Source organism: Cavia porcellus, unplaced genomic scaffold, assembly GCF_034190915.1.
Source record: "Cavia porcellus strain 051 isolate PalLab524CR breed Dunkin Hartley unplaced genomic scaffold, mCavPor4.1 scaffold_20, whole genome shotgun sequence".
Taxonomy (NCBI): Eukaryota; Metazoa; Chordata; class Mammalia; order Rodentia; family Caviidae; genus Cavia; species Cavia porcellus.
This window is the reverse complement of record NW_026947503.1, coordinates 29,264,624-29,336,712: the sequence shown is the minus strand read 5'-3', so window position 1 is coordinate 29,336,712 and position 72,089 is coordinate 29,264,624. Positions and strand designations below refer to the sequence as shown.

Genomic DNA, 72,089 nt, shown 5'->3' with positions numbered 1-72,089 from the left:
TGAGATCAGAAACTGACATCAGGATCAGTGAAGCATATAGAACTCCAAATAGTCATAACCAAAATAAAACTACACCCAGACATATAATAATCACCATCCCAGAAATCCAACACAAGACTATATTATTAAAAGCTGTCAGAGAGAAAAGACAGATCACTTATAAAGGAAAACCTATCAGAATCACAGCAGACTTCTCATCACAAACAATAAAGTCAAGAAGAGCATGGAGTGAAGTATTCCAGATCCTAAAGCAAAATGATTTCCAACCTAGACTGATATATCCTGCAAAACTATCATTTAAAATAGATGGTGAAATACGATACTTCCATGACAAAGAACAGCTGAAGAACTTCATGAACACCAAACCAACCCTGCAAAAAATATTGAAAGACAGTTTAGATACACAAAGGAAAAAACCACTAAGCAAAGCAAATAATTAAACAGAACAGAAAGATAAAGATGCAACAGCAGAGAGATAAGAATCCTACAATTAACCAACATTTAACAGTAATAATCATTAATGTAAATGGTCTCAATGCACCAATCAAAAGAAACAGACTAGCAGAATGGATCAAGAAACAAAATCCAACCATATGCTGTTTACAGGAAACCCATCTAACCCAGAAGGATACTCACAGACTGAAAGTCAAAGGATGGAAAACAATTCTTCATGCAGCAGGAATCCAAAAAAAGGCAGGAGTAGCCATTCTGTTTGCAGACAACGTGAACTTTAAACCAACAATGACCATAAAGGATAAAGAAGGTCACTACATACTCGTAAGGGGAAAATTCCAAGAGGAAGAGATAACTATCTTAAATATATACGCACCAAACTCCAGAGCACCCAGTTATATAAAACAATTATTAACAGAAATGAAAACTCAAATTATCAGTAACACAATTGTAACAGGAGACCTTAATACACCATTGACACCAAGGGACAGATCGACCAGACAGAAAATGAGTAAAGAAATAACAGAACTGAATCATACCTATGAACAAATGGGTTTGATAGACATATACAGAATGTTCCACCTAACAACATCAGAATACACATTCTTCTCAGCAGTACATGGATCATTTTCTAAAATAGACCATATATTAGTTCATAGAACATATTTAAACAAGTGCAAAAGAGCTGAAATCATCCCTTGCATGTTATCGGATCACAGCGCTCTGAAATTAGAAATTAACGATAAAAGATACTGCAAAAATCCCACAAACACATGGAAACTGAATAACACACTCTTGAGTAATCAGTGGGTCACAGAAGAAATTAAAGAAGAAATCAAACAATACCTAAAAGAAAATGAAAATGCAGATACAACTTACCGGAATCTGTGGGATGCAATGAAAGCCGTCCTGAGAGGAAAATTTATTGCACTGAGTTCCCACATCAGGAAAACAGAACGAATACAAATAAATAACTTGATGCTACACCTCAAACAGCTAGAAAAAGAAGAGCAAGTCAAGCCCAAAGCCAAAAGAAGAGAGGAAATTATAAAAATCAGAGCAGAAATCAATGCAATAGAGACTAAGAAAACAATCCAAAGGATCAACAAATCAAAGAGTTGGTTCTTTGAAAGAATAAATAAAATCGATAAGCCCCTAGCCAACCTTATTTAAAAAAGGGAAGAAAAAGCTCAAATTCATGCAATAAGAAATGAAAAAGGAGAAGTCACTACAGACCCAATAGAAATACAGAAGATCATCAACACCTATTTCGAAAACCTCTACTCTCAAAAGTTTGATAACACAGAAGAAATAGACAGTTTCTTAGAAGCATATGAAGTGCCAAAGCTAGATCAAGAGGATGTAAAATTGTTGAATAACCCAATCTCGGTTACTGAAATTGAAAATGTAATTAAGTCCTTACCCACCAAGAAGAGCCCAGGCCCAGATGGATTCACTGCAGAATTCTACAAGAAATACAAAGAAGACCTAATGCCGACACTCCTCAAACTATTCAATGAAATTGAAAGGGAAGCAATCCTTCCTAAGTCATTCCTGGAAGCAAATATCACTCTAGTACCAAAACCTGAGAAAGACCCAACTAAAAAAGAGAACTATAGACCGATCTCCCTAATGAACACAGATGCAAAAATCCTCAATAAAATATTGGCAAATAGGATCCAGCAAATCATCAAGAAGATTATACACCATGACCAAGTGGGATTCATCCCAGGAATGCAAGGATGGTTCAACATACGCAAATCAATAAATGTAATCCACCATATCAATAAAGCCAAAAATAAGAATCACATGATCATTTCTATAGATGCAGAAAAAGCCTTCGATAAGGTCCAACATTTATTCATGATAAGAACTTTACAGAAAATTGGAATAAATGGTCTTTACCTCAATATAATAAAGGCCATTTATGACAAACCAACAGCCAGCATCATACTAAATGGCCAAAAATTGAAGGCCTTTACTTTAAAATCGGGCACAAGACAAGGATGTCCTTTATCACCACTCCTATTTAATATAGTACTGGAAGTACTAGCCAGAGCAATTAGGCAAGAAAGAGAAATAAAAGGGGTAAAGATAGGAAAAAGAAGAAGTTAAATTATCATTGTTTGCAGATGACATGATACTCTACATAGAAGACCCCCTAAACTCCATTGAAAGACTCTTAGATACAATAAATAAATTCAGTAATGTGGCTGGATACAAAATCAATACTCAGAAATCAATAGTATTCCTATACACGAACAACAAAATCACAGAGAGGGAAATAAGAGAAACTGGACTATTCACATTAGCAAACAAAAAAATGAAATATTTAGGAATTAATCTTACGAAAGAAGTGAAAGACTTATACAGTGAAAATTATAGTACACTGAAAAAGGAAATTGAAGATGATCTCAGAAAATGGAAAGACATCCCTTGCTCATGGATAGGAAGAACAAACATTGTGAAGATGGCCATTCTCCCAAAACTGTAATACAGATTCAATGCAATCCCAATAGAAATACCATCAACATAACTTATAGATCTAGAGAAATCACTCCTAAATTTCATCTGGAACCAGAAGAGACCTAGAATCGCAAAGGCAATTCTAAGCAGCAAAGACAAAGCAGGAGGCATAATCCCTGACTTGAAGTTATACTACAAAGCAACAGTAGTAAAATCAACATGGTATTGGAATCAAAACAGAACCGAAGATCAATGGAATAGATTAGAAGATACAACCACAACTACAAACACACTCAACCACCTTATCTTTGATAAAGGAGCCAAGCAGGTTCACTGGAAGAACGACAGTCTCTTTAATAAATGGTGCTGGAAAAACTGGTTCTCCATTTGCCGAAAACTAAAGCTAGACCCATGTCTATCACCATGTACTAAATTAAAATCTAAATGGGTCAAAGATCTGAATATTAAAACAGATACACTAAATCTATTGGAAGACAAATTGGGTAGATACCTTGGAGACATAGGAGTAGGTAGAGAATTCATGAACAGGACTCAAACCGCACGGGAAATACTTCCCAGAATCAATAACTGGGACCACTTCTTATTAAAAAGTTTCTGCATGTCAAAAGAAATCTCCAGCATAGTGAAAAGAAAACCCACAAACTGGGAAAAGATTTTAGTGAACTCTCTCTCAGACAAGGGACTCTTGTCTAAAACATATAAAGAATTAAAAGAAACTCAGACCTCCAAAATTCAAAGATCCAATCCAAAAATGGGCATCTGAGATGAATACGCAATTCTCAGATGAAGAAATGCAAATGGCAAATAAATACATGAAAAAATGCTCATCATCATTGGTCATTAGAGAAATGCAAATTAAAACCACACTGAGATACCATCTCACTCCTGAAAGAATGGCCAGGATCAAGAAAACCAACAACAACAAATGCTGGAGAGGCTGTGGGGAAAAAGGAACTCTCCTGCACTGTTGGTGGGAGTGTAGACTGGTACAGCCTTTGTGGAGGTCTGTCTGGAGGTTTCTCAAAAAGTTGGGATTGGAAATCCCATTTATTCCAGCTATTCCACTTCTAGGCATATTCCCAGAAGAACTGAAAGCATCATACCACAGGGATATATGTGCACCTATGTTTATAGCAGCACAATTTGTAATCGCCAGATCTTGGAAACAACCCAAGTGTCCATCAACTGAGGAATGGATAAAAAAGTTGTGGTATTTCTATACAATGGAGTATTATTCAGCTATAAAGAAGGATCGCATTGAGATATTTATCAATAAATGGGCGCAGCTTGAGACCATACTCATAAGTGAAATAAATCAATCTCGCATGTATGAATACCGAATAGTTTCCCTAATGTAAGTAATGATTCAAATATATAAAAATATGTGATAATCATGATTCCCCATTATGTGGCCTTGAAGCCTTATAAAATTTTCACTTATTAATTAGAAAGGCTTTATTCTGGGCTTTTTGATATGGAAATATTTGAAGCTATAGTATATGAAGTTTAATCCAAATATTTTAAGGAAAAAGACAGACACTATGGTAACTACTATTCTTTAAAAAAATTATTTAGCTATTTCTTATGTTTATTTTAATTAAGGGAAAAATTTTAAAAATTAGGATATATAATAGTAACTCTTTTCAATCTCCTATTAAATTGTTTTGAAGTCCTGTAATACTCCCACGATCTTGTTTTGACTGATTAGACTCTGTTCCATTCTGTGCGATAGTAGCAAGTCTGAGGGTATAGGCAACTAATTTGAAGGCAATAAGATTCACAAAGATGCCCATTCTGGTTTGACTATTGTCTCCTTTGGAAGTCCTGTAATGTTCACAATGCCTAAGTTTTATTGGTCTTGTTCTCCACTGTTTTGTCCAACTTTATAATATCTAATGAGATAGACAATTCCTTTTAAGGAAACAAGAGACAATGTTGATAACCATTGTTAATAACCTTGTACTCTGTTCTACATCATGTGCTATGTCTATCCTTGGTTTTGACTTACAGCTTTGTTTTGCCATATTTGACTTTATTCTCTCCCCCCCAAAAAAAGTAATAAGAACTAAGGAGTAATAAAATCCAAAATGTGTAAATTTTGTTGTAAAAAAGAGAGGGAGGGGAAAAAAAGAGCTCTAACGGATATAACAGCAAGTGTGTTTAGGGATGTTAAATAGCTGACTATATTAATGTTTTTGGATCATTGAACACAGCTGTTTGCAGTCTCTCTGTTTGAATGTCTACTTTGTATTCTTTGATACTGTGATTTGAGCAACTATTTCCAAGATGATAATATGTAATCTATTAACAGGTGATTTCTTACTGTTATGTTTTTTTTTTTTGTAGTTCTGTATTATGTGTAACCTTACACTGCTTTGTTTTGTTTTGTGTTTTTCTCTTTTTCCTCTTAAATAAAAAAAAAAAAAAAGAAAGAGACTGCAAGGAGTTAGCACCCATGAGCAACTTGATCTTAGTTTTAAAGTACAATTATCGATCAAAAACAGCTTCTTGGAGTGATGGGTGCCTCTTAGACTGGGCAGGAAAAATACAAAATAAGCCTGAAGGACCCTACAGTGACAGAAAGCAACATGCTAAAACTATCCCAGTGGTCAAAACTAGAATAATCTGAGCAATAAAATAAATAACGTTGTATTAGGTTGCACTCCAAAATATGTTACATATATAGATATATAGATGCTTGAAAAAATTAATGGCGGCAAAGGGCCATGTTTTACTAATAGAAAAATTGTACATGAGTGAATAGGTTCTCTAACTTACTCTCCCATGCTAACATCGGATGGACTCGGTAATTCTCTTTCACAGACTAGAGTATAGAAAAAGACAATAACTTTACTGAGTAGAGAAATTTGACAAATGCCACTTTAACCAACTGGTGAATATGACATGTGAATATCAAGTACCTTTTGATATGAGAAACAACTTTACTGCTATGTTGTCACAAAAGTCATATTCTGTCAGCCTAGTCATAAAACACACTAATTGATACTGTACAAAACACATGGTTGATACCCCTCCAAACTACCAAAGTTACAAAAATTGAAAAGACTGAGAAATCGCCACATATTAAGTGTAATACAGTTGTGTTAGGTTGGGTTCTCCAGCGGGACAGACTCAATAGGAAATACGCATAAAGTTATGCAAAGATATTTATTACATAGGCTACAGGAGGAGAAGCAGGAGAATCCACAGTGCACGTCTCCATGCTGCAGAGCCACGAACCAAGTAGCTGTTCCATCCATGAAGACAGAAGTTGCAGAACAAGAGGCATCAAGGCTGTAGCACCAGTCTGAGATCAAAGGCCTGGAAGCTCACTGGAGCTGGTGTGCATCTGTGTTGGAAGGCTGAAGAAAGTGGAGAGTGATCCCCCAGGGTGATGGCAGCAAGGAACACCTCAGGAACACATGCTCTTCCAAAATGCCACTCCCTTCTCTTCCTTTTTTATTCCACCCAGGCCACAGGCCTATTGGTTGCTGCCACCCACCACCAGGGGAAGTTTGCTGGGCTATGTCAGTCATCCACAACCACAGACACAGCCCAAACTGTGCTTTATTAATATTCTATACACTTCTTACTACAGTGAAGTTGACATATTACAATTTATGGTGACAGTAATAACCTAGATGAATACTGGAACAGGTTAGGAGTATTAGTGGAAAAACTAGTGAAATATTAAAATCTAGTTAGTGAATGGTAACGTAGATTGATAAGTTGATAACAGAAGAAACTAGGTAAGAAGTTACAAGAATGTTTCATCTGCTTACTTTTTCATATACTTATATTACTCTAAAATGTTTAAACGTCTTTTTTTAGAGAGTAAAAAAATCTTCGAATGATACATACATTCTTAAATACGTTATTTTTCCTTAAATATTGTGCATTGACTACCTATTTTAGAAATCAAGCTAAAAGCTATTTCTTCAAATATCAATCTACTAAACTATGCCATTTTTCTAAAATTTAAATTCATCCTGAGGCATCTGTACTTTTATTATAAGAAATTGAAATGCATTTTGTTGACAGTGTCTTTCAAAATTTATTTTTTCTCCAATCCTCTGTAAATTTGTATTATGTAAAAGGAGTTTATTTGACATTTATTAAAATTTGTAAACATACACAAAAATAGAGAAAAGAGTATAATGAAAGGGCTGGTTTTAGTAACGGAACTCACTTTGAATAATTGAATGCCCAAAAGCAAAGGAACTGGTTAAGGAACTGACACTGTTGACAAAGAAAATTCTGTCCCCAGGATGGACTTTGTCCTGCAGACAGTAAGAATTGTTAAAGGATTCTGGGCAGGAGAATATTTTCAGTTTACAATTTTTCACTGAGAGATTAATTACGAGAAATAGAAAGTCTGAGATTAGGGGCATGATGACACATTTGAGAAAAGAGGTATCACAATATGTATTCTAAGAGAGAAAATTTTTTTCCAACTACCAATTATTTCTCTCAGACTAAGTGAGTTCCATTACTAAAACCAGCCTTGACCTCATTCTATCCTCTTACTCATTTCCCAGCACCATGATGTAAATCTGAAATTAGAAAGTAGACATATATGTATATCCAAGTTTCTACCTTTCCTCATCCTTAAAGACAAATTGTGCTAAAAGATGAATCTCAGTTCCTAGCCATGAGTTATACTGATGAAATCTTTAACACAAAAAGAGAGGCAAGTGTGAAGGGAAGTCCCCACCATGAGATGCAATGGCTGAATCCAAGTAAAATCTCAAGAATGAGTCTTCAGAAATTATGGGACAACTGGATACAACATGTAAAATGATAAAATTGGACCCCAAACTATGCCAGGTACAAAAACGAACTCAAAATACACCTGAGACTTAAACGTAATAAATTATAAAACTCTTAAAAGATAAGCATAAATCTTTATGACCTTGAATTAGTCAATGGTTTCTTAAATATGAAACCAAAAGCACGCATAGACAAAAAGTAGACTATAGAAAAATTTAAAATTTTTGTGCTTCAAAACTGAGCTGCAGGGGCTGGGGATTTAGCTCAGCGGCATAAGCGCCTGCCTTGCAACCAGGCAGTCGTGAGTTCGATCCCTGGTACCGATAAAAAGGAAAAAGACCCAAAAAAAAAAAAAAAAAAAAAAAAACTGAGCTGCACATCTAGCCGGGATCTCACCCATTTTTCCACTGAGTACTCTTTTCTGTTCCAGGATCCATTGCATCTAGTGGTACTGTCTCATTCTATTGCAGTTTGTGTTGCTATAAAGGATCCCTGACACTGAGTAATTTAAAAAGAAAAGAAATGTTCTAATAGTCCTGGAGGCTGAGAAGGTCAACATCAACACTCTGACAGACCTGCAGTCCAGTGAGAGCTGCCCTTTCTGCTTCCAAAATGATGCCTTGCTGTGGTAGCCGCCAGAGGGGGACTGCTATATCCTCACGAGCCCCGTGGTGGGAGGGCAAAGGAGCTCAAGCACCGGGAAGCCCTTTTTATAAAAACCTTAATCTCTTTCACCAGGGAAGAGCCCTGTTGGCCCAATCACTCCTTAAAGGCCTTACCTGTTAATACGGTCACGTCGGTAAAACCCATAAAGGTGACACATTCAAAGCACAGCAGTTCTGTCTCTTCTGAGACACTCTGCTTTCTCAATAGTAAATAGATTTTTAAAACAGCTATAAACCACAAAAACACAGAAGACTGTGAGGAGATAATATTAACAGAAATTTGAAATATTAACAAAAATTTGAAATCCTAAACTAATAAAGGGAAGAGCAATGGGGTCCGTGTTATTGCTTTTCCAGAAGGCTTTATCCGGGGAATGATGCAGGAAGAAGGCAGAAAGAAAGAGTGGGGAAAGACTAAGAAACTACTTCGGACCCTCACCCCTCCAGGACAAAATCGATATTTTAAACTGTGAATTATGGTCTATAATCTTAAGAGCACCAATTGTGGTTCTTGTGAGCCCTTATAGAAGAAATTCTGTTTAGTACATCAGCTGCAAGGAAAAACATTAAGCAAATAACTTTCACATGGTCCTTCTTGGACTTTTTTGGTTGTTGTTTTGTTTTTTTCTGATACCTGGGATCAAATTCACATCTGCGCACTTTCAAGGCAGGTGCTTATGCTGCTGACTAAATCCCCAGCTTCACCTGGTCATTCTTTAAATGAAACAATATGATTTTTGCAGCAACCATGTAAGCAAGACCACAGAACTTATTTATATATTTGCTCCCTTCTAAAAAAAATCTAGTAGAATTTAACTGGTTCCTTATTTCCATGTAGGAAATACATTTTATATAAGCATAAACTCTGATGTATATCACCTAATGTACAATCTTTGAAGAAAAGGATTTGTAATTTTAAATGGTCATAGTTTTTTTTTTTTTTTTTTGCCTGGAAGCCTACCATCATTGCCTTTATACCTAACAATATTGTATACTTCTATCCAGCCAAGCTCAAGTCCCATCTCTCTATGGCTTTTGTTATTTTCCTGCTTATCTCATTCCTAGTATTTTCATCTATACAAGTGTGCATGAAGGTAAAATGATAATTCTACTTGTATCTATCACTTATTTTTATACTCCCAAATTATTTCATATGTATTCCATTTGGGCCTATATCAAATAGTAAGTTGCATAAATCCTGGAATAATGTTTCACAAGTATTATTTTCCTTGTGGAATTTAGCAAAGCTCTAAGCCCTAGCTGTATCGATGTTTCACAAGATAACGGAATTCTGCGCCTCGATATCACTGGGGTGTTGTCTCAAAAGCATATTAAATTCTGGCGAGTAGTGATGGCTGCACAACTAAGCAAATTTACTTCCTTACACTGTACACTTAAAAATGGTTTAGAAGATGGCAACTTTTAGACTATCCGTATTTTAATACAATAAAGAATACATTTTAAAGGGGAGTCTTAGACCCAGTGAACCAATGAATAAGCATCTGATAAAATGGTGCTTGCATTTTCATAGTTCTTTTTCAATTATTATTTAGACAACCTGGTTTGAAAAAAACATTAGACAGCCAATAAATGCTAACAGTTTGTTTATATGATTGATTAGTGGCAACTTTAATCTACATTTTTATTAGACCTAATGTGACTCACAAGGTCAAATAGCTTAAGAGACTAACATTCAAGGCACAAAGCCTTACCTCTGCTCTCTAGAAAAATAATTCTTTATAAGCTCTTGTTTGGTAGGGATGTGGTTCAGCGGTAGTGTGCTTGTTTATAAGCTCTTTTTTGATAGCCTTTTATAAAAAAAGACCTTCTTGTACATATTCTGTATTTCATGAAATATGAGGAAGCATAGAAGAAGCACAAAGTTCTATAAAAATAAAAATTCAACATAAATTATCAGCACTATAACCACAGGCACCTGCCCTACCCCTGCATCACTTTGGCCAAGTTCATCAACCTTCAAACATTCAAGGAAAATGTTCTTAATAGAAGTAAAACCATTCTAAAGCTCTCTCATCACTCAAATTACTATCATGAGTGCCACATGAGCAGCGGTTTGTTGAACTGAATGATAATAAGCAGAGGTCTGCTGAATTGAATGATTCAAGGTTTCCTAAATACGCTTGATAGAGATTGACTACCAATCAAACTAGCATCTATTCTAAATGATTGAAAACCCTAAAACGGTGCTGAGACCATATTATTATCCATCAAGCATGTAGTCAGACAAGACTCCATATGCTTAACCTTCCTCTAGGCATAAGTGCTTCTAACTTCTGGGGAGGCCTATTTATCCATCCATGAGTCGCTGCAAGAAATGGCCTCAGACTACACCTGAAGGTGGCTCACAGCCATAGCTCCAAATGGAAAGATTTCAAAGAGAACCTGGGAAAGCATTTTGAAACTCTGGAGCAGTTTGTACACCAAAAGCAGAGTGGTAAGCAGCATGGATCAGACTATGCAAAGCACGTAAGTACACGGAGCTACTGGACACACGTGATGAAGTCATAGAGGATCTAAAGCCAAGTGGCAGAGAGTGAGTCAGGGGACCAGGTGAATACAAGTGTGCGCCAGCTAGAGACAAGAGGAAGTATATAGTGGTTGAGGACTTGAGTAGGAAAAAAATGGTGGATACAGAAGTTAAGAGCAGGGAAAAGAGAAAGTGCTATGTAACAGCGATAGAGTTTCAGTTTTCAAGATGAAAAGTTATAGAGATCCATTGTACAGCAAGGTGCATACAGTTAACACTACTGTACACACTTAACACAGCTATGGTGGTAAATTTTGTTTCTTACAGTAATAATAATCTTTCATAGATTTTATTAACAATAACCTAGGCAACATAAGTATAGTCTTTCCTCATAGATTGATCTAAATTTCAAAATACACCTCTACACAAATAGATAGTTTCACATCATTGTTACCCAACTGGGGTAAACACAGAAAAATAAGTTCACACTCAACAACCACAAATACATTGAGCAGCCCCAAAAGGTGTGACAACACGTTTAATGATACCAGGTTGGAATACTTGATAGACAATAATCCTACCTGGGAAACACTTTCAAGACCATAATTTTTAAAGTATTTTTTCAACCATTTGTCTGGCTAAAATTGTTACTCAGCCTCCACAAGTAGCCTAAGTTGGCCTGAGACAGGAACCCCTCAAAATTAATTAACTTACCTACCTTGGTCCCACTTGAAACCAGTGTCTGGGTTGAAAACTATTCATGACTGCTTGAAATATGTTTAGACACTAAGTCAAAAATATATATGAACTAATTATATAGTAATAAAGCATGTTTCTATAGTAGTTGCATCCTATTGTTTGCTAAATTTAAAACCTCTACTTTAAAAACTTTGACATGCCAATAAAATATCATAAAAGTAAGATAACAAATAATGGAATTTATTTGCCACATGCCTAAGCCTCACAGCAACTTTTCAAGGCAAGAATTGTCCTATTTTAGAGCAGGAATCTGAGACTCAGAGGGATAAGTGATTTCATTAAACCGTGCAGACTGGATGCTGTAACCTGAAACCTAGATCTACTTGACTTCAAAGCCTCACCTCTTTCTATTTCTTAGGCCTGCTTGCTGACATGTAGCAACCTTGGAGTCATGCATAATAGACTACAGCCAGTGAGCTTGAAATAATTTTAATAGTTTTTGTCATATCTATAAAATATCTACACATTTAAAATTTGAAAAGAACAATGTTAAAGAACAGTGCCAAAAACTGTAAACCTAACAGTCCTACAATGGATTAATAGTGGATTATCTACCTACATTTATCTTTATTAAAAATACAAAGAAAATTGAGAACCACCAACCCATTTTTTAATTCATTGACCACATTAATTCTGTTACTTTAAATTCAACACTCACTAAACATTTTTGATCAAGTTTCCCCTTTTGGTTTTTAAAAAAAAAAGTCTTCTATTTACTGGCTATCTGTTGATACACATCTAACTACTGCAAAATTTACTGTCTTAAAACAACCACAATTTTATTAGTCCTAAATTAGGATACAGCTCAGTCATGTGAATGGTCTGTCCCTTTAATTGGGTTTCTCAGGATGTTCCCCTGACGCCTCTGCCAGACTGATCTGAAAGGTTCAAGACCATGCCTGGTACTTCAGAGCACGCAGCTGAAATGTTGGGTTCAGCTAAGCCTTTCTCTCTTCCCATGAGATCTTTCTGCCCTGAGACCTCAGGGCCCTTCCACATGGTGTCCCCAATGGGGAACACTTCTTTCATAGTGACACAGGATTTCATGAGAGTAATCTCTAAAAGGTGAAGTCGACACTGTCAATGTCATGATGCCTGGACACAGACACTGACATAGCATTTACTATGTCACTTTTACTATCTTCTACTGGTCAGAGTAGTCACAGAGCCAGCACAGATTCAAGGATAGGTAATAAAGAACCTCACTTCTCACTGAAAGGAGTTGTAAAAATATTTGAAGCCAACTTTAATCTATACTATATTATAAACTCGTACTACTGAACTCGTATAGCATGATGATTACAAACCACCCAAAGTAGAAAAAAATGCTTAGGAGAAAATCAAATAAATACACAAATAAACATGGTAATGTTTTCTTCCCATGGCCTTTGGAACTAATTACAATTTGCTGTGAGAAACATAAGTACTGAAGAAGACATTAAGGGCCTTAGGAGCATAAAAAGTATGGACAACATGACATGGGAAGGGTTGAGGAGCCAAAATCAAGCAGTCTTTCCAGACGCTACATCTTTTGTCACTGTTTTTATAGATGGACCATGGCTTTTCTAACCCTCCAAAATTGCAAAAATAGGACATTTCTTGGCTGTCTTATACTAAATGCTCAGTGAAATTTTAGTTGATATTTATGGATTGGAACTAAGTAATTGATAGAAGTTCCAGTTGATGGAACTGATTGATTAGGATTTTTTGTAGTATATTTGTAAAACTGCACTCCTAACCACAGTCAGTTTATTGGTGAAAAAAGTGAGGGGGTAAGAGAATAGAAGAAGTAAGTTCAAGTGCATGAACACTACTGGAAATAAAATAATTCATATCTGAAAGCACTTAACAGATTACAACCAGTATGCACAACCAGTTTTCAATACTGTCCTTAAACAGTATTGAAGCCAAGTATTGAACCAAGGTATTAAAAAACCATTTTTACAATGGAAAAACCAGGGTTTATAGTCCCTTTAATAGCGTTCACAGTATACTCCTCACCACATCATTTGCATCACTTTGTGCATCTGGATGTTTTTTGAAATATGCAGAAAACACTAAAACCTCTTCAGCAATCATGAACAGGAGAAAAAAGAATCCCACTGCAGTTGGTGCATATCACTCACCCTGTCTATCAAAAGTACCTGTATTTACTTTCCGAATCTGCTGAAAACTAAATTTGACCAAATGATAGCATGTGAGCCAAAAAGTATTATCACCATTATCAAACAGTATTTTCACTGTTACAGAATTTAAGATACAGTGCAAAATAGACAATGAAATTCTTGAAAGAGTTTGATGCAGAGAGGATGGTCTCAGAGATAGTCCCTGCAGATCTTTAAGAATAGGTTAGACAAACTATCCAAATTGACTTAGATGAGTCCTGACCTAGAATCACAATCAACTGCCATGATGTTTAAGGACACCATCCTTCCAGTTCTAAGATATTTACAAACAATGAGATACAATTATTGGCTTTTAAAGTTCTAGACAACTTCAGAAGGTCATCCCAAACATCTTCCTTTGTGGGAAGAAGATAAAACTTCATACAAGTGAACTGATTTGCCCAAAGACACTTGGCCCAGATCTCTAGACTCTCCTTTGTCCTGCATCCCACGCATCAGCTCCCATTAGCTATCTTGAATATATGACTTTGAATTAATGCCAAGAGACCAAGACTCCAAAAAGAATCCTCAAATCTGAGCAAAGCATTTAATACATATGATTCCCATGCCAGATCTCAAAGGGTCCCCCTCACACAATATAATTGTGCCTCCTGAGAGAGCTGCTGCATGGGGCTGTAGAAAGAAGCCTTGTCTTAAACTTAGTGAATACAGTGGATAACAGAATCTAAACACGCATGTTAAATGCAGTATTTCCTACCCTAATTAAATTCTCAGACATGTGTTCATGTTCCCATTTGTATTCATGGATTTTAAGAGTGAAACAGTGTAGGGGAGCTGGCCAGAGTGAGTGGTTAAACAGCAGGGCAAAAGCTCATAGCTGAATGAGGAATGAATGGTTAAAATGCGGAACAAAACTGCACAAATAATTAAACTGTAGGGCAAAAGCACACAGGCTGTGTGAGAATCGAATGAGTAAACAAAAAGTTTAGATTACTGAGCATCTTGTGCCTGGCTGTGTCCTTCCTCTTTCCCCAGGAAAACCTGCCTAGCCTTAAGACAGTTCCTGACCCAAATTGCTTTTCTCCTGTTTTTTCCTTTTACCCTGATATTCTAATAAAAGCCAGAGAATGCTTGACTTGGTGGCTTCTTCTTCCCCAGAGAGCCTCCCTAGTGGTTGAGCACTCTCAAGTTAGAGTAGCCCCTCTGAGCCTCTTGGTGACTGAACTAAGTCTTGTCTCTGAGTAATCTTGTTCATCCTCTACACCCACCGCAGTCACACACAGTGACAGGGATCACCCAAGACACCAAAACCCTAGACAGGCACATATGAGAAACTGTAACAATCATTTTAGCCAGGTATGATTCAGAAATATAGTTTAAGACATTAATAAATAGAAACTGCTGAGCTATAAATTCCTAGCAATTGCTATAAAATTTCTCTACAAATCTATCTCAATAATAGTTTGAAAGAAAAATGAATTATACCAATCAAACTATTATTTGGTGGTTGATTTTAAATTTTCCCCCTATTCAACTGCTTGTTTGTTACCTGGTTTGTATTTGAATTCAATTTAAGGTTAATAAAACACCAGTATATCTGTCTATTTATAAAAACAGGAAATTTTTAGCTTTTCCTTTAGGATGTGATCATTACTTGGAGCTTATTTTCAATGTTTTTAGAGCATTTGATTGTTTTGTGACTTATAATCAGTCTTATCCAATGTGGCTTTTCCCAATTTGTTTTTCTCCTTGTTTTGGTGTCTCATTTAGACAACTATCTGTCCAATGCTCATTGTCTCTAAGAAGGAATTTAAAGCAGAAAAGTGTGGCAAAGAAAAATCTCCTACTAGTTTTGAGTTTTTTAAAAAACAAAACTTAATAATAAACAGAAATATAAATCTCCTCACCTACTCACAACTGTCTCTGGTTCCAGTATTACATTGGAAGCAGGTGGAAAGGCAAACAGTGACGAGAAAGACCATTAGGAAAAGCCCAGGAGGATGGGGCCAGGACAGTGGAAGACTCTGAGAGACCAGGCATCATCCACTGCAAGCCCCGCCTCCTCGCCCTTCTCAATACCTGCAGCCAACGGAACATCTGCTTAAGATTCTGGTTTTTACCACCTGACTTACCATGTGTGGACAGCCCTTTGCACCAATGACATAATGCTTTCAATTTCTAGAGGAAGAGTGTAACCTTCGAGGAGGAATACAGAGGGAAAGTTCTCCTACCACCAGAACAACGGAGGGCTGACTGGAACCAGCTAGTGATTCATCTTCCTGGACCAGGATATAAAATAAACATACTAAGATTCCTCCTAAGATACAGTATTAAGAGATTTCTCAAATTCTATAGCGGGATTTCTTAGTTATTGTAATTAGGATTCTCTAGTAAAACAATCAATAGCAGACATATATAATAATTCCTATTATATATTATATAATATGCACTTTAATTATATATTACATTTATAATATTCAATTGTAATTATATAGTAATATTATTGTATACATTATTGATAATTATATATATTAATATTTAATATATTAAGAATCTATTCTAATGTGTCGGCTGTCACCATGATGGACACTGAGAAGTCCCACAGTCTGTTTCTGAACCTGGAGACACAGGAAAACCAGTGATATAGCTCAGCTTAAAGTCTTGAAAGTCAGAAAGCCAACGGTGCAAATTCTAATTTACATATGAAGATCTGAGGTCCAGAAGTCCGAAGGCAGAAGAAATCAATGTCAGGACTTAGGCGGCCATGGCAGATGGAAGGTAAATCTAGTCTTTGTCTTTCCTTTTGCCTTATTCAACCCCCCAAACATTGGACGATGCTCACCTAGTAGGAGAAGACAATCTTCATTATTCAGTCTACTAGTTCAAGTGCTAATCTTTCCAAAAACACCCTTGCAGATATACACAGATATAATACTTCATCAGTTATCAGGGTACCCGAGGTCCAGTCAAGCCAGCACAAGAAATTAACTGTCATGGGTATTTTGAGATTCTTTCTTGCATAGATCTCCAGATATAAAAGGGTAGGATTAAAAGGCAATTCTTGATGATTGGTTTTCCATAAATTCTCAAAACAGTCATGCTAGTCATATTTTGTAACTAAAAGGCTTGTATCTCTGAGACAAAAAATGTTTTGACCCCCAATTCATCTTTTCCTTCTTACAAAATCCTGAAAAAAAATCAACAAAATGATCATTACTGAAATAGAAAAATAATGGCATGGTTTAAAATGGTATTCAGAAATATTCAGCCTCAACTGTTTGAATAAAGGAAACAATATTAGAATTTATAATTAAATTACTAAGATTTTTGAAGGTAAGTTCTTACTTGCTTTATAATTCAGTGGTTCTGTGGAATAATCTGATGACACTGTAATTTTATAAAAATGAAACATTTACAAAAGAGAGCTTTCACTCTATTTTCTAATGAGTACATTGTCTTTTTTTTTTTTAATCTGGGGATCAAACTCATCACCTTGCGCTTGCCAGGTAGGCTGTTATGCCACGAACCTAAATCACCAGCCCCAGTAAACTGTCTTAATTGATGAATAATATAATTAGTAACAACTATACTTATATTAACACCTGCTGGGTCTGGGAACTGTGATTGGTGTCAAAGTCACAACGAGAGCACAAAATAGCCTCTTTAAGTGCCCCCATTTAAAGGACAGTAGCAGGGACAGAGGAGGAGTGTCCCTAAGTGCAGCCCTGGCTATTAGTGATGAGGAGACTCCAATAAGAAAACAAGATGAATCAGGAATGCTCTTTTTTTTTTTTTTTTCAAAATGTCAGCACATGAACCTGCTCCCCTTTTTAACTTACATTCCTCTTTTTAATCCTAAATATGCTTTGGTATTTAAGATAATACTTTGAATATCTGCACGTTGGTTTTCAAAAATGTATTCTCAGGCAGAAATGGTCAAATAAAACTAGTTTTTAATGACAAAGATCTGAAGTCTGGCTTGTGCTGACTCCTCCTGTTCTGAGAATGAGACTCCTGTACACCTTTTGTTCTCTCAAGAGTATCTGAAATCAATTGCAGGTGATGCTCAGAGCCTCCCAGCCCTGGAATCCTGCATCTATTTTGGTAACCAAGGAGTTTCATTATGCTGGAGCTCTGTTAGATATTATTGAACAGTTATTTCTTCTCTGGCACTAGCCATTGCCCCTGTGAAGTTCCAGCCCACCTGCTACCATGCTCACTGTCTACTGTCTCACAAAATGCTCTCGAGTCTCTATTTCTCTATCAATAACTTCCATGAGGGCTTTGATCTCTGTGAAGATTGCTCACTTCATTCTTTGCCATAACTGGATTTTCCCCATGATCTTTACCTCCCTTGAAAACCTGCAAAGAGGAATCTGTTCTCATTTCTGCCCACATGGTGGCATCAGTACTCTTACAGTTGGTTATTCCCAGGTCAAGGTCACTACACATGACCTTTCTGAAAAAAATTTCTCTTCATGTAAAATACATACCTAGAAACTTGTCTCATCTCAAATATCCAGTCAATCCCCTCACCCTCTCAAATTGCTGATTTAGCTCTTGACCCTTTCACTGTTCTTCTGCTTTTCCATTTTAACCCTTCCACCATCATGGGGACTATCAGACATGTATGTAAATGATTTTCTGGGACCTTATGTTTCCTCTATTTTCTATTTCAGTGCCTTCTATCTTCATTTCTCCTTAGTCATGCATAGCCATGAACACAGCCTGGAACTTGTCAACACCTCAATTGCTCCATTCCATTAACCTTCAACAATCACTCTCCAACATCTAGCTAATCTTAGATCCTCTTGCTTTTGTTTCTCCCACTACACTCACTCTCTGAGCTCATTCAGAGCTCCAGCCTCTTAACTCTTCCCACTGTAAGCACCTAGGATCTTTCAAGCATCATTTTGCTTCTCACACAGGTAAGACCCTGTGTAAGTTGCCATGGTCATTCTCTCACCAGCGTGCTCCCGTATTTTATTGTCATTCTACTGTACTCTTCTGATAGAGTCTGAACATGTATTATTCACCCAGTAGTTGCCTTGGCTTCCACAGGGGAGCTGAAGGACAAGGTTGGGCTGATTTTAGCTGAGATCCCAGATATATCCACCCTGACATTTCCTACCAAGGACCTGGCAAAGATCAGGCAATAACCTGGCATTTCTTGGCAAGGATAAAGCTCCATGGTCAATATTTAACTTATTTACTAGAAGAAAACAAGGACAATTCTTATCTTAGATATAAGCATAGCATATTTTGTCTATTTGAATTGCTAGTTGTAAATACAACAAGAATACTGTATATCAGTTTATGGCATGCTGCTGGCTAGAAAAAAAAAGTTAGTGAAGGAGTCTTTCTATCTGAGTGACTAACCAGTATAAAAATGAAGGAGAAAACTAAAATAGTTTCTGCTGAGTTGGTATGTCTGGCTCACACTGTTAACTCTCATCTTCCTCTAAAACTAACGTGTCCTCCACGTAAGGAAAAGACCTTTAAGAAGCTTTACATCTCAGGTCAGGGTCTATCTAAGAGAAAGTTGCTTTAAAATATAAGTAGTAATGGTTTTTAAGATCTGTAATTACAAGGTGTTCCCTTGGAAAATCCAGCCCTTTGCAGTACTGCAGAAATCTGAAGGAGGTCATTTTCTTCTTTTGCATTGCATCTAAGATGACAAAAATCTGCTTTTTCATGGCCAGAGTAGATGAGTAGATGAAAATACCTAGCATCTTGGCCAAGACCTGCCAAGAAGGCAAAATCAACCAGGTCAGAGGTATCAGGTAAAAGAGAAAACGTCCTGCATGAGCAGGTAAAACTGATACTATGTGGATTTATCCCCACATGCAAAAGCCTTTCATATACGTAGAAATCAAGAAAACTACACATGGTACAAAAAAAAGAGGAGCACACGGATGACCCTACTTGCTAGAAATTGTGGCCCTGATAAGGTCACAATGAATTCTACCCAATCAAATACGGTTATTCTCCTCTCTAAGAGAAAGATGGGCACTTGTCAAGAGTGTAAGAAAGAAATAAAAATCTCAAGGATAAAGGTTAAATGTTCCCCCTCCCTATATCAATGAGGATTATTCAGAGAAATAAAACCAATAGGGACAATAGGTGAATGGATAGATAGATTAATTAATTTTTAAGAAACTGTCTACAAATTGTGAGGGCTAGCAAATCTGAAATTCACAAAGAAATGCATCAGGCTGAAAACTGAGGCAAGTGTCATTACAAACTTGAGTCCAAAATTTGTAGGTCAGAAGACCAGCTGGAAATTCAGAAAGGAATTCATACTGTAGATTTGAGTCACTCTGAAATTTATGGAGCAGACCAGAAGGCTAAAGTCTGAAGTAGCATATTATTTCTCTCTCTCTCTCTCTCTCTCTCTCTCTCTCTCTCTCTCTCTCTCTCTCTCTCTCTGTCTCTCTCTCTCTCTCTCCCTTTCGTATTTAACTCAAAGTCAGCATTGCCACATACACACTCAGATAATTCTCCCACTATGTATTATCCTTCCTGCTCTATATTCAAGCACCTAGACTTTATTAGTTTATGCTTGCCAGCATAGAGATATAATCAAAGATCTCTTATCATTAAAAAAAATCTCTCCTTTAACTCTCTGAAATCTGCTTACATCTGCATTTTTTAAGAACAAGTCATCCCACTACTCCTCTACCTGTCCAGGAGGCAAGTCTATCTTGCACAGTGCGGACTCCAAAGCCAGATGACTGCATTTAAAAGCCTAGCCCTGAAAGAGGCCAAGTTGGACTGGTTTCTGCATCTCTCTAAACTTCAGTTTCCTCTTATATAAAATGAGGATAATGACAGCGACTTCTTCTTAGAGCTGTGAGGATTTAAAAAGTTAATACATGCAAAGCACTTGGAACAGTGCCTGGGTCTCAGTAAATGCTGTAATGCTAATAATTATTTATTCCTAGAACTTTTGTGATTTGGATTCTGACATTTTCACTCCACTGAAGTTCTCTTTGTGGGCCTAACATTATGTTAAGCTCCCAAATACATCAATTCACTTTAAAAATTAAAGGGAGGAGTCCTATGTCCCTAGACACAATAGATACAACCTTGAAGGAAAATGTTAGTGTAAGCTCTTCGTAAAATGCAAAAGTCTGGTTAATCACCTTTACTTTAAAAGACAGGCACAGAGAGAAACAGAGAGACAGAGAGAGACAGAGAGAGACAGAGAGAGAGAGAGAAAGAGAGAGAGAGAGAGAGAGAGAGAGAGAGAGAGAGAGAGAGAAATATTCTTTTCCCATTGTTTTACGTCCTAAATATCTCATAGTAATTTTAAAATAAGGAAGGTTAAAGGAGAACTGTAGCTCAGTGGCCATGCAGGGCACTAGACTATGCTTTTAGACTAATACTAGTGTCTAAATTAAATTTATACTTATTCTCTATCTGCTAGTAAGTTTAAAACCACAGAAGACTACACCCAAACCATAACACTACAGAGGTGAAATTTCTTTTCATATTTACCTCAAGAATGTCTGCATTTTTCATAGGCATTGCATTTGCTCACTCATCTTGTGAAAATTAACCTACTGGCTGTGATCTCACTGGTCAAACTGGAATTGACCTAACTCATATACTAACTGTGAAACGTTTGTTAAGTTAGAAATGTGTCTTAGCCTTCTTCTTCTAAGTTATATTGTCCAGGAAAATAAATTAGTAGTTCTAATTACTGACTTTTAAAATGCAATGAAAATTTTTCATCAGAATTCCTGAATTTGATGATTACTTCTCAGTCACAGACTATTTGAGGTACTTAAAGTATTTGGCTTGCTTCAGAATCTTTTTCATTTACTTTATTCTCTTATCACTCAGTGTAGCTCATATTAACTGCACATAATAAAAGTCATTTGAAGGACTTCTTTAAAATATGATTTCTGGGTTTCCTACCCAAAGATGCCAATTCCCTTGATTTGTAGAAGATTCAAGAGATCTCCATTCTTAACTTGGAGGTAATTCTGAGGCAAGTAGTCAGCTGGACATATTTTGGGAAGCTATTTCTTTTTTTTTTTTTTTTAAGGAAAAAAAGCAGAAAAAGGGTACAAATTATACAGAATTTCAGAAAAAATAAACAGTAGGAAATCACTAGTTAATTACATATTGTCATCTTAGAAATAGTTGTTGAAGTTACAAAATTAAAGCATATAGAGGGGACTTTCAAACAGTGAGACTGCAAAACAGTTTTGTTCAATAATCCAACAAACTCAGTAATATGGTTATCTATCTTATACACTTAAATATATATGCAGTTATATCTTTTAGAGAACTTTCTTTTCCTTTCTTTTGTACAATGACAATTACACTTTTTGGGTTTTATTACTCCCACAGTTCTCATTACTTTTTTTTTTTTTTGAAGAAAGTAAAACCAAATGTGACATACCAGGACAGAGTCAGTCAAATCAAAAGGATGGATATAATACATAATGCAAAAACAAAATACAAGATGATCAACAATGGTTACCATAATGCCTCTTGTTATCTTAAAAAGAACTGCCTAAGTCGTCAGTTATAATAAAATTGAACGAAACAGTAAAGAATAAGACCAATAAAACCAAAACATTGGAGACATAAGAGGACTTCAAAAGAAGGTAATAGTCAACCAGAATGGGCGTCACAATGGATCTTATTGTTTCATAGTTGTTGCCTAGACTTTCAAACTTGGTACTATCTAGCATAACAGAATAGAGGAAAATCAGACAAAACAAGATGGTGTGAGCAATACAGAGTTTCAAATCAAGTTAATAGGAAATCAAAGTGGGTTACTATAATATATCCTGCTATTTTTTATTTATTTTTCCCTTAATTAAAAGGATAAAAATAAAAAAGTAGATAATAAAAAGGAGATTGAGATAAAAAAAAAGAGGGCATCACAATAAAACAGTGCAGGTAAAAACATAGCCATTTAAGCAAAATAGTGTTTCACCACAAGATAATCCTGACATAATAGTAGTTACCATAGTGTCTCTTCCCTTAAAATCTTTGGGTATAACTTGTATACTGTAGCATCAAACATATCAAGACAATGTAAAACCATTCAAGAGAATGACAGTATTACAGGATATTTAGAATCAACTAACAGAAAATGAACAATGGTTTCTGTATAATCTCCTTGTCTATAAAAGTTTTTGTTTATATTATCACATATAATAAAATCCAATAAGATACAACACGTTAAAACCGATGGAGACAGAAGAACAAAAGCTTGATGGGACTTCAAAACAAGAGGATATTAAATCAGCACTCCCTATTATGATGTCTTGTTTTCTCCAAAATGGCTGTTCCTACAATCCAACCTCATTTCTGTTGAGCTTTTTTTCTGTCACTAGTTGTCAGTTTGTCTTCTTCATTTCACTTTCTGCTCCATTCATTGTGGCCTCTCTGCCACTGTTTCTGGAATCTTGGTATTTTTCATTTTTAGAATATCCTGCAGTAATCTCTGTAGAGTTGAATTGGTGGTTGCAAATTCCCCTTGTTCCTCTTTATCCTGGAAGCACCTTGTTTTTCCATCAATTTCTAGGGACAGTTGTGCAGGATATATCAATCTTGGCTGGAGGTCATTATCTTTCAAAGCTTGAATTATTTCCCCCCACGCTCTTCGTGATTTGATGGTTTGTGCAGAGAAATCTGCTGTAATTCTGATGGGTGTTCCCTTGTAAGTGGTCTGTTTCTTGTCTCTGACAGCTTTTAATATTCTGTTCTTATATTGGATTTATGGAATTTTGATTATTATATGCCTGGGTATAGCTCTGTTTGGGTTGTAGGTGGCTGGGGTCCTGTATGCCTCATACATCTGAGTATCTTTACCTTTTGCTAAATTAGGGAAATTCTCCTGGATTATTTCTGAGAACAGCTTTTGTAGTTCATTTGTTTGAGTCCCTACTTCTTCTTTTATGTTCTTAATTCTTAAGTTATAAATCCTCTTGTCATCTTCTAGTCATTGTATTATTGCTGTTTGTTTTCTTGTTATTTTTAAGAAGTTTTTCATTTCATGCTCCCACCTTACAAATCTGTCCTCCAGTTCTGATAATCTATCCTTAGTTTTTTTCAAGCTGTTATGCCAGCTTTCAATAGAGTTTTTAGTTTCCTGGTAATCTCTGTGAACCTGCTTCACGTATTCTATGTTTTCTCTGTTTTCTCCATTAAACAATTCTCCCCTTTTTTTCTGTTCTTCCATTCCACCATCTGTTTTTTCTTGGGCAGTGCTTAGCATTTCTCTAACTATTCTACTTATTTCTTGCTTTATTTCATTAAATACTTCATTTTTGAACTTGTCTATGAGGCTCCGGAGATACCATTTTATATCTATAGGTGCCGTGTCTGATATTGCATGTTTTCTGTCTTCATTCTCTTTTGCTTTTACATTTCCTGGGTCAGTGTTCTCAGGACTGGGGACTGAGGACCCTTTCTTGTTGCTCCCTTTTCCCATACTATTTGTTCCTTCTATACAAGCGTATGTAGGAGGCCCAGTTTTTTGTTTTTTTTTTTTTTTTTATCTTTGTCTGTTATAGTTTGTTTGAATCTGCTGGCTAGGTGTTCCTGCCCACTGCAGTGTACTAGGGAGACACAGACCTGGGCAGCCTCTGCTGGGCCCACCCCTCCAGGTCAACCTACTGAATATTTCACTGCTAGTGTGCACCGCCAGGCACAGGGATCTCATTTGGGCTAGCCTACTGGGTCTTTAGCGCAGCATCAACAGGCCAAGCGCTCCCCACCACTCCCGCTTGAGAGGGGAATATGCGACTAAAGTCACTGCAGGGCTGCATTCCGGCTAGTCTGCCCATTCCCAGAATGTCCTCTATTGGAGTCTCCTAGTCTATGAAAGGGTCCCCATTTCTCTCACTCACCACAGGTTGATGCAGGGCTCCCTGCCAGTCCCACTCTCAATGCTGTTTGGTTCACCAATTCCCACTCTCAGAGCTTTCACACATCTCTCTCCCTACCATGCGGATTGGGATACAGTACCGGCAGCAGGAAATTCAAATAGCAGCTTCCAATGGCACGGGATCCAGCTTCCGCACTGAGATTTTATCTGTTCCTGTTATAGCATCAGGATTGCATTTCCAGTTGGTTTCTCTCAGCTTACTTTGTTCCTGAGTCGGCAGGGTACATCTCCCCTCACGTAAGACTCCTCACACGGCACCGCTCCTGGATTCTAAAATGGTAATCTCAGAGAGCCTCCATGGCTGCTGTTATTTGTCCACCATGTTCTCCCAGAAGTCCCAGGAAGCTATTTCTTTACTGAATGATTTTATGCATTTTTGCAACTTCAGTTACCAACAATGTAAAGTAATCACTATAAGCATATCCACAGATTTTCCAAATGTTACAATTAGTAAACAAAGATTTTAACATAATTATTAAAAACACATTGTGAAATTTACAGTAAAAAATAGTTGTAACAAATAAAAACATATGAACTTTCAGGATGGACACAAAAATAATAAATATGACCACATAAAGTCCTGAATTAAATAACTATGTATAAGACATATCTATAATATATGCTATATTTGTATTATACATATATACTGTATATGATGAAATTCACTGGAATTCAGAGAAATGTGCACAAGCAAAAGTTTCTAAGGACTTGGTAAAAGAACAATAGAAATTATCAAAACTAACAGAATAAAAAGGATATAAAAATAAAATAAAAAAGGATTAAAGACAACATGAACAGAGCCTTATTGACTTGTGACATAAAAGTTTTATGTGTGTTAGTATATACAGTTGGTGAAACAGAAAAAGAAGAGAGAAAGGAATAAGTAGAAATTATTGGAAGAAATGTAAATTTAAAGTTTTCTGGATTTTATTAAAAATACCAATGCATAAGTGTAGTAAATTCAGTAAACTCAAAACAGTGTGACCACACACTTATATCACAGCTATTCATATCATAGTCAAACTGTTCAAAAGTAATGATAAAGAGAAAATTCTAAGAGAAATCAGAGAAAAGACACCTTATAAAAAATACATACAGCAAAATAATTATATAGCTATAATAATATATTTAAATAACTCATTAGAAATAATGTAAGCTAGGAGGGAGCTGGGCCAATCCACGGGAACCTGCTCTGACCTTGCCTGAGCAGGCCACTTGTTTTCTTCAAAATAGGCACACAACAGCTGCGCCCCTAGCGGAGGGGGCTGGGCCAATCCACGGGAACATGCTCCGGCCTTGCCTGCGATCTTCTTTCAGCCTTGAGAGCACCAGCACTACTGCCACCACCTGGAGGAGGGAGCAGCCCTGCTGAGGAGGTCTGAGGCCTACCTAGACCATAGGGGTGACCTTCTACCAGCCCAGGGAGCTTTGCCATTCAAGGAGGTAGATGGTTACACAACATTGAACTGAGGAATGGATAAAAAAGTGGTATTTTTATACAATGGAGTACTACTCAGCTATAAAGAAGGATCACATTTAGATATTTATAAATAAATAGGTGCAGCTTGAGACCATACTCATAAGTGAAATAAATCAAACTCACATGTATAAACACAGAATAGTTTCCCTAGTGTAACAAATGATAAGAATACATAAAAGTATGTGGCAATCATGATTCCCCATTATATTGCTTTGAAGCCTTATAATGCTTTCACTCATTAATAGTAATGGTTTTATTCTGGGTTGTTTGATTTTATTGTCTGTGATAGTATGAGCAGCTATTTTGAAGAAAACAAGACATCATAATAGCAAGTGCTGATTTAATATCATCTTGTTTTGAAGTCCCATCAAGCTGTTATTCTTCTGTCTCCATTGGTTTTATCATGTTGTATCTTATTGGATTTTGTTATATGTGATAGTATAAACCAAATTTTTATAGGCAAAGAAATCATATAGAAACCATTGTTCGTTTTCTTTTAGCTGGTTCTGAATACCCTGTAATTCTTTCATTGTCTTGAATGATTTCACACTCTCTTGATATGTTTGATGCTATAGTATATGAAGTTACACTCAAATATTTCAAGGAAATAGACACTATGGTAACTACTATTATGTCGGGTTATCTTGTGGTAAAACACTATGTTGCTTAAATTGTTCTGTTCTGACCTGTGTTGTTATGTCCTCTTTTATCTGTCTCCCCTTTTTTTGAAATTTTTTAATTAAGGGAAAAAAAATAAATTAAAAAATAGCAGGATATATTATAGTAACTTTTTTGTTTTCCTATTAACCTGATTTGAACCCCTATATTGCTCTTCCCATCTTGTTTTGACTGATTTTACTCTATTCTGTTTTGTTTGATAGTATCAACTTTGAGGGTATAGGCAACTACTTTGAAGGCAATAAGATTCACTATGATGCCCATTCTGGCTTGACTATTATCTTCTTTTGAAGTCCTGTAATAAGATTCACTATGATGCCCATTCTGGCTTGACTATTATCTTCTTTTGAAGTCTCCAATGTTTCAGTTTTATTGGTTTTGTTCTGTACTGTTTTGTTCAATTTTGTTATACCTAATAATATAGGCATTTCTTTTTAAGGTAGCAAGAGGCATTATGATAATCATTGTTGATCACTTTGTATTCTGTTTTCACATCATGTACTATGTCCATCCTTTTGTTTTGACTGAATCCGTTTTGTTTTGTCACATTTGGTTTTATTCTCTTCCAAAAAAAAGGTAATAAGAACTGTGGGAGTAATAAAACCCAAAATGTGTAATTGTTACTGTAAAAAGAGAGGAAAAGAAAGTGGTCTAAAGTATACAACTGCATGTATGTTTAAGTGTGTAAGATAGATAATCATATTACTAAGTTTTTGTTGGCTCATTGAACACAACTGTTTGCAGTCTCACTGTTTGAATGTCCCCTTTGTATGCTTTAATTTTGTAACTTGAACAACTGTTTCTAAGATGACAATATGTAATCTGTTAACTAGTGATTTCTTACTGTTTTTTTTTAAATTCTGTATTACTTGTACCCTTTTACTGTTTTGTTTCTCTTTAAATAAAAAAAAATTTTTTAAAAAGAAATAATGTAAGCCGGAAGGCAATAGTCTTAAGTAATTAACCTAGTACTCTACATCCTTATCAAAAATTTTAAAAATCCAACCAAAATATTCTTCAAAAATGAAGATGAAATAAACAAGTTATCTTCAGGTCAACTGAAAGCAAAGGGAGTTCATTACCAGCAGATGTTCATCATGAGAAGTGAAAATACAATTTTTGAGGTCAACTGGAAATAAAATAGCATCACACAGAAATTCTAATACACAAGACAGAACCATTTGGGGGACTCAAATTACAATAATGTACTTTTTCTTAATTCCTTTGACATATAAAGGACTATTTACATAATCACATTATGAAGTGAGTTTTATGAAATATAAACACAAACAACGAATGACAGAATTCAGTGGGAGTGCATCAGCTTCCCATCACTATTAAAACAATCAACTGGACATAGTTGACTTATAAAGAGAAAAGAGTTATTTTGGTTCTTAGTTTTATAGATGCTAGTACCTGGCATAGAGGGAGCATGTGGCCAAGCAAAAGTACTCATTTCATGGCTGACACACAAAAGAGAGTGAGGAAGTACCAAAATCCCACAGTCCTTTCCAAGGGCAGGTCCCCGTTAACCTAAAGACTCCCCACAAGGCCCCAGTTCTTAAAGATTCCATAGCCTCCCAGTACACCACCTTGGGAACCATGTCTTTAATATATAGGCCCTTGGAAGACAATCAAGAGTCAAACTATATCTTATGGTTGTGTCTAGATGTTCCCCAAAGTCTCATGAAGTTGTAGGTTGAGCTTTTTCAGAAGTGGCTAGAGTGTGTAACCCTGGAATTTATTTGTGGTACAACGCTAGACTAAATGGCAGTAAGATTAAAGGTATGAGTGCTACCTCCTGAATAGCCTGTATAAGATAAAAGAGGCAGAAAGATGTTGTTAAAACCCCTTACTTGCTTGCTTGCTTTTGCTGTTTTCTTGTGCCATGAACTGTTTTCTTCTGCAATGCCCCTCTCTCAAGCCATCCTGTCTTAGAATCAGCTAACTATGGGCCAAAACCTCTACAAACTGTGAGCTAAATAAACCTTACCCTTTAACTTTTGGAATCAAGTACACTGTCTCAGCAATGGGAAAAGTAATTAAAACACTATAGCAAGAGAAATCTAGTGAATCATAAATTTCTTATATAAGAGGTATAACATGAATTCAAAGTACAGTGGCGCCTCAGTGCATGAATTCAATTCTCATCATGATCCTGGTTACAACTGAACTGGACAAGAACTGAATCAAATTTCCCCATAAGACCAGCATTGAGCCTAACCACTGAATTTGATTTGGTTCATTTCCAACTCACTTTGCAATCAGAATCGTGGAAAGAATCAAGTTTGTGAATCAAGGTACCACTGTAAACCGTCATAAAAACATATATTATAAACTTTAAAGCAATCACTAAAATACAATACAAATGGATATAGCCAAAATCAACAAAATTATTAAAATCCAAGAAAATATAAAAATAACCCCAACAAAGAATAAAGAGTACATGAGCCAAGTATAAAAAATAGGAATTAAACATTCTAAGTAAAATATTACATTAGATTTTTAGATATTACATTAGATTTTTTAAAAGTGATACTCGACTTGTGGCTGTCCAACCTGCACGTGGCTATGCATTCCTTCCTGCTTCCCCTACTCTGGCCCAGCCTTCCCACCACCTGTAGAAAAGAAACCACTTACCAGGATGTTTTGAGGATCAAACCCAATGTCATTCAAAAGAACTAAAAAAGGCTCATAGGAAATTGGCTTTAAAGTACCACCATGATAAGAAAATCTAAATGGACGCTCAAAGCTTAAACAGATTTCTCAAGCTTATAAAATTCTCTATGATGTCAAAAGAGGGGGTGATATATGATAAAGTAGGAGAATAGGTAATCAATGAGGGTGGAGCAAGTAGTAGTTTTAGATCCCCCCATGGATATCTACAATATCTCTTTTGGAGAAAGAGGAAGGATACAGAAAAAAAGGAGAGGTAAATATGTGGTGCATCACCTTTCAGTTACCATAGAAGATTTATAGAATGGTGTCTCAAGGAAAATGGCTCTGCAAAGAATGTGATTTGTGACAAATGTGAAGGCTGGAGTATTACGAAAGGAGCTGTAGACTGCTGTCCCAACTGCCACGCTACTGGAATGCAAATAAGAATTCATTAGATAGAACCTGGAATGGTAGAACAAATTCAGTCTGTGCACTGAGTACGAGGGCCACGGGGAATGCATCAGCCCTGAATATAGATGTAAAAGCTGAAAATGGAAGGAAGATAGCTAAAGAGAAGACGACTCCAGAAGTTCATATTGACAAAGGCATAAAAGACGGCTAGAAGATAACATGCCATGGTGAAGGAGACAAGAACCAGGACAGGAGCCAGGAGATATTATCTTTATGTTAGATCAGAAGGACTGGATCATACTGTTTTTAATCGATGAGGAGACGACCTCTTCATGTGTATGGATATACAGCTGATTGAAACACTGTGTGACTTCCAAAAGCCAGTGACTATTCTTGAGGTGATGACTGAACCACAGTAATCACTTCCCAGCCAGGTCAAATTGTCAAGCATGGAGACATCAAGTGTGTGCTAAGTGAAAGCATGCCAGTTTATCATAGACCATATGAAAGAATCATCTAATCATTGACTTTAAGGTAGACATTCCTGAAAATGGCTTTCTCACTCTTAAAAAATTCTCTTTGCAGGAAAAATGCTTACCTGAGAGGAAGGAAGTAGAAGAGACTAATGAAATGGATCAGGTGGAACTGGTAGACTTTGATCCAAATCAGGAAAGATGGCACCATTACAATGGCGAAGTCTAAGAGGATGATGAACTTCATCCCAGAGGTGGTGGTGCTCAGTGTCAACGCTTTTGGGACCAGTGAATAATACTTGCTGCTGCATTTAGTCCAGTAGTGAATGAGTGAAGGACTTTAATCGTCATATGCTCACTATTTGCTATTGCTTTTATTTCAATACTTATAGTAGTTTTTTAAGAGTTAAATGAAGAATAAATGCAAATACAAAAGCTCCAACTTCGCCTTGTATGTATGATGACTTCAGTGTGCATGATGAAGTTTAATGCCTGCAAAAAGTTCCAAACTTGGTGTCTGTTAGGCCATATCTTATAATTGATTTCAGTTGTATACATGGACAAGCTCAGACCAAAATGTTAGGTGTATGTGTTGACATTAGTGTATGACCCTTCATTGTTAAGCGATGGATTTAAAAAATGTATTTAACTGGCAGTCAGACAAAGGAAGCAGTTTGTCCAAGTGTTGGTCAGTCTACAGTTGGTGAAATTAAGTGGGACTCATTGTGGTGCCTCTGCATTCTACTACCTCAACTATTACTTGAAGGTAGCATAAACTATAATTAACCTGTACTATCAGTGACAGAAATGATACCTACCTGAACTCTCAGTGATTGAAATGATACCTTTCTAAAGAAGGAGTTTATCATAAAAATGCTTCTTCTTAAGGAACTGCATTTCTAGGATTGCATTCCCCCTACTCTGCCATCTCTTTATATATATATATATATATATAAACTATGTTGACCAGTCCTGATTATATTGTTTTTCCCTTCTCTTTGGAACATGATAAGCCCTTCAGTTGTGAATCGGAGTTGGATAACTTTGAAATTTCAGTAAAGAGACTACATGGAAAGGTAATTTGTGTGTATAATATAATAAGCTGAGCTTTAGCTACATTACAGACTTACTTTAACCCATTTGACTTAATGCTCCAAAGTAACTGTACTTTAATGATAACAGTATAGCAAATTATGATAAATAGCTTTACTTGCATGCTTAAAAAATTCATATGTTCATATGCTTAAATCCAGAAATCAGAATTTAAACAATTGTTAAAATGTATGAACATCAGCTCAATATATTGATTACCAAGTAAAAACATTAATATTCAACTATATGTTGTCTACAAAGTCTGTACTTGAGATGTAAAGATACAGGCATGCTAAATCTAAAAGTGAGAAAAAATCACCATGTAAATACTAAGCATAAGAAATCTGCTGTGCCTCCATTTAGATTAAACAAGGTACACTTCAAAGCAAGAAGTTGTAACAGAAATTTTTAAAAAGCATTTCATAACCATGAAAGAATCAGTTTCTCAAAGGAGACATCATTCATATAGATAGATAGATAGATAGATAGATAGATAGATAGATAGATAAATAGATAGATAGATATCAAATAGCAGGATTCCGAAAGATATAAAACAAAATTTAATAGAACTAAGAGCAAAAAACTCTGAATATATAATATGATATGTATTTTATAGAGAGAGAGAATGTTAGAGAGGTCTTCAAGCTTCTGTAAGGGTCTGATACTAAAGATTCCATGGTGCCTAGTAAAATAATTCAGCATTTAAAGTAGAGAGAGAATATGAAAATAGAACTAAATTATAGAGTCTATGCATTGCTCAAACTGAGGTGGTAACCTATAGAAAAAGTCTTTACTGGTCTGATTCATAGATAGCCTCTGAAAACTTTAACATAAAAAAGTATCAAGCAGGTCTGGGGATTTAGCTCAGCGGCATAAGCACCTGTCTTGTAAGCAGGCGGTCGTGAGTTTGATCCCTGGTACCGATTAAAAAAGAAAGAAAAAAAAGAATTAAAAAAATATATATCAAGCTTAGTAAAATTCCTCCAGGCTTTGATTTACCAACCAAAACTTAGGTATTTTCCAACAATTCCTAAATATGAAAGTATCACCACTACTTAAATCAGAGGTCACACATAAAAACATCCTTTAAATCAATTTCCTTTTTTTCTTCCCAGAATCGAACATACAATCATTCCTATTTTTTACTAGCATATTACAGCTTATTTTTAATTTAGAGTATCTTTCAACCCCATTTATTTTATATGACTTCTTAAGAGTATCGGTATCATCAAACTAATTATCAGAGGCGAATGGCTTAACATAAAATTAACCTTCCTGGCTCCCCTTGGTTATTATTTAAATTAACCAATTCCTTTGTCTTCATGTGTAATTACTTTTAGATGTGTGAATGAAGATGATTAACAACAAGTAAAGAATGAATTTGTGAAAATGATTCATATGTTCTACTTTTCAATATCATTAAATATTTCTCAGTCTCTCCAAAACTGAAAGAACCATTAAGCAGAGAATGTCTGCTTAACTTTCTGCGGACTCATCTTTGTAACCTCTTTCCCACATTTTGGTGCTCTTTTGGTGCCCCTATTTTTGTGATCCTTCTTTTCCCTTCCCAAAATCTTCCACAAATACGTTTTCATGACTGCAAATGTGTTAGCTTTCTAACACTGAGGAAATCTATGAGACAATCACGTTAAAAGAGGAAACTCATTTTGTCCAGTTTCAGAGGTCTGATGGTGGGTAGCTGGGGGGAGAGCAGAGCTGCCCACATCATGGCAACCAGAAAGCAAAGAGGAGGGGAGAGACAAAAGAGAAAGAGGGAGAGAAAGAAAGAGAAAGGCTTGAGGACAAAATACACCCTTCAGGAGCACTGGTCCCTGTGCCCTACCTCTCCCAAGTAGGCCTCACTTACTGATGTTTCCCTACTTCCCAAAAATGCCACCACGTTAAGAATCCATCAATGAATCAATCCATTTATGAAATCAAACACCTCGTAATCCAGTCACTTCTTGAAAGCCCTACTTCTAAGCACTGCTGCATTGAGGAAGAACCCTGCTCAACTGAGGAAGAACCCTTGGGGGGAGGGGGGAAAAAAAATCTAAATTTTAACCCTTTGCATACCAGCCAAAGAAAAGGAAAGCATTGCTTTGTAGACTTAAGACCTGGCAGTACAGACAGCATCAGCTTCCTATTCAGGGTAGAGAATCCAACAAATGATCATACTTTTTTCTCAAAATTTCACATTTAAAAACTTGTGCCACAGGATCAAAACATACAAAGTGAATATTCAAACAGTGAGACTGCAAATGGTTGTGTTCAATGATCCTGTGACCTGAATCACTGTTTCAAAGATAATAGTGTGTAATCTATTAACTAGTGATATTTTACTGGTTTTTATTTTTTTTTTTTGTAGTTCTGTATTACTTGTACCCTTACACTGTTTTTGTTTTGTTCTGTTTTTTTTCTCTTTTTCCTTTTAAATAAAAAACAAAACTCTTGTGCCAAATCACTGTGACCATGTCCACAGAGAGATAAAGTCCAACCCTGAAACCATGCCAGCTATTTGTCATGACAACTTCTTTGCCCACTGTCCTTAAAATGGTAATATCCATTCTAATTCACCAATATTTGACAGAAGTTCACATGAGCTAAATGCTTATTCAAGAGGAAACTATCATAAAATGGCAAACTGTCTTACACAGCACTAGAAATTATTATAAAATTCCATTATTTGAGAAGTTTGAATTAATAATAATATGACTCAGATTTATACCATTCAACAACCATTAAGACTTTTTCCATCTTCTTTTTGTCCAGTTTTTATAAAATAGGAATATGAAATTCAGAATCAGCCAGCCCAAGTTAGAATTGTACTGAAATTCTAGATAACCCACATTGTTGTTTTATAAAATAAGAATAATAGTTCCAAACTTCCAAAATTGTCCTCAAAATGACACATGTGAAGGGTTCAACAAAAGTTCTAGCAGATAGTAGATTTTTAATAAATAATAGTTTTCAACATCATTATCATTTATTGTGTTTGGCCAACTACACAGAAGCTAATCATCTCATCTTAGTCTCTTTAAACATCTTGGTCTTGGCTTCCCTTAAATACTCCTTAGAATCTGTAAAATTGCCAAGACCACAATTAGTATGAAATAAATTCTAGGAAGAAATGAATTGTGAAGGAGAGAGAGTAAAGATACTGGTCTAAAAACTAATTTGTTTTAAGGTAACAGTGACTGTAATGAAAAAACTTGAGGATAAAAGCCAAGGCCAAAAAGGTGAGCACATCCAAAATAGTTACTTTTGTTCTAGTTTCTTTTTTAAAAAAATACAACTGAAAAATTCAATTTTGTAGTATTTTCCATTAATGTTTTTGCTACAGATGTTTAAAATCTTAATCAGGGTCTGGTACTTTAATTTTTTATCTTAATCACAACAGTCTTAGACAAATGCCAGGGCAAAAAATTCTCATGCTCCCCATAAATCAATTCCTTATTTCCATTGCCTGAAACAGAATTCTGAGCTGAATAAAACTTGAGGGTGACTCAGTGTGGCATTTCTCAGCTTGTTAAAAATCTCATCAGAAAACAGATGCATCAGCATATTGCACCTTTACCTTGCCATTTAGCAACATGAAGAAGTGCTCTGACTGGTGTCCAAAGAAGTTATTATCCTCAAATGATAGGTCATTTGAGAAGTCATAAACCCAGCCTATGTCCCACAATGCCAAAACAGCCCACTAAAAGTAGGAAAAAATTTAAATTATTTATTTGATGTAATAAAAACAGATTAATTCCATATCCCAAGTAATCACTCAGTTGAATTAAACCACCTTCTAATTAATTCATTAGACATTAATTTTCCACATATAATCATTTGCAGTAAATATACCTGGATACATCAAAGAAGGAAATAGAAAATCCATACTCCTTGGAAAATTCCTGTGTCCATATTCCTGTGTCTCTAATCTGTATCACCTCCTCCCATAAAGTGATTTGACTTACCTAAAAATTATCACCACCTTGATTTTCTGAATATTTCAGTGTAAGTGCTTAAAGCTCAGTTATTCTGTCAATGTATTGGTTAGGATTCTCTAGAAGAACAAAAGTAATAGGATATCCATAAGAAGGGGGTTACCATATCAGCTTCATAGGATCAGAGTGTAAATAAGTCCCACAATGGCCATGTGCACACTGGCGATTCAAAAGACCCCATAGCTGCTCAGCCCAAGGATGGAAACCTCAGATGAACAAGAGGGGCCAAAGATGTAATTCCAGGCTGAGACTGAAGAGCTCCCTGAAGTTACTATTGTGAGTCTGCACTGAGAGTCTAATGTCCACAGATGATGGCAACAGGAAAAGATATTCCTGCTCAAACCAACTCAATGTTTTTAGTACAAGCCAATTACCTCCCTTTACTCTTTCCAGTACATCTGAGTGCAAGCCCATTGGATGGAACCACCCATAATCAAGATGGGCCTTCCCCCATTAGTTTGCTGGCCCACATGTCAATTATCTCTGGAAACATAAACTTATCTAGAAATGTGCCATAAACTTATCTAGAAATGTGCTTTGCTAATCTCCTGGGTGTCTTTCAATCCGATTAAGTTGCCAGTCAAGACTAGCCATCACAGATAATTACCTGAAAGATACATTTTATTTCTCAAAGAAAATATAGAAATTCATCCTAATTATCCTATTGTGATTCCTTTCTCTCTCTCCCTCCTTCCCTCCAACTAAAGAAGTGCTATTTTTCTAATATATACAGTTTTGAAATTTATCATTACTATTACTTACTTGGAAATTTGTTACCTCTGTTTCCTGATATCCTGATGGAGCAAAGCTAATATTCTACTTTTTTTGTTATTATTGTTGTTTTTTGTTTGTTCATTTGTTTGGTGCCAGGGATGGAACTCACTGCCTTGCGCTTCCCAGGCAGGAACTTACACCACTGAGCTAAACCCCCTGGCCCAAGTATTCTACTTTAAAAAAAAAAAAAAAAAAATTTTGAGAACATGGCAGACAGATAGCAGCAGCTACGGAGGCTCTCTGAAAGACCCAGCTTAGAATTCAGGAATGGTGCTGAGTAAGGAATCATAAGCAAGTGGAGATATGCCCTGCTGACCCAAGAATGAACTGGGCTGAGAGAAACCAACTTGGAATGCAATCCTGGTGCTATAACAGGAACAGAAAAGCCTCAGTGTGGAAGCTGGAGCCCGCGGCATTGAAAGCCGCGATTTGGGTTTCCCGTCGCACGGCGGCTGCGTCTACATCGGCTCGGCAGGGAGAGAGACGCACGGAAGCTCTGAGAATGGGAATCGGCGAACGGAGTTGAAAACAGGACGGGCGGGGAGCTGTGCATTGACTTGCGGTGAGGTGAGTGAGAGAAACTGACACTCCTCCACAGTTTAGGAGACTCCAGCGGAGGACATTCTAGGACTGGGCTGACTTGCTGGAGCAGGGTGCTGCAGCAACTTCAGCCACATATCCCCCTCTCAAGCGGGATTGGTGAGAAGTGCCTAGCCTACGTGATGCTGCTGGCTGAGACCCAGTAGGCTAGCACAACCCAGATCCCAGAGCCTGAGGGTGGCCTGGAGGGGCAGGCCCCTCATAGGCTGCCTGGTCTGCAACTTCCTGGTGTGCTACGGTGGGCGGGAACACCTAGCCGGCGCAATTCGATCAGGCTATGGCTGACAGGGAGGGAAGCTGGGCCTTCTATACATGCTTGCATACATAAGGAACAAAGAATATGGGAAGAGGGAGCAACAAGAAAGGCCCTTCGGCTCCCAATCCTGAGAAACAGGCAATAGTGGACACCGCACCAATAGACATAAAGCGCCATTTAGAGAGCCTCATAGATGAGTTCAGGAATGAAGTTATTAATGACCTGAAGCTAGAAATAAGCACAATAGTTAGAGAAATGCTAAGCACCACCCAGGAAAAAACAGATGGTGGAATGGAAGAACAGAAAAAGAGGGGAGAATTGTTTGATGGAGAAAACAGAGAAAGCATAGAATACGTGAAGCAGGTTCAAAGAGACTACCAGGAAACTAAAAACTCTATCGAAAACTGGCATAACAGCTTGAAAGAAACTAAGGACAGACTATCTGAACTGGAGGGCAGATTTGTAATATGGGAGAATGAAATAAAAAACTTCTTAAAAGTAACAAAGAAACAAACAGCAATAATACAAAGACAAGAAGATGATAAGAGGAGCCATAACTTAAGAATTAAGAACATAAAAGAAGAAGTAGGGACACAAACAAATGAACTACAAAAGCTACTCAGAGAAATAATCCAGGAGAATTTTCCTAATTTAGCAAAAGGTAAAGATACTCAGATGTATGAAGCATACAGGACCCCAGCCACCTACAACCCAAACAGAGCAACACCCAGGCATATAATAAAAATTCCAGAAATTCAATATAAGAACAGAATATTAAAAGCTGTCAGAGACAAGAAATAGGTCACTTACAAGGGAACACCCATCAGAATTACAGCAGATTTCTCTACACAAACCATCAAATCACAAAGAGCTTGGGGGGAAATAATTCAAGCTTTGAAAGACAATAATCTCCAGCCAAGATTGATATATCCTGCACAACTATCCCTGGAAATTGATGGAAAAACAAGGTGCTTCCAGGATAAAGAGGAACTAAGGGAATATACAACCACCAATTCAACTCTACAGAGAATACTGCAGGATATTCTAAAAAAGAAAAATACAAAGAATCCAGAAATAGTGGCAGAGAGGCCACAATGAATGGAGCAGAAAACAAAATGAAGAAGACAAACTGACAACTAATGACAGAAAAAGAGCTCAACAGAAATGAGGCAGAGAAGATTGGATGATAGGAGCAGCTATTTTGGAGAAAATGACATCTTAATAGGTAATACTGATTTAGTATCATCTTGTTTTGAAGTCTCATCAAGCTTTTATTCTTCTGTTTCCATTGGTCTAAACAGGTTGTATTTTATTAGATTTTATTATGTATGATAGTATAAGCAAAAACTTTTAAAAACAAGGAGATTATACAGAAACCATTGTTCATTTTCTGTTAGTTGATTCTAAATACCCTGTAATGCTGTCATTCTCTTAAATGGTTTTACATTGTTTTGATATATTTGATGCTACAGTATACGAAGTTATACTCAAAGATTTCAAGGAAAGAGACAATATGATAACTACTTTTATGTCAGGATTATCTTGTGGTGAAACACTATTCTGCTTAAATGGTTATGTTTTGATCTGCGCTGTTTTGCTGTTATGCCCTCTTTTAATCTCAATCTCTACTTCATTATTTACTTTTTTATTTTTATCCTTTTAATTAAGGGAAAAATAAATAAAAAATAGCAGGATATATCATAGTAACCCACTTTGACTTTCCATTATCTTGATTTAAAGCCCTGTATTACTCTCACCATCTTGTTTTTGACTGATGTCCCCCTATTCTGTTTTGCTTGATAGTACCAGGTTCAAAAGTTTAGGCAACAGCTGTGAAGATAGTGAGATTAATTATGACGCCCAATCTACTTTTGAAGACCTATAATGTCTCCAATGTTTTGGTTTTGTCGGTTGTGTTCTTTACTGTTTTGTTCAATTTTATTATAACTGATGATATAGGCAATTCTATCAGAGATAGCGGGAGGCATTATGGTAACCATTGTTGATCACCTTGTATTATGCTTTTACATTATCTACTATGTCCACCCTTTTGATTTGATTGACTCTGTTCTGTTATGTCACATTTGGTTCTACTCCCTTCCAAAAAAGTAATAAGAACTGTGGGAGCAACAAAACCCAAAATGTGTAATTGTCATTGTACAAAAGAGAGGAAAATAAAGTGCTCTAAATGCTATAACTGCATGTATATTTAAGTGTATAAGGTAGATAATGATATCACTGAGTTTTGTTGGATCATTGAACAGAACTGTTTGCAGTCTCACTGTTGGAATGTCCACTTTACAAACTTTAATTTTGTGACTTGAACAATTATTTCTAAGATGACAATATGTAATCCATTAACTAGTGATTTCCTACTGTTTATTTTTCTCTGTAAATCTGTATAATTTGTACCCTTTCTCTGCTTTTTTTTCTCCTTAAATAAAATTTTTTTAAAAACCCTCCCAAATATTTGAAGCCCATGTAATTAACTGTACTTTGAGAACTGACCCATAGTATAAGTGAAATATTAATCCACTCTTAAAGGTTTCATGGGAAATAAAAATAGAGCTGGGGTTTTATAGGCAAAAGAGTAACAGAGTTATTAAGACAATATCAATTCACTATTTGGATCTGGAAGAATAAATAAGACAAATTTCAGCTGGGTCATCAATTTTCCTGGTGCTGGCTACAGCCAAAAATGGCTGAGAATGTTCAGACATTGTCTTTCATACCATAACTTTTATTCCAGCTTTGAAAACTGAGACATCAGAAGTGTCAAACAATCTGGTACCAAAATATAAAGCTCAGCAAATAAAACTCCAGAATTTATAATGGTTTGGATCCTTAAATTAGAGCTTAGTACTATCTATGCTCTAGAATTCTAAGAAGGCTTCTTATTTATAAAGAAAAATGTAGATAAACATGGGGACCAAAGTTGTGGCCAAGACAGTTTGCAAGTAAAATTTGTTTATGGAGGATGCTGAATCTACCTAAGTTATTGTCCTCCAAACACGATATTTATAGTACTAGTCAGGTTCTGCAACTAATAAAAATTACCTTAAAAGATGCTGCACAAAACCTTATATTAATGCAAAGTTATTGGTGAAAAGCAAAGTACAAATGAGTTTTAAAATGCAGCCTTAGACAATAGACCCAATAACACCTTTAGTTCAAATATTTTGTCCTTTCTGTAGGCAGTTTTTAAAATATCTGTGCTTTGTACACAGAAAGATACTACTATATATTCTCCACAGGTAATTGTGAATGATTGTCAAAGTAAAGCATAAATTCAGGAAAACATCGGCTGGTAGGAAACAACGATTGTAAATCTGAACTCCCTGACAACTAAGGTTGAATTTCCAATCATTGTATTTAATTGTATAAAGGAAAGAGTTTTCAAATGTACTCTTATTAATCAACTACTTAAAAGTATTATAATAACACTGTAACCTCCTAGTGTGGCAAATGACTTAAACCAAAAACACAAAATGAGACACTATGAATCTCAGCCAATGGATAACTTTTCTACTGAAGATGAATAGGCTGTGAAACAGGAGCTACCATAACTTTGTCACACAAACAAAGGATCTGTCATGAGTTATCAAGTCACAGCAGTAATATGTGCATTTTACTTGCTACAGGCAACATTGAAGTTTCTAACATAAAAATAAAGCAGCTACCATGTATCAGGCACTTACAGTTTGTCAAATGCTGTATGAAGAGCATTTTTATGATTTAGCTAACTTAATCCTTACCATGTGCCTGATTTATAGAGACAGGGCACTGAGCCTGTGAAAGTTGAAGTAACCCTAGTAAATCGAATTGGTAAAATGAATTTCAAACCTGACTTCAAATGATGCTATAGCATCTTTTAATTCTGGTTTAAAACACATCACACATTCTGAAATTAGAGATGTCAATCATTATAAACTTCATGAATCATTTGAAAAACTGTTTGGGAAGTAGAGAAAAGGCCCCCAAAAAGTGACCATGATAAACAGAGCCATAAAAAACTAAAAATTACATCCATACCAAACAAACATTCAAATGTGAAATAAAGGATATAGATCTCAAAATGAACAACTCTAGTCATTCTTCCTTATCCAAAAGGAAGACTCCAAAGATAAGGAAGCCCCCTAGTTACATAGCTCAGATTAAATCATATTTCACATTCATAATACCCTTGAGAAGGCTCTAAGGACTTTGGTCCTCTGTCTTTTCATCCATCAAAAATCCAACCCCATTTTCCCCACACCTAGATCCAAGCACGTAAATGTTGGTGGGGGGAAAAGAAACAACTGGTTGTGGCCCTTCCAGGGAGAGAACCACCGGCAACTCCTGAAATCCACACCATGTTGGAACTTAGGACCCTGGGAAACCAAGCAAGAGGCTCCCCTCCCTGGTAAGCAACTGTGGTATGGCAGGCTGCGGCCTCTCCATGGGGAGAACCACCAGTATCTCTGAGATCCACGCCACGTTGGATCTGAGGAAGCTGGGAAATCGAGGGACTACACTGTCTCAGTTGGCTTTATTCTGTCTTGTTCTGTTGCATTTTACTACCTTCAAAATAAAAATTAAAAAAAAAAAAAGAAAAACTTACGTGGTAAGATGGATTGATTCCTTTATAAAATCAAGACCACCAAACCCAAAGTCAGTCTCAGCCCTGTCCATCAGTCTTACAGTGCCACCTGTCCTGTACCTATTTTGAAATATCTTTGCTCACCTCAATTCTCTGATCTCTCCCTCCTCAACCTCCTCTTTTGCTTTTACCTCCTACTTTGCCAAGGAATTGGAAGCCATCATTAAGAGACTCACTTTTTATCCCCATAACAAATACGTGAACCAGCCCCACCTGCCCTCAACTAGCCATTCTCGCCAGCCCCATCCCTGCTCCATTTCAAGTTACATTCACCTCCATTTGGACCCCATCCCCTCCTGCTTTCTCAGGAGCCCCCACATAATAATTTGTTTTACCCTTTTATCCTTTATATAGACAACTTCCTCTTTTCTAATTAGACTGTTTCCCTGTTACTTTTTTTTTTTTTTTTGAAACAAGGTCTCACTATGCAATTCAGGATGGTCTTGAACTGACATCATAGCGCAGGCTGACCTCGAACTCACACTGTTCCCTCTGCCTCAGCCTCCTGAGTGCCCAGCCTCCCCATTCCTTTTTAAATATTTTCACTTCTCTCCCACTAAAGGAAAATTCACTTGAACTATCACTATCATTTCCCCACACCAACTCTTATCTTTATACCCCAAAACCAAACTCTCAAACTAATTGTTAGTATTTGCTACCTCTATTTCTTCATTTTCCCAACTCAGTTATCGACTTACCCTAACCTGAACTCTAGAGCCATTATTCCATAGAAACATCTCACAAAGATCATAGGACTATATTTTTTCTTGTTTACAAGCATTACTCCAAGCATTACTGAACTCCTTACTTAAATAGTTTTCTTGCTGAATATGAAATACACCCTTCTATTTTCTCATGCAATACTCTAACCATATCTTTTCCTTCTTCTTTTTAGATGCTCCTCACCCTAATCAAACAATATCAGAGTTCCTCAATTACAGCTTCTAAGCCCTTTCCTCTTTTGTAAACTTATTTCTCCTTTAGATAATCTCATTCACATGCACGACCTTAATTACTATCTATCTGTAGAAGATTCACTGTTTTATTTCTCCATCCCCAAAAAGCTCTCAAGAGTCCCAACCTGTATTTCTGCCAACTGGACCTCCCTACTTCAGTGTCTCAGAAGCACATCAGACTCAAGTTCTCAATAATATTTATTAAATGAATGCATGAAAATGACCGTATCCACACAAAATTCTATTAGTGCAGAAAAACTAAGCTGAGAAGACAGTCAGCATGTTGCAAGAATCAACTGCTAAAGCATTAGATCTCTGCACATACAAGAGAGGCTATAGACTAAAATTAGTGGCGTGTACACATCTCATTTAATAAGAATATACTGGTAAGAAAAATAACAGAGATGAGAAAAGGAGGAGATGAATCACTGAAAATAGAGACTGAACATTAACAAAGTAATAACAATCAACTAAAGAAGATACAACCATCTAGAGTTAACATCCAATTAATGTCAGTCAACTAATCATGGCATCCTGTATGCTGATCAAAACCAGCTTTCATGATCTTTCTTCATTTTTAAAAATCAATGTAGCTTCTTCCATTCTTTTTATTTTTTTCTCTAAGTAATTTGCTCAAGAGACCAGAAGGTTTGGGGAAAAGTGAGAAAGGCAGCCAAGGAAGGTGGTATCCCTGCCAGAATCCAGAGACTGTTTACATGTGGAAGAATTTATCAAACATATAAATGTATTGAGAATACTGATAGCAAAATGCTTCTGTGTCAAAGAAGGCAGTTACAAATATGGAAATAAACCTTCAGATATTGGTTTGAAATTGAAAGAATCAAAGTAAATTCATGGTTTTAAGTATATACAAAAGGTAAAGAAATAAATACAGATATAAACTCGTATAATACATTTACAAACTCTTACATGTGCTTAAGGTTTTTAACTATTCACACACACACACACACACACATTTATCCATGAATCTGTTATTTTAAATCTGAAATATATATCATCAGAATCACCTTGAAGGATTGTTAAAACACAAATTGCTGATCCCACCCTAAGAATCGATTCAACAGGTATAACATGAAGTCTGAGAATTTGTGTTTCTGTTAAGTTCATCAGAGGGACTAATTTTGCCTTTCTAGTGACAACAAAAACCACTAAATATGTGTACACATATGTACATATACATATGCATGTACAGACACACATTCTCGAGCACACGTATCTTGATGGGGGGTTATTTTTTGTTTGTTTGTTTGTTTGTTTGTTTGGTTTTGATTTTGAAATACAGTTTTACTATGCAGGCCAGTCTGGCGTTGAACTCACTTTGTAGCCCAGTCTGGTCTCAGCCTCCCAAGTGCTGGGATTACAGGCATGTACCACCAAGTGTGGCCTCATGTTTTGGTTTTCAAAATACAGTTCAGAAAAATATACTGATGAAGAAATGACTACTTTTAGGGTTGTGGCAAAAAAAAAAGTGAAGAATACAACTAGAATATCATTTTGTGAGAAAAATAAAGAAATGCTGTAAGAATGATGGTAGAATGAAGCTAGCTGAAAGAGCCCCTGCTGGCCAAATCTAGGACAATTTCAACTTCAAAATAAACAATAACTAATTATAATTCATTAAATGAAGTAGAAACCCATGAGTATAACTGATACAGTTTTATCTCATATTTGAATCCAAGCTAATATCTCTAATGAAAGCAAAACACTTCTTAACGAACTTTGCAAAGAGAAACTTGGATGATGTCATTCTTAACTGATGATGAAAGTTAATGTCAGCAGAAATGTGACATTTGTGCACATTGAAATTGTTCAAAGCATATATTTGACATCTTCTCTATACACATGTGATCTCACTAATAAGGAGATATCAGATAAACCCAGCTGAGAAACATTCTATGAAATCACTAACTGAACTCTTCAAAAAAGTCAAAAACTCATGATGAGACTGAAGAACTGTTCCACACAGAACAACAAGAGACCCAGAAGACTGCGAAGCAGTCTTGAACAACAAGAGCAAAGCAAGAGGCATCACATTACCTGACTTTAAACTATACTACAAAGCAACAATAATAAAACAGCACAGAACAAAAACAGACATGTGGCTCATGGAACAGAATAGAAGATGCAGAACATCCCCAAACACATTCAGTTATTTGATCTCTAACAAAGGGTTAAAAAGCACAAATTAGAGGAAAGGCATCTGTTCAACAAATGGTGTTGGAAAAACCAGAAATGTTTGCACACAATATTGAAACTAGACCTGTATCTCTCACCATGTACTAAACTAAAATTAAAATGGATCAAAGATTTAAATGTTAAAACAGAAACATTAACCTACTAGAAGATAAAAATAGGTAAATCACTTAAAGTCATAGGTGTCGGAAATAAATTCCTGAACAGTACTTCAATTGTGCAAGAAATAACGGCAAGAATCAACAAATGGAATTACATCAAGTTAAAAAGCTTCTGTTCAGCAAAAGAATCAATTAGAGTGAAGATACAACCTATACATTGGGAAAAATTTTGCCTGCTATTCCTTAAACAGAGGACTAATATCTAGAACATATAAAGAACACAAAATTTAGACTACCTAAAATAAAAGACTCAGTCAAGAAATGGGCAAATGAAATGAACTGATACGTCTCATAGGAAGAAGAGCAAATATTCAACAACTATACAAAAAAGTGCTCAAAATCCCTAGTCATTAGAGAAATGCAAATTAAAGTGATGCTAAGATTTCATCTTACACCAGAAAGAATGGCAATCATCAAGAAATCAGAATATATATATAAAATAAATGGTGGAAGGCTGGGGTGAAAAAGGAACACTCTTACATTGTTGGTGGAAATGTAAACTAGTACAACTACTATGGAAATTCCTCAAAGAACTAAAGATAGAAACTCTATATTTCCCAGTTACTCCCTTTTAGCTGTCTTTACCAAAGAGCTAAAGACATCATATGATAGCAATAGCTATCAATGGTAGCATAGCAATGTTTATAAGTAGCGCAATTCATAATAATTAAATCCTGCAAGCATCCCATATAATCTATCAGCAGATGACTGGATAAAGAAAATGTGATATCTATACATAATCAAATGCTCCTTTGATTATGGATGAATTAAAGACATTTATAGGATATACCTGGAAAATATAATGTTGAGTGAAATAAATCAGACACCCAAGTTTACCATATAGTATCTCTCATTTGAGCAAGGCAAAGTAGCAATAAAGAATACAATAAAGGATGGGAAGAAGGAGGCAAGGGGATAGATGTCTTGAAAATGGGAAGAGGCCCAAGAGAATGTGGGTGGGAAGAATGAGGGAAAGCAAAGAGAAATGAGGAGAATAAAGATTTGTCAGCTGGAGATATAGCTCAGCAGCACTGTGTCTGTCCAACAAGCAGGAGGTGGAGTTGTGAGTTCAATTCTGAGTACCAAAAAAAATTGCCATGTACAGGAATCTAACAATTTAAATGAATGTAAACATTATGTGCCATAAATATGTGACTAGTAATGTCAATAAAAATAAAAATGAGCAAAGCACATTTAGAGGTAAAGAAAGGAATTGAGAGAGGAGATTAAAACCAGTCAAGTTGTCTCACATAGATAGATCCACTCTCAAGATGATTATAAATTGCATGTATTGCAAACACAAACTCATGAAAGGGGAAGAGAGAGAGAGAGACAGAGAGAGAGTGTAGCAATGTAACTTCTAATTTAGAGGACTATACTGTGATAATACCTTTGTAGGGAATATTCCTCAAAGTATTTGAGAGTGACAGACACCAAATCTACAACTTTTAAATGGTTCAAGGGAAAAGACTGCAACAATATGTACTTCCAGAGACAGCCAAAATGATAAACCAAATGTTAAAATGACAGCCATTAAGACACTCTCTCTTGGTGGCATCTCCTGCAAGAATGAAGACCATTTTCAGCCATCAGACTGTCCTCATTCCACAAAATGTCGACGTCTCTCTGAAGGGATGCACAGTCATTCTGAAAAGGTCCCAGAGGGGCCCTGCGGAGGGACTTAAACCACATCAGCATTGAACTCAGTCTCCTTGGAAAGAAAATGAAGGGGCAGCAGGCTGACAAGTGGTGGAGAAACAGAAAACAACTGGCTGTCGTTCGCATGACCTGTAGTGAAGCAGAGAAAGGATTAAGGCTGTTAGGCTGGGATTCCATTACAAGGTGAGGTCTGTGTGTGCTCACTTCCCCAGCAGTGTTATTATTTAGCAGAATGGATCTCTTGTCGAAATCTGGAATTTATTTTTTAATCTGGAATTTCTGGGGTAAAAAATACATTTGCCAGGTTCATTATGAGGGCGTGTGTTAGTTGCTCAGTATCTCAAGCCCAGAAAGGTGGAATAATCCTTGAAGGAAATGACATTAAGATTGTTTCAAATTCAGTTGCTTTGGTTTAGCAAGCCACAACAGACAAAAACAAGGATATCAGAATATTTTTGCATGATATCCATGTTTCTGAAAAGGTTCAGTTCAGCAAGCCAATAAGATCCAACAGTTGCCCAGTCACAGAAACAAGCTTCTGGATTGTAAAACCAATCTGTGATATTTTAATGATGCAATAAAAGACCTTTATTGAGTTCACATGAAAAGCATACCTCACTCAAAGTTCTTTGCCAGTTTTATGTACGTATAAAATTATTTCATTAAAAACAAAAAGTTAAGACAGCCCACGAAACTGACGTGAATAGAAACGGCAGAACTCCAGTTCATGCCAAGACAGTGCCATCCTTGACCAGATTGTGTTAAAAGGCCCTTTAAGAGGCAGAATAGGGTTCACATGTGACCTTGACATTTCCTAGAAGGTGAGAGTTTTAAGCACAATTCTGATGCAAACTTAATTTCTTTTAATCATGGACTTCTCTCTCCATACCTGGATTTACTTTCAGGCAGAACAATAATGGTGTTACTGTCATTAACATTTAAATGCTTACCTTTTCCAACTGTGAATCTTAAAAATTTGGAATAAATTTTTCTTTCACACATTTTTTTCCTTATTAACAGTTTAGTTTTGTAGCAGCACATGAAACATGCTGCACACAGATGGAGAAGTCATTTCCACCCTAGGCAGAAAAAACACCTAAACTTCTCTTGGTTTTGGCAATGTTATCATTTAGATTTTTCTTTCCCTTTGTGGAGAAATAAATATGTTTCTGAAAAACAACTTGAAAATGCGCATGCTGCCAGCTCCTGTAGATCTTGATGATTTGCTGAAGTTGTCTCATAATCGTGTAGACAAATTTGTTCATTCTGCTTGCCAAATACAGGTTTATTATGACTTGCAATATAGTAACTTTCATCAAAAAAAATTTTACAGCCTTCTTCAACCATACATCTTTATATACCAAGCAGCAACACAAATCACTGTCTGGGGAGTCACGGCACACACAAGTTGCTAACATACTGGGTAACAGATGCAATTGACTTAAATGTTTCTTTGATCCGCCTTTTAGATCCTGCCCTCTTTCTTCTGCCCTTGTCTCTGTAGATCACACATCTATAAATTTTACATCATAACATATATTTGGGAATAAAACATGCAAATGTGTAATTATAATTTCTTGAAATAGCATGTCATGTGGGAGTACACATTTTATGGTGGTGGTGGTTATTCTTAAGCTAACAATATTTAATACTTTTGTGGTATTTAATACACATTAAAGAGTGTCTATGTTCCAAACTTTCTTCTCAGCAAATTTTTCTTACCAGTTACTTAAAAATCTGATACGTTTTCTTCCTCTCTCTCTGCCATGGTCTGGATGTAGTTAATCCCTGCCAAAGTTCGTGGTCAAATTTAATTACCAGTGGAATAGTGTTGAGAGATTTTGATGTCTCTAAAATATGGGGGTTGAATGGGTTAATTCTCTCTTGAGAAAATGAGTTATCTTGAGGCTGGGTTCATCTCATGGAAGTGAGTTAAGTCTTTTGTAACTGGATTCGTTGGCAGGAGAACTGGTTGTGTTAAACCAAGCCACTTGTCTTTCTTGCACACTCATGTTCATCGCTCACTGCTTCCCTTCCATTTTTCTGTCATGAATTAACACAGGATGAGGCCCTCATATGGGTACTTTCAGAACTGTGAGCAACATACTGGTACCTTCAGAACTGTGAGCAAAATAAGCCTCTTCTCTTTATAAATGTTCCAGCCTCCCAGATCTTGTTACAACACTAACACATGCCCCATCACCATGTTACATATGACTGCAAAAGAAAAAGGCCAAGGGATTGCACCACCTGGAGAGGATGCCCTGGGCCAAGAAAAATTTGGTGCATAGAGGGCACAGACAAAGTATGGAAAAGACCTAGAAACTGTGTGAAGCCTAGAACTCGGAAATGATAGAAGGGGATGGACAGAGGAAGCCAAGAGAACAGGAAGCCTAAAAGCAAAGACTCCTTTTGAGATAATTTTAAGCAGTCGGCCCTATTCAACATACAGACTAAATGCAACCAGCTAAGTAAATCACTTTCAAGACAAGTATTTAATTCAGAAACTCTTAATGCCTTGATGATTTTTTCTTTTTCTTTCTTTCTTTCTTTTTTCCTTTCTTTCTTTCTCTGTCTGTCTGTCTTTCTCTCTTTTCTTTCTTTTTTTCTCTTTCTGTCTGTCTGTCTTTCTTTTTTGAGACAAAAAGCTTTGAACGGGCCTTGAACTCACCTCATAGCCCAGGCTGGCCTCCAACTCAGCCTTCCGAGTGCTAGGATTACAGATGTGTGCCACCACATCTGGTTGATTTGATTTCTTTAAATATGGGTTATTCCATGGCAAGTCTAGTGAATGAGATGTATAGTCAACATCACAGATACTACACTGGGTCAGAAACAAGGTAAGATAACAAAGTCATATGATTGCTATTCTTTATTTTTAACAGTAAAGGAAATCTCAAAGATCTTAAGATCTAGAGTTAATACTTTAAGATTTAGAACATCACTGAAATAAATGAGTAGCTTCTCAAGATGACTTCTTGCAAATGGAAAATCAAAATATTTGAATGTATCTTTCATACATTTGCTTAAAAATCAGTTTAATTTCAGTGACGAACTTTATCTCATGTATAAATTTGTACCACATATTTACTCTATTGTACACAGAAAAGGAATAATTCTGTGCATGTGTTCTTTGGCCTATTTGTCTGGTTTTCAATCTGTATATATGATAAAATTAACTTTGTAAATTCTTATAAGATAAATAAATGACTCCGATGCTGGAAAAATAGAAGGAGACAGAAGGAAGGGGAAAATGTTTTATGTTCATGTATCAATTCTCTACAGTTAATATAATCATTATGGGCTGCAAATATGTATTAATAAAAGTCAAAAAATAAAAAGTTCATCTCTTAGGATGACTTCTACAGGGATGATGGGGTCAGGCTGAACCCTCCTTGGTGGCTGAATTCTCCAACAGCTTTCATGGTGGAAAGGAGGGGAGCAGAGGCGTGTGATAAGCAATAAAAACAAGTGCCTTTTCAAGTCTCTGCAACTATCCCATTGCCAATGCCAGTCACATGCCTGAGCTAGGAAAGAAGATAAGGAAGTGAACCCCAGAGCTATGCTAATGAGAACTGCAGAGTCACGGGTGCAAAAGCACAGACACAAGATACGTGGATATTTGTGCCAATCATGTGATTGTTCTGACACAAGAGCCACTGATGGCTGTTATAAGGAGGCTGACTATTTGTGGGTGTAGGGCAAATGCACACAATTCTGGTCAACTGTTTAAAGCTATTCTATGAGGAAATAATTACCATCTTCATTTTACAGATGAGAAAACTGAGGCTGACCGAGATGAATTACGTAGCGTCTGTCAATAAAGCACAGAGCTTCATTTAAACATTGGTATACCTAACTGATGCCTTTTAATTTCAACTTCAACTTCAGACTAAATTAAGATAAAGTTAAAAGGTCAATTTAAAATTAAAAATGTAATTTGAGGAACGGTGAAATATTGTACAAATTCTATTCATAGGCTCTAAATTGTCTTTAACAAAGTTTCACAGCTTTTCAGCAATAATGTTTGATAAATGAATCAACCACTGAACATTTGTTTGGGGAGAAAATGAATCATCTTGTTTGCCAAATTCTTCATAAGGATTCATGAAAACAATGGAAAACATAAACACCAATTTTCTCTTAGCCTACAAACTGGAGAATATATTGAGTATTATATACTTAGAAAAAAATGCTTAGCAAAATTGTTTTAAAATGGTACCTGAGAAAATACAGTACTTGTTATGATTTTATGCATACAAATTCAAGAAGTTACTCAATGCATCCTATAAAATGAAATTCAAGATTTTCACATGGTCAGAATCCCATTGCACTGAATGTTAAAAACCACAAGTGGAAAAGTTACAAGCCATGCCATTTGCCAACATAGTCCATTACATTTTTCTCATTAATGCAATGCATTTATAACCAAAAGTAATAAATCATGGAGCAGTACAGGAGATTCTGGCCTCTGAAACAGATGAAGTGTCAAGATTTGATCAATGCAATACTCACGCAGCTGAGATTATAACTCACTTTTGGCACTGATAGATACATTTTGATTTCCTTTCCATCATTTTGTTGCTTCTAGCTCCTACCCCTGATTGTATCAATTGGTTTGTGGTGCACTCCTCCAGTCTAACTATCAACAGGCTAGGGAGGTGGAAAGAGCAAACTCCTAAGAGCCACAACAAGCCACGGACTTTGTGGAGAGTGATGAAGCCAGGAAGCTCACAGGACTTCCAGGAAAGTGACTCTAGTTTCTTAGTTGAACATCTGCTTGGCAGCAGATTTGTTGAGACACCCTGTTCTATGGACATCAGGGTACAGACAGGTCTGCTGAAGAGCAGCCAGCATTCCCAAGCTTTAACACAAGCAAAACAGTGAGTGTTGCGCTGGCAAAGGGGACACTCATGTGGTAATCAGCTTGAGCAATCTTTCCAGGACCCTGCCTAGGAGGGCTGGTGATCAAGCAGACAGCACTGCCAGAATCTGCTGGGCAGACCACTAACCTTGAGAAATAAAAGTGCTGACTATACAGCAAGGGGCCATCCACAACTGAACCTCACAAAATCACACTAAGTTCTCCAAAGCACTCACACGTCTGATTCACAGGAGCCAGCATTTGGACAACTGCCATAGAGAGAGCCATTGAACAGCAACACCCACACAAAAGCAATGCCATGCCAAGTTTTTAAAAATAAATACAGAGCAAGTCCTGTTTTTTCTCCTATCTCCAATTCCAGAGAAGCTGGAGATACAGTAGAGAGAGGAAAGCATGCAAGAGCCACAAGAGTGCACTCTGTTCTCATGCCAAGTCCTCTAGAACCATGTCTGGCCCAGGCTGGAAGCAGGGAAACAATAACCACTAAGCTGTATGAAGACTGAAGTTTTAAACTAACCTAGCTGAGGTGGGGATTATGAATAACTAAAAGTGACTGGAAAGCTGCGAAACAAACCTAAGATGTTGTGGAGGCATAGGAAATGGAGATTCAATTGAGCATGGCTGCAGCAATGGTGGGAGAAAAATAACACGATTTCATCTCTGTGCCTTTCCTAAACTGGACTCTTCAATAAACCCAGTACTCTGGTCTGAGTCTCAATTTTCCCCTCTGAAAATTGGAGCTGTTTCAGGTCTGACACTCTCTAAGAACAGCCTCTCAATCCCATATGGCTGGGGTTTTTCATGACAACTGGATATTGTAATGCTGAGCACAGTGTATAAAACAGCCACGTTCCATCTTCAGCTTCAGGTTCCATGGTACACAAACATAATTAATACCCAAAGCCATCAGAAATGAATAATGAACTTTCCACCATTGACGTAATCGTTCTGGACCTTGGTTCCTGGAAGCATGAGGCACTGGTCCAGGTGTGAAAACATGATTAGCTTTTGGTTCTGCTTTAGAATAAAATTAAGTCTCTTAGTTTCTCTATCTCTTCAAACCCATACATGCAATCAGGTTTCTGACAGTTATTTAACAGATGTAGTAAAATTTTATAGTGTACTTTTTAGGCAGCTAATAATGCTTCTTTGTGCTGAGTTTTTCTTTTGGGGGTGTTCAATTTTTCATGAAAGGAGATGATGTGCCACCAGGTTCTCACTAATAATTAACAAATTACTTGATCATTTCCCTTTTGACTATTTCTGCCTTTATTAAACAGTGACAGCGAAACTGTTGTGGGTTCTAGTGGGCATCCCTTTACTGGTGAAAGTATACAGCTTTTGTATTAATGTTTACAAAATTTACTAATGAATCAAGTACATATACTCATGTGTGTGATTAAAAGGAATCCCCTATGAAATTATTTTATAAAATAAACTCTCCTTAGTTTGTTTTCTTTCTGCAAATGATATTCCCTATTCAGTTGGCAAATAATTAAGCTCAGCTCAGTTTTGAGTGCTTTTCTTTGATTGAGCTAAGAAATGCTAGCACTCCACTGCAAACAGTATGTCCTAGAAGTGGACATCTCCCATCCCCCAGGAGTATGAAAGACCATGTGGGAAGATAAGCCTGGATTGTATTTTCTTTCCCAAATCAGAAACCTAAGAACTAGTAAGGAGTTTATGGTAGTCTGAAAAACAGAGGATGTTTGTTTGTTTGTTTGTTGTTTTTAATCCAGGTAATTTGTAAGCAGAAAATAATAGAAGCAGGTGGATTTAATGAGAAAGAAGTGGGTGGCCTAACAGATCAACCTCCTGTCTAAAGGAGACATCAAGGGATCTACAAAGATCATGTCATGGAGGAACCACAGACTGGAGGATAAACGGGTCACTGCCTTCACTCAGTGAATTCAAGCTATGGATTGTACAGTATAAAGCAATCCAGTTTGTAGGACGATGGTAACTTCTTCTTTTCTAAATTCCAACCTAAACCGTACTTGTTGTTCCAGTGGACATTAATTTCTACCACCTAAATCAAGAGATCATAGACAGACCCTCCATGTATTTTTATTGAATGAATAGCTCACCTGAACTGTGTCCCCCAAAACTGTTTACAATTGTAATTGTAAATGAAAAGATCTGCTTCCCACAGACTGCAGCTTACAAGAGTTGGGCTTACAAGGTCTCAAACCCAGACTTCCCAAGGAAGAATTCGTCCCACCATCAAAGGTCAAAGTAGCAAAGAAATCTGTATGGCTTAGTGATTTACAAACGTATCTTGTTATGATACAAGAAATACAAAATAATCAAAAACCTAGTACTGTGTTAATTGCTGAAGAAAAGTTCAATTAGGGGTTTAAAGAAAAGCACTTTCACCTGTATATGACTTGCTGTTTACGGCAAAGATATGTTTTCATCCAAGGGGGCAAAAGGGGGCAGCTCAAGGTTGTCTTCTGAATTGCCTGGGTCAGATTCAAGAGACACCTAGAGACTATTAAAATGTTACTTAGCCCACAATATTCAGATGCTACCACAGGTGCAGCTAAGCAGATTGGAGTCAGGTAAACAAAGAGGGAAAAAAGTGTGACCACAGAGAGAACCAAGGGTGTATTCATCTCTTGAAAGTAAACTTTCAAATGAGCAAATCAACATCACAGGTCCTAAACATGAATGCAGCTCATAAATGTCCGTTAGCATGCCAAATTATTCTGCGACTATGCTGCTGGGCCACCGAGGCAGTGATCCCAGTGTAGGTCACACTTCTGTTCTAAATGTAGCAACAGCCCCATCAAGTGGCCCCTGTGTACTCTGTTGGGCCAGGGACTCTCGTCTATCTGGAGTGGTGATGGCTGGACCTGCCTCAAGGACCAGGGAGTAGTCAGCTTCTCAGGCTCTCACTCCCTAACTCAGCACACTTCCACTATCCATCTCTACCAAAACCTGTTATTTAAAACCAATTTTTTCAAAGCTTTTCATTGATTTTTCAAAGTGAAACACAAAGAATAAGCACTAGACCCATCATCTATCACTGGTGAAGCATACAGGCAATGTCACATGTAATTTGTGTGAAAGCTACACTTTCATGGTATCAGTTATGAGTGCCAACAAGACAGAATCAAATTTAGAGCTGGCCAAAGCATCCTCACGTTACAGCTGAGGATGCTGTGTTTCTCCAGAGGCGGTGGGGAGCGAAGAAGTTCTGGCAATGAGTGCGTTGGCGAACTAGAACTGGAACTTTGACCTGTGCACACTCCCTTCCAGGTCCCCAGCACCATTGCAAACTGGGTCCCTCAGGTTATATCTACCACCTGCACAATCCTTGAAGCAACTTCAACCTATGCTAAAAGCACGTGCTGAAAACCACATAATAGGGTCACTCTCTCCCTCCATTTCACATAGTCTTGTTCTTAAGACTATAGATTGGTACCAGTGAGCCGAGATTCAAAGAAATGTCATCCTTGATCTCAGCCCTCACGTCTGGCCTCACCAGATTTTCTTCAGATTTTTCTTAGCACTAGCTTCATATATTAATTTTGTATTATACATTGTCTTGATTATCTGGATTCAATGCATATTCGTATTTTTCTAACTGGGGCTCTGGTTGACAATCTTTTTGTTTGTTTGTTTTGGGTACCAAAGGTCCAACTCATGCCTTTGCACTTGTCAGGCAGGCGCTTGTGCCACTGAGCTAAATCCCTGGCCCTATAATGACAGTATTTCCACAGGTTGCCTAAAGTAACACACCTGGCCTTATATTGGGTTTGTCTCCCTAATTTTCTTGACGTAGTATTTATGGCTGGTACCTGCTGTGTTCTGAATGTTTATGTCTCCCTATTATTCACAAGTTTAAATCTGTGATAAATAAGTACTTGATTATATACTACTCAGTCTGTAATATTTTGATACAGCGTGCCAGGTAGCCTAAGACGCTAGCCCATGCAGATTACCAGAGTGATAGAGCCGGACTGACTCAGTATAGGTATTAGGCCAGTCTACTTCCCTCAGTGGCCCAGTGGTGGTGTGTAACCTGGTTTATCTTCTTGACCCTTTCACTTTGAATGAGTCACGCTATTTCCCTATGACCACCATTTGGCTCAGTTTCTTCTTTCTTCTTTCCTGCTTCCCTGTCCTATAGATTTCTCCTGAAGATTCTTCCTTATTAAATAACTTGACATCTAAATCTCAGGCTCTGCAGGTAGGAAACTCACCTCAGACACCTGCCATTGTAGTTTGGTGCCAGCCACTCACAAAAAGCACAAACCACACCCACAGTCAGCACTTCAGGCCCTGAGCCATAGGGGTGTTTTATTCAGATTCCAATTCCGAGATTGACTAGATGCCTAAAGTTAACAAACTTTTAATCTTCGTCAGTTTATTTTCTTGTTTCTAAAAAAGATATGCTAGTAAAAAATTGCTGTCAGAATTAACAAGTTCAATTATCACATGGTTTTATTGTACATGGATTCTACATAGACAAACAGCAAAATAGAAGAGAGATAAATAGAAAATAGGGAGTTCAAATACCTCCACAAAATACAATTCCATTGTTTATAAAATATTTCAATATATATACAAATTGGTTTCAGAAAAAAAAAAAAAAACAAATTGGTTTCAGTTATAATACTTGTTTATCATAGTTCACTGACAAGAAAGATTTATGTTATGTGTTTTTGTAAGAATCTTTTTGATTTGTCTTATATTTGAAGTGATTTTTGAAGATGATACAGTTCGTTTCTTATTTGATTATGAAATTTTGTTTTATTTTTATAAAAATAAAACACCTATAATGCCGCTTAAAGCTGTGAGGCTGGTGTTAAATGCATTTCCTCTGATATTTTAATGTTAGCAATAGCTAACACCGTACCTCTTGGTGGTTTACTATGTCCTAAGCTCTGTGTTAAGCACACTACATTCATTATTTTTTTACTCCATCGGCCCTTTGAGATAGGTTATATTGCTACCTCACTTCACACATGAAGAAACTGATTCTATAAATGTCCTGAAGTCTCCTCCTTTGTAAGTGGCAGACCTCAGATTTGAAGCCAGATATTCTGGCTCCCAAAGATAGCAATGAACAGTTCTCTCCCAGAGCAGTGTACCTGCTTTCTGGTAGCCACATCTCCTTTTTACCCCATTCTAAACCCTCAGTTCCTGCTTCCCTTAGAAACTCACAATTAGTAGCACTTCACAATTAAATGCTACTCTCCCTTGCCTTTCACCTTCCTGCAAAACCTCATGCTCTGGTGTCCTATTCTATATGAGCAGAGCAGCGAGCCCTGCTTGCAAGGTTTTATGTGACTGGAAGTAGTGGTTTTGTCTTATCAAGCACAGATAACCTTTGCGCTTTAAACTTGTCCTTGAATGATAGCGCTCCAAGAATCATGTAATGTCATAATTTCAGGCATCTTGGTAGGCCAGTGGAAAAAAAGATATTTGTGGGCAGAATGTTTATTGCCAATATTTCACAAATCCTCCCACATTGGTTATTGTCACTTTCTCTCTGTAAAACATTCTAGCTGAATCCCTGTCTCAGAGGGATTATGTACCTGATCATTGGGGGATCAATTTTCCATTACCTCAGCTGAACAGGTTCCATTCAGTCATCTCTGCCATCATAAATATTATGTATTCCACTTTTTAGAGACAGGAAACGGGTTCCTATTTCTGAAAATCACCCAGGTCAGCTTCAACTCTTCCTTACAAATAGGGGAGAAAAAAGAAAGAGATGGAAAATGGACACAAATTGGACAAGATCCTCTCTTTCCTACCATATCTTGTTTTATTTTAGTGCAGTTGCACAATTACCTAGATTATGCTTAAGCAGCAGAGCTTCTTCTTTGTAACTCCTTGCAGACTTTTGCATTAGGTAGAGGAAAGAAAGGTTAAGAAAAAGTTCCTCTGAACAAATGAGCCTTTAGATGAAACCTTTCATTAGGCACACAGCTCGTTGATTCTAATCATAGAGATTTAAATGAGAGTCACACTTGACCTCAGCCCTCTTCCACTGGGGTCCGTAGTCAGAGCTCAGCCTGGCCCTCAATTTCAGAATATCAATTAAAGCAGAAATGTCCATAAGACATGCTTACATGGATTATGCATAATGAAATGGGGCCTTTAAATCTATTTTTCCTCTCTCTATCCCCACAGGGAACCCAACAAGTTTCCGCAATAATCAGAAAATATGCTTAGCGATTCAATAAAAGCATTACAGGATCACATCTTAGATAAAAACCACAGTAAATGCAGCAGGAAATAAGAATTACAAAATGAAACAAAAGAAAACAAAAGTTAATCATGTTAGAGTGTTAACTTTGAAAAAGGTAGCTTTATAATACAGTATACAATATCTTATCATTTTGGTTAAAACTCACACAATTATGTACATCTACACTAAAAAAGACAATGAAATATTCCCCTATACAGTAACTCAGTAGCTATCTCTGAGTAGTAGGAAATTTTTTTCATTTTAATCATAACCACCACCAACATCTTAAAATCCTAAAGCCTAAGTACCCCAGAATGTGACTTTACTTGGATGTTGCAGACATGCTTAGTTAAGACAAAATCAGACTGCAGTGGAGGGACCCCAATCTAATTTGATCACCATCCTTATAAGAGCAGTACACGAGTAGAGATGGCCATGAGAAGACACAGACACACAGGAACAATGCTATGTGATAACAGAGGCAGAGACTGGAATGGAACAGCTGCCAGCCAAGGAAAACTAAGGATTGATGACGGCCCTATGAGAAGCGGGGAAGGAGAGACAGCAAAGAGGAATTTTCTCCTGCAGTTTCCAGAAAGACTCCATGCTGACACCTTGACTTTGGACTTCTGGTTGCCACAACTGTGAGAAAATAAATCTGTTAGATTAAACCACCCAGCTGTGATTCTTTGTCACCGTGACCCTAGCACATTAATAGAATAATGCTTCTGTTTGTGTTTACTTTCATCAAAACATGTATACTAATTTTGTTATTTTGAAAACTTCATGTTATAAAAAAGAAGAAGGAAGAAAAGAAGGAAAAGAAACCAAAAAAATTTGATGAGACTGATTTTTTCTTGTTAACTACCTTGGATGAGACCATAAAGGTTATTTAATTTAAAAAACACTGCTGAAATGCCAATAACACAACTCACAGGGGACTCTCTGCTTAGCCCTTGGTCACTCCACTTGCTGATATACAACCGTGTCTTACATTCTGTTAACTCCCTCCGATACTAGCAAGGAGCTTCCACACATTCCTCTTCCATCAGTAAAGCCTTACCCACTCTCAGCTTCACTGTCTCAATGTCTCCCTCTGTGTGATGTGGTTTTTGTGGGGGGGAGGGGGGTGTTGTTTGTTTGTTTGTTTGTTTTGTTTTTGGTGCCAGGGATTGAACTCATGATCCCATGCTTGCCAGATAGGCACCATGCCACTGAGCTATATCCCCCAGCTAGGTGACATCTTTTTATCTGTTCTTACATCAGTCAGTTACTGAGCATTAATCTTGACCAGGCAATGAGCTAGAGACACACAGAGTTCACAGATGAGTGGAGCAGAAAGACAAGAAATAGCTAGTTCACTAGACTGTAGGGAATGACTTGGTAAAAGTCTGGTAGGGACAGAGTGTGGTGTGTGAGCATGGAGCTAAGCCCTGCCATTCAACCTTGGAAGGGCTTGGGGTCAAGAGAAAGAGTCAAATTCTGAAGCATATGTAAGTGCCAGTCTAGGAAAAAGAAGAAAAGGAATTTTCAAATTAGGAAGGATGCAACATTTTTAAGATACAGAAATGCAAGAGAGACAGTAAATTTGGAGGAAACTTGAAATGTTCCTGGAATGGGAGCCAGAGACCCGCAGGTCATGGAGCAATAAGGGAGGCCAGAAAGAGCAAGATTAGAGAACTGAGCTTAACTCTGCAGACAATGGAGATGCTGCAATCTTACGCAAGTTAGTGTTACATGATTGGAATCATATTGTAGGAAGATTACCATGGGAGCAGTGTGGTTACAAGAATGGAGACACCGCTATGACCGGGAGCCAGAGAAGAATGAGGCAGGCTGTATGACAGCAATGGCAGTGGAGGAGAAGAGAACTTGGCAGGGTGGCTAAAAAGAAGAATTCTCTCACACATCCAAGTGTAAATCCTGCTTCTGTTATTTACTTTTTGGATAAAGTTTGGAAAATTTGCTTAACTTTTTGTGCCTTGGTTATCTTTCCCTGAAATGAGAAAAAATGTAGGATTTTATCTCATTAGATTATGAAAATTAAATGATTCAATGTGTGCCAAATGCTTCAAAATGATCCAATATACCTTATTCCATATTAAAAAATATTCATACATATATATAATATATATTATATACACCATATATGTACACACACACTATATACATATATATAGTGCCAATATATATATTGGCAGACTTTTGTGAAGACAGAATAATGGAAGGAAAAAATTTTAATGCAATTCTGAATTTTAACCTGGGCACTGGTGCCTACCTCCTCTCCTTATTTCTGGCTTTGTTCAATCTCTTCTTTGGCATGACTTCTAAAAAGAAGCTCCCCTAACCACTCAAGTCCCATGAGCTCTATGCCCTGCCACATGATGCAGTTGACCTTATGACCCCACAATGATTCTTTCCCTGTTCAAACCAACCCCTCCTCTGGGGCAGCAAGAGCCATGAGGACAGGACCTAGTCATAGTATTCATGACTGTATTGCCAACGCCTGGTTTGGTTCTGGCATTTAATATATTTATGACAAATTCATGAGTGAGTGAATAATTTAATCAATTAATTAAAATGAAGCAGAAAAGATGGGGGATCAGGTTTGAACATTGTTCATATTGCAGTGTCGTAGAATATGTAACTGACTCACAGATGACTAGAAACAGAGTTATGGAACACAAAGGGATGTGTTTATATTGAAAATAATCAGCACAGGCAGTTTTTATAAGGAAATGAAATGGTAACAAGACCTGGGGAGGAACAGAGCAACTAGTAGAGACAGAGTGCTGAAGGACAGTGAGCTTAACTAAGGTCTTGGCCTTCGGAGTTGTGGCCCTGCTGTTAAACAAAAGCCAGCACTGAATCTTCTATGGCTTTGGGGTCTTTCCACAATTCTTCCTTTAGGTAGGGTACCCTTGAAAAACCATCTTGGAGCGCCCAAGAAACACCATCTGGGCAGTCATGTGTACTATGCATCTTAGTTTGGGCTGCTGCAACGAAGCACCATAGTTTGGTGGTTTTATAAACAATAAAAATCTATTTCTCATAATACTGGAGGCTAGGAGTCCAAGATGAGAGTGTCAGCATGGGCAGGTTCCAGTGAGGTCCTGCTAGGTTGCACATAATCATCTTCTTACCACATGCCAAAAAGGAGATAAAAGAGATCTTTAGTGTTCTTTTTAAAATGGCAATAATCATAGTCACAAGGACTCCACTACCATGACCTTGTCACCTTCTAAAGCCCAAGTTACTAATACCATTTGCCATGGTTTATGTTGGTGGCCCCAGGCCTCATGCATTTGCATTGTGCATTTGTGATTGGTTCAATGTCTAGTGCTTGGATTGATGGTGTCAGTGCTACATCCACCTAGGGGTGGAGCCACCATACAATGTAATGGCAGGAAGAAGGTGTTTGTCTCTGTCTCTTGCTGGTTTCTGCCTTGCTGTTTGTAGCTTCCATAAACTGTGGCCCCGCCATGCCACCCTGTCTTGGAGCCAACAGAGTATGGACTAAAACCTCCAAAAACTGTAAGAAATAAACCTTTCCTTTCCCAACTTTGGGCATCAGGTATTTTGTCTCAGCGACCTGTAAAAAGTAACTAAGACACCATTGTACTTCAGATTAGGGTTTCAATAGGAAGACAGACACTTAGTACATTAATATATATACATTACACTGAACTATGTACATGTTAGTCTACCTCTGGTTGCTGACACCGAGTGCTTAATTTGCACCAGGTTCTATTCCAAATGCTATATAGAAACAAATTATATTTATAATATGCATACATATAACTTATTTAATCCTCACAACAGTAGTATGAAGTCTTATCATCTTCCCCATTTCACAAAAACTTGGAAACTGAGGCCTTAAGACTGTGACTTCCACTTAAACTATAATAGTATCTTTCTAGGTAGGTTAGGAAACAAATTCTCTAATTGGTAAGACCAACTGGCCAGAGGATGAGCACAACTCATCCAAATCAAGGGGTTCCATGAAGTTTGTCTACATGATCTGAGGGTTTTATCTATTAGAAGCAAAGTCCCGCCCTATCCCCTTACAAATGCTTCTCCTTGACTGTTTGCTAGCAATGCTTCCCTGGCACCTACTCCTGGCAGTTGATTGAACACATTAAATCAGCCCACAGGAATAAGTCACACTCTATTAGTCACTCTGTAAAAATGCTAACTCTGTTTATTTATTATGAGTTATTTATAAACATCAAGACTAGACTCTATAATTTAAAACCACCTGCAATGATTCCTGAAAGTGGCAATATTTTACCAGTACTATCTGATTAATTGACCTGTTCAAACAGAGCTCCAAATCAAGCATAACTTCCCTTCGACAGAAGTGTATTCATCTTCATCACAAAGCCAGCCTTCTTCAGTCATCAAGGGAGAACACAACAGCTCATCTAACAGTCAATTAAAACCAAAGTAATGTGGACATTCAGCTGAAGAAATGCTGATAAGATCTTAGAATCTCCTGTTTTAAAAACCTAAACAAACTAGAACACAGTATATGATTTCAGTCAGATATGTTCAAAAGCACACAAATGTAATTCATGGCATCAGGACCACAGCTTTCCCTGGTGGCAGAGGTGGGAGACCTGCTATCTGGGAAGCAGCAATGTGAGGCCTCTGTGGAACTGGACATGTTCTGAATGTTGGTCATAGCTGCGTTCGCTTTGTGAAATTCACCATATTCACCCTTTCATTTACATTATACATATATAATGTAATTCCTATTCCTCAGCAACAAGTCAGGTTAAATGAGCCTTGATTTGCTTACTTGTAAAATAGAATCTGTTTCACAGTTGGGTTAATATATACTATACATAAATATATATTAAAGTAGATATGTTTATCATATGTTTATACATATGCACATACATAAATATATGCATACATATCAAGCATGCACCCCTTAACAAGGATATATTCTGAAAAATGCAAAGTTAGGTAGTCTCATAATAGTACAAACATTATAGAGTGTACTTAGACAAACTGAAACAACAATGACATCTGTAGGTGAATGTCAAGGGGCCACTATTGTAAGTGTGGTCCATTGTTGATCAAAACTTTAGTAGGTGCATATATATACATACACAATCCATCATCTTGAAATTTGTTGTGTAAGTTAAAATCTGTGTTATTATTATTATTATCATTATTATTATCATCATACAGTCCTTACTTCCAACAATGGTACATACCATCCTTCTTGACAGAGACAGCACACAAATTAAAATGTTGATTTTGTTTTTAAATTCCTATTTTGATCAATCCATGTAATAATAAGTGGGTAAAACTAACTTGCAACCACAATTTGGCCATTTGCTACAATCCTGAAATCCTATTCTTCATGGCATTTCCAGTAGAGGCCTGGACAAATGGACAGCCCATTCCAAAGGACTCTTTTAGAACTTTTCCTCATCCCTAAACTAAAATTCAAATGCTCCTTTGATTAACACTAAAGAAGGATAGTGTTCAAAATTTGGAAGAGAACATCAAATAAGCCATTCTCAATCATTAACACCTGTTCTACAATTACTGAATTTTTTAGGCACTCCCCAGGAAAGGGGCTGGATAAAGAGAAACAAAAAAGAGAGATCCCTGCCTCTAGAGGACCAGATTCCCATCATAGTTTACTGGATGTGTGGAGGCTGACAACCGGACTTCTTCTTGAATAGCTGATTTCCACAGACAAGTGCCTTCCGATTGACCCATTCTTTTTAATAACCTGTTATTATGCTAAAAGAGTTTACATCCAACAACATTCATTCCACAAATGATTATGAATATGTGTCAGATGCGGAAGGTGCTACTAAGATAAACCACCATGCCTTCACCCAATCCATAGGAGGCCATAAAAGGACATTGTGGCCAATATTTCATAGCAATATAAGGGTGGTAAATATTTCAAAGTGGATCCTTGAACAGAGAACCATCATATTTACTAGCCAAAAATGAGCCTAAATCTCTACTTTTTTTCTTTTTCGGGGGAGAGGGGTCAGGGGTAGGATGTCCATAGAGTTTTTTTTTTTTTGAACATCAAGGAATATTGAAGTTTTCATAGATGAAATAAAGATGTAGAGAATGGAAGAAGGGATCACTCTGGAGACCTCATCTCATTGCTAGCAAGAGCTCACCTTGATCTGTTATTTCATGTGCCTGGAGGTCTTCCTTTCTGTTAACCATCAAGATGGGTAAAAAAATCTCTTTTTGTATCACATTTCAATCCTATTGGATGCTTTTATCATGGCACACCCTGGGAAACTTCTAGAACCCTGAGAAACAGTGATATGGATTAAGATAGTTCCAGGTTCTCCACGGGTACTGGTAAGTGATCAAATGACTGTTTTCACACTTTGGTAACAGAGCTGCACAGACACCATAGAGTCACTGATGTTCAAAGAGAGTCACACTGCTGAGACACAAGTGGAGCAGCCAAAAACATAAAATACAAAATCAAATAGCCCCAAGAACTCAGGGGAGGAGGAAGAAAGAATGAAAGGTTGGTGTAGGAGGAAAGGTTACAGCAAAGGAAATGCGTGGCCCTCATGGTTTGATTCTGTGTTCTGACAGTTTGCCCTCAAGCTTTAAGGATGAGTTTTGGCCTCTGTTCTATTTAAAGCACTTAATGTGAACAAGCTGGGAACCCATCGGGCCCCTCAAAGACATGCTTGCCCCCAGCCTACCTGCACTGCAGCGTAGCTACCTACATCTGCCACTTGGGTCCCCTAGAATGTAGGAGCCCCCAGGAGGAGGCCTTGCCCAGGAGAAGGGAGGAAGTGCAAAGATCCCATTTCCTGAGGTCACCTAAAGCTGACAAAGCAGGCAGTGAAGCAGCCACTAAGACACTAGAACCAAGGAGCTAACACACTTCCTACCTTTCCTAACATGCAGAAAATCACATTCTCAAAATCCAGTTGGTTATCCCCAGTGTCTTGACAAGTCTCGAAGAAGCAAAGAACTGTTCATTCACCAGAAATGGTATTTTATTACCTAATAGCAATTCTTTCTAATCATCTACTTAAGAGTTTTCTCACTCAATAGAGGTTTTAACATCTTTCTGGAACAGTGTTTATGTAACTGTGGATTGCAGATTCATCCAAAGAGTAAAATCAATTCAGTGAGTCTCCACCAACATTTCCCTCTAAACTGAGATGGAATGGAAGGGAATATATTAGAAGACACCTGCCATCAGAAACAAACGGGCAATTATTTTTTTTGATGAAACATTTATTTACACTTCATGTATCTAATCATGTATATGTTTATGTGTTCGGGCTCATAAATGTAAAATGCTCACTGTAAGTTACAACTGTAATAGTTAAAACTTAGTAGTATAGCTGGGGCACAATGATGTGCTCCTGCTCCACCAACTACTGGGGAGGTCAAGATAAGAAGGTCACATGATCCCCAGAGTCTGAGAACAACCTGAGCAACACAGTTGGACTCCATCTCAACCAATCAATCAGTCGATGCCAGAAGTACAATCTACTGCCCAAATTATATATTTTATATAATATTTAATTTACAATATGTTATAATAATATAATTACAAATTTAATTTACAATATGTTATATTAATAATTAAAATATTATATAATTTTGTATATGTGTGAATATATTTAAGCCCAGAGAAGTAAAGCAATTTGCCTCCAAACAAACAGCAAGCAAATGACAAAGCTAAATAATATCTAACCTTCCTGACTTCTTGGAGATCGATTGTTAAGGTTTATATCTAGATGTCCCCCCACCAAAGGCCCCCAATGCTCATAGGTAGGGCTATCAGAGAGGTAACTGGATCATGTGCATGTGATACTTATCAGTGAAATAGGTAAGTCTGTAGCTAAATGAGATATGAGAGGTGAAGCCTGGTTGGAGGAAGTAGACCACTAGAAATTTGTATTTTTGAGACAGGGTCTCACTATGCGATTCAGGCTGACCTTGAGCTCACTTGGTAGCCCAGGTTGGTCTGAAACTTGCAATAATCCTCCTGCCTCAGCCTCCTGAACGCTAGTATTACAGTTATGCACCACCATGCCCAGCAAGCACTGAAGGTTTGACCTGGAAAGGTTTGTCTTTCTTCTTCTCTTGATCTCATGCTCTGCTTCCTACCTATCCTAGCCATGGACTGTTTCTCCTCTCCCATGGCCATCTGCCCTGCCAACCTGCCTATGAACTGAAGCCTCTACAAACTGCGAACCAAAATAAACCTCTCCTCCTTTAACTCATAGATGTCAGGTATTGTGCCTCAATGAAGAGAAAGCTAAGAAGAGAACTTTATACCAGCTAATCAAAAGCAAAATTATGCCTCATTTCCACTTTTCAAAATAGAATATACCTGCCTATAAATCTTGTTTAAAGATGCATTTTCAATAACTCTCCATTCATTGTCTTAAAACTCCAAATGCAACAGTGACATTGATCTTTGCTGAGATTTGTGCCAACGAGACACAGAGCCTGAAGCCAAAGCTGGAGATGCTTAATCTTTTGCCTTGTAAATTCATTTACTAAATATGACAGAGGGAATATACCTGAAAACACTGTAAAAGTCTCATTAAAGAATTTATCTGTTAAATAGGTTTTACTTATACAATAAACCATACAGTCCCATTTTCTCCTTTATGGTCTAATTTTCTTCTTGGCAGAGCTTAGAATTTTTCTCTTAAAAAGAAAAAAATTAATACAGCTGAATTGGTGGTCTTAAACACAACGTTGAGAATTGCTATAAATAATAATAACATGATCCTACATGTTCCTAAAAGCCTTTAAAAATTGTATAGAATTTTCTCAAGAGATTTGAATCAGGGGAAAAAACAAAAATGTAGCATTTTTAATTAAGTTGCATACTGGCAAAAGTTGTCAGAGAAAAGGAGAAAAATGGGTAAGGATTTTCTTCTTGTTTTTTCTTCTTCTTTAAATGTTTTATAAATAATGGTGCAAGAAATTCAAGCTATTCAAATTGAACTCTGAGCCCAGAAAAAAATTTATGCTTATGTTCCTGAAGATAAACTCTCCAAAACAAATAACTGGCGCATAAGAAAACACATGCTGACAGGTGTTTCAAAGACAAGAAATTTTATTTTTGTTTTGTTTTTCCCTCCAGGAAAGATTTGTAGCCAGCACATTACTTGAAAGATTTCTTTCTGCAGTATTCCACATATAACTTGTAATAAAAGGGAGCATATACAATTCAAAATGTATGTAAGGAAGGCTATGGAAAGCATGGATCTGATTAAGATGATCTGGTCCTGGCTGAGCGATAGGAAGGCTTTCCACAGAATGGTCCCTACTCACTGAGTTTATGTTATGACCAGAAGAAAAAGACTCTCCTTATCAGCATCCATCCTGTTCCCGGTTTGCAGGTCCTCAAGACAACTGAGTTAATTAATATGTCAGAATGATTTTGCATAAGTGACTTACTAAGCCCTGACACAGCACTAATAAAAGCAGGTATTGACTCACCAACTCCTATTTTTTGAATTTAAAAAATGTCCCCAAAATGGCTCATGTGTTGCGAGGTGAGACATTTGCAAGGTGATCAGATCATGGCGCCCTAACCTCATCAGTGAACTAACCCATTGCTGGTCCTTAACTGAATGTGCTGATAGGAATTGGCTTTGAAGGTTATCCTGTCTTCCCTCTGACTCTTTCCCACCTTCTTCTCTCTGGCTACCATAATATGAACAGTTTTTCTTGTTCATCCCTTTCTGCCATGATATCTACCTTATCTGTATCAGACTGCTGAGTATGGACAGAAATCTCTGAATTCATGAGCCAAAGAAGCCTTTCCTCCTTTAAATTATATCAAGTATTTGGTTCGAGCTATAAAAATTAATACACCAAATATTTGATTCTAATTTGGTTATTTGCTGTGAGTCTTTCATTTTCTCATTTAAAAATAGCTTGACATTCATAACAACAATAATAACTAATATTTATGAAACACATTTTTATTCCAGCCATTGTTCTAATTGCTTTACATGGTTTGACTCATTTAATTTTCAAATTAGGCAGACTGAAGTTTAATTAAAATGGGCAAAGATTTTATGTTTTTGGTCATAGGTTTATCTCTACCCCTTAAAATACAAGTAGTGGATTGACTTATATAGTGAATATTTAATTTTTAAAATGTTGGGGCCAAGGATTTAGCTTAGTGGTATAAGTGCCTCCCTAGCAAGCATGAGGTCATGAGTTCAACCCCCTAAAAAATGAAAGAGGACTTGCAGACATGCTTCAGAAAGTGGAAATAATGATAGAATACGTGTGCTCAAGTGAGAATTTTGAGGAGGATTAATGGCAATGTGTCTTTTACTGTAATTTTTTTAAAGTTAAACATCCATTGATGTTTCTGATCATCCCTCCTAGTATCTGGCATATAACAGAGTTCAATTAGTATCCACTATTGAAAATCCTCAATACAGAGAAGAAAGGTCAAGGAGAGAAAGAGCTCTTTTCCAAGATCAAAAAATAAGAGATATTATAAAATTAGTCAAGAATACATACCTAGTTGTTTATAGTATTACTCGATGATTACATTTTATTTGTTATTTCTAAATGATGTGTTTTTTGATATTTGGGGTTTCTAACTTAAAAATTTCCATCACCTATAAAATTTTGAAGATATAGAAAATAAGAAATTTGCTCCTCATCCTACTATTAAATGGTAAGCTCTTTAGGCAGTTTAGAGTTTAATTACTTGACTAAATGATACGATGTCAAAATTATACACTCTGAACTGTAATTAACATGACAGAGCATTCTGTCCACATTGAAAGCCAGGAATAGCTTGTCATGATGTTAACTTATATTTCCTTGATGGTTAATGAGAATTAGTGGCCATTTGATTTTCTTCTTTTGAGAAGAATGTGAGAAGTGTCTTTTCACATCTTTTGCCTATTATTTTAATTAGGTTATTTGAGGGCTTTGTTATGGCATTTTTTGAGTTCCTGAGATATTTAGGTATTCATGCTTTGTCAGACAAATAATTTGCAGGCATTTTGACAACCTACATTCTGTAGGTTGTCTCTTCACTCTGTTGTTTCCTTTGCTGTACAGTGCTTCTTAGTTTGATATAATCTCACCTGTCTATTGTTGCTTTTGTTTCCTGTGTTTTGGGGTCCTAGCCAAAAAATCAGTGCCTATGTCAGTGTCTTGAAGTAATTTCCATGTGTTTTTTTTTTTTTTTTTTTTTGCTATTATATCATAATTTTCAAGTTTCAGGTCTTATATTGGGGAGGCAGGGATAGTGGGAGGTTACACAGCAGATACCCAAATACAATTAGTTTAGAAGTATTCTACAGAATGATGGAAGGACTATCCAGTATATGATAATTTGTGGTTTTCTATCCATATAAGTAAAACACAGGCGCTTGAAGACTCCAAACACAAAGTAATAATGGAAATGTTAATTACCTAATTTAATTAATACATGTTGCATACATGTATTAAAATAGCACATTGTGCCCCATAAAAATGTTCAATTATTATGTGCTAATCAAAAAATTAAAGACTGCTTAAAGATATGGAAATGTTAATTACCTCAATTTTAGTTTTAAATACGATATACATATATCAAGTGAACACACTATACCCTATAAATGTATAAAGTTGAAATAATAATTCATTTTTAAAAGGAGAAACACCTTAATGAGTGCTGGTGAAGAAAGTATATTGTTCCCAATGCTTTGTTAATTGGGCATTTATAATAACAAAACTCCTGTCATCCAAATTTAATCTCTCAATAACCATTTTTTAATTGTTTGTGGTAATGGGGATTGGAGTCAAAGCCTTCACACTAAGCTATATCCCCAGACTTTCAATTGTGTGTTTGTCTGTTTGTTTGTTTGTTTGTACCTGTTTTTATTTTTGTTTTTCTTTTGTTTGTTTTTTGATTTTTTCTTTTTAAATAGGGTTTGCTGAATCACTCAGTTGCTCAGGATGGATATAAACTTAGGATCCTACTGCCTAAGCTTCCCTGAGATTGCAAGGATGTGCTCTACATCAGGCTGTAGGAGTCATTTCTTACGATTATTCAGAATGAGAAAATTCCTATATTAACAAATTTAAATAATATGGAAAGATTTTTATAGATGCCTAAAAGGATCAGAAAGACCAGATAGAATAGGGAGATGCCCTGTAGGCCTATAGGGAGAGACTGGCTCACACTAGAACACAACCTCCTGACACCATGTCCAATATCTTCCCATCATGCTGCTTTGTATCAGGATAGGATCCTCAGTGCACAGATCACAGCACTGAGGGAAAGTGGTCAGGTACACTCTGATGATCTTCTAAGGAGTCAAAAGTAAGTTCTAAAGGCCTTATGGTACTGAGTGATCAAAAACAAGGTGAAGACCCAGGAAGACTAAGGTAAAAAGGGAGGAGAAATACATTGCTGTATATCTAAGTATGGATTGCCTTAATCGGGGACTTGACAGTGTCAGCTGATGATCAAGATATCAATGTCAACTTCCGAATGCTTAGACTGGCAACAAAGCCAAAAGTTCAACAGTTACTGATGTACCTAACCAAAAGGAACTGAGATCAGATGGCCATTTGACTGGATTCAAAACTACCAGGAAAGTAAGTCACTATCAAAATATGCAATAATTAATAAATCAAGTAAATGCATGAGGAAGCTAAAAGTCAGATGACCTGAGACAGAATCATACCTGTGACCTCCAGTAATATTTCTGTCATTCAACACTTACAGGAAAGTACTTTTAAGTCATATTTCTATGTAAGGATTTTTATTATACATCTATGCTGCATCACACTACTGCACTGTGAACATTCTAAGACTATAAGCACAAAATGGATGGTTTTTAGTGAGATGAAATCAGTACAAAACTGTTTGCCTATAAACATCATTTTCCGCAGAATTAGATTTTAATATAGAAGGAAAATGAGGGATGAGTTCATAATATACAAATTGGAAATTCTGTAAATCCCCTGCAAAGGTTTCTCAAAAGGGAAAGAAAACAACATATTTAAGAGATGCAAATTTCAAGATTACCAGATTCCCAAAGTGAACTACCTTACAGTTTAGCCCTGCCTTATTTGTCCACTTCAAACAGTGATACTTGACTTGAAAGAATCACATTCATTTTGCTCTTTTTATAGTTCCTGTGTATTAAAGACTTGTAACATACATCATTTCACAGAAGGAGAAATTGATAGTCAGACAACCAGTACATTGTGACTTCAAGATTCAAATGCTGAACTACTCATTATGAATTCATTAGTTTTCCTACTATAATTAGCTGTGTTTTCCTTATAATGTTTAATGAATTTGCTTTTAATTAAAATAAGTATAATATTCTTTCCCACACACCAGTGGATCATTGCACTCCTGGAAAATATTCACCCTTCTGTTAGAAATCACTGATAGGTTGACTGAGGCACTCTGTATTTTTAATTATTGTGCCTACTTCTTTTTAATTCATGGCATCTTTTTTCTTAAACTGCATTGCTCATGTTGGTCACAATTTTAATATTTTTTCTGTTCATGATCTTGTATAGTATATTTTTTTTCCACAGAAAAGTCAACAAAAGGCAAATAACCCACCAAAACACTGCACTCCATCCTACATCATAATTTCATCTTTTGTCATTCATTCCCCAGAGCCAGGAGATATTAACAAAAACTTTCTTCTTTCATAATTCAAATGAATAGACAATTACCTGCCGGCATTAACACACAGTTGAAAAGATAAATGGTTAGGTTATAGAATGAGTAACCAGCCCAGAGATGGTGGCTCACGCCTATAATCCCAAAACTTGAGAGGCAGAGGCAAGAGGATTGCTTAATTTGAGGCCAGCCTGGGTGGTGAGTTCAAGGTCAGCCTGAACTGCGTGGTGAAACCTTGTCTCAAAAAGACAAAAAATCAAAAACAAAAAAAGAAAAAACAAAGCAATGCTGAAAACCAGAAAAGTAGAAGAACTTACACCTCCCAATTTCAAAACTTGCTGGCTTCTGCAAGGTACAAAATCAAGACAGTGTGGTACTGACATACACTAAATTAAGAAACATATATTTCACTATAAGAAATATATTTCCCCTGATAACAATATATGCATATTATTCTTCCATTGAGAAAATACACATATTACTTTTCTATTCAGAAATACACATATTTTACTGACATGTACCCCCAAAAGTAAACCCATACATTTATGGTCAACTGATTTCTGACAAGGATGCTGTTATGTTGAAATCTAAACTGTCTCCCAAAAGTCTCTTATCTTCAAAGTGGAGGGAGGCTTT

General features: G+C 36.7%; 2 pseudogenes; both read left to right on the top strand.

Annotated features, from left to right (window-relative positions):
• The first annotated feature begins 29,392 nt into the window (after positions 1–29,392).
• On the top strand, positions 29,393–30,655 carry LOC100735762 (dnaJ homolog subfamily A member 1-like; annotated as a pseudogene).
• Positions 30,656–46,619: 15,964 nt separating this feature from the next.
• LOC100735483 (large ribosomal subunit protein uL6-like) lies at positions 46,620–47,290 on the top strand (annotated as a pseudogene).
• The last annotated feature ends 24,799 nt before the right edge of the window (positions 47,291–72,089 follow it).